The 69714-nt window shown below is 46.7% G+C and overlaps 2 protein-coding genes across 6 annotated transcripts in view; both read left to right on the top strand.

Moving 5' to 3' along the window:
- Positions 1-16377, top strand: part of LOC120496131 (hexokinase HKDC1-like) — a 20538-nt gene extending 4161 nt beyond the window's left edge. The window contains exons 3-19 of one of the 5 annotated variants that reach the window (XM_039696279.1): positions 1-95; positions 3017-3165; positions 3292-3411; positions 4217-4312; positions 5425-5524; positions 6139-6322; positions 7197-7352; positions 8079-8312; positions 9117-9421; positions 9669-9817; positions 9907-10026; positions 11467-11562; positions 11647-11746; positions 12329-12512; positions 13205-13360; positions 14445-14678; positions 15287-16377. The exon at positions 1-95 is cut by the window's left edge and continues 68 nt beyond it. In XM_039696279.1, coding sequence (XP_039552213.1) covers positions 1-95; positions 3017-3165; positions 3292-3411; positions 4217-4312; positions 5425-5524; positions 6139-6322; positions 7197-7352; positions 8079-8312; positions 9117-9421; positions 9669-9817; positions 9907-10026; positions 11467-11562; positions 11647-11746; positions 12329-12512; positions 13205-13360; positions 14445-14678; positions 15287-15431 — 2623 coding nt within the window. In that variant the 3' untranslated portion in view covers positions 15432-16377. Of the gene's footprint in view, positions 96-3016; positions 3166-3291; positions 3412-4216; positions 4313-5424; positions 5525-6138; positions 6323-7196; positions 7353-8078; positions 8313-9116; positions 9422-9668; positions 9818-9906; positions 10027-11466; positions 11563-11646; positions 11747-12328; positions 12513-13204; positions 13361-14291; positions 14385-14444; positions 14679-15286 lie in introns of those variants that run through there. The other 4 variants (XM_039696280.1, XM_039696282.1, XM_039696281.1 and 1 more) reach the window with 4 other exon arrangements.
- A 15912-nt stretch (positions 16378-32289) lies between these two features.
- On the top strand, positions 32290-68667 carry LOC120496093 (hexokinase-1). Its single transcript, XM_039696163.1, has 18 exons — positions 32290-32458; positions 38905-39067; positions 43752-43900; positions 48612-48731; positions 51345-51440; positions 53203-53302; positions 53394-53577; positions 53756-53911; positions 56106-56339; positions 57017-57321; positions 57854-58002; positions 58090-58209; positions 59037-59132; positions 59845-59944; positions 61834-62017; positions 63761-63916; positions 64594-64827; positions 65527-68667. Exons 1-18 carry the CDS (start codon positions 32396-32398, stop codon positions 65669-65671), a joined length of 2754 nt encoding a protein of 917 aa, XP_039552097.1. The 5' UTR covers positions 32290-32395; the 3' UTR covers positions 65672-68667.
- The last annotated feature ends 1047 nt before the right edge of the window (positions 68668-69714 follow it).

The following is a 69714-nucleotide window of genomic DNA, read 5'->3' as shown; positions in this document are numbered from 1 at the left end:
GGCCGAGATGGTGAAAGGGCTGGGCAGGGACACCAACCCCACAGCAGCAGTGAGGATGCTGCCCTCGTTCGTGCGCTCGCTGCCCGATGGCTCAGGTGGGTCCCTGCTCTGCACTGCAAGGTGAGCTGCTGCCAGCAGCCCAGGACAGCACAGCAGAGGCACGGGCAGCCAGGGGCTCTGGTTACTCATGGAGAAAGCACCTGTGTACACTGAGCCTCAGGCAGTGCTGGCAGAGTGGTTTTTCCTTTCCACCAGGTGAATTTTGGCCTAGAGCTGCTTGTTTGAGGAAAGGACCCAGAAAGTGCTCGGGAGCAGCTTCTCCCATCTGCTCCTAGTGCAGGCCCTGCTGTGGGAGCTGTGCTGGACATGGCAAGGGCAGCCTCTACAGCTCAGAGCCTGCAGTGCAGTCTGCTGTGGGACGGGTGGCCTGGCCTTGGAGCTGCAGGGAGGGCAGGATGCTGCAGGGGAGTGACAGCAGCACGGCATCCTCAGAGCTGGCATCCCCAAATTCTGCACTGCTTTTGCTAATTCCCCAAAATGTGATCCCTTCTGCCCTTCCTTGCCTTCTCCAGTGTGTGGGGTCTACCAGGAAACTGCTCTGCTTCTTCAGCTGAGACTTGAACAAAGTGCAGTAGTGGGATGATGTGACATGAGATAGAAACTAAAAGCTCATCTTGTTTGGAGAAGTGTGCACATCCAAAATAAAACTCCTCAGCTGGCTCCTGGCAGTGCACCCTGACAGAAAATGACATTTTTTCCCAGGTTTAACTAAATTAATTTGTGCAGGATTCTGTGTGTCACCTAGATCAGGACTTGGTCTAAACTAGCTGTACGGAAAACTGAAATGTTAGTTTTGTACCTTTCCATGTGACTTTATTCCCTCTGATGGTAATTTCCCTGCAATTAAATGAGGAATAACAGCTTTAATGGCATAAAGAAGGTTTTTGAAGGCAAGTTCCTTGAAATGAGGCATGTCTGAGAGAAATTATACACAAGCTGACTGGATGGAAGGGGGCACTCTTCCTTTGCTGCTAGCTTTGTCAGAGAGAAAGAAGTACTTTTTTAACCCTTGCAGTCTCGGTGTCAGTCACTGGTGCTGAGGTCTCACAGGTCTCTGATGCTGTTCTGGAACAGCAGGGAGCCCCTGAGGCCAGGACACCTGGAAATTGCATGTAGTGTCATCGGTGTTGCAAGAGCCAATGTCTCCCAAGGCCAAGGCTGGATGTTGCTCCCCTGGCCTGTGTGGCCTTTCCTGTGTGCCAAGCACATGCTGCAGCATCAAGCTGGGCTATATCTTATTGACACACTGCCTACTCCAAGTATCACATTGATTCTTCTGGTTTTGCCCTCTAGAAAAATCCTTGTTGGTTATTTTGCTTCCAGACTGGTTAAAAGTTCCTGCAGGTTTAAACAGCTCAAACCTATATGGTTATTCCCTCATTATTTATTTATATTAACTTATTTTTTATTATTATTACTAACTTTGAGATTTTTTTGGTGTCCTCAGTGTTGCTGACTGAAATGACTCATATAGAGCATCTTTAGTTCTTCATAGTTTAGGGATTAACAGTCTGACTTATGTCACAGTTTACTGAATAACCCACTCTGCCTCCTCACCTTTGATAGCTGACCATGGTATTACAGGTAGAATTTCCTGCTTCCTTCCCTTTCAGGACCAGATTTAATCATGTTTGGACTGTGGAACAAAGATCGTGCAAGGCTAGGCACATACCACTGTGTTTTCCTTTTGGGAAGGGCATTTTCCTGTGTGAGGGATAAACACATTTTATTGTAGCAGTGAGGCCAAACTGTCCTTCCATCGAGGTTTGCTACAGGAGATGGGTGTGTCTGGGCAAGTCTGTGAAACAAAATGGTACTTTCACAGAAACACCAAAAGCCATTTGAAAAGGATTGTGTTCATTGGCTTTGGGTGGCAAATTAGCTTGGCCTCACTTGGAATTTGACTTCTGCACTAGAGCTGAGTCTTAACATATGTCTGTAAATCCTGCATCCTCTACTGGCAATGATCTCACATTCTGCTCGTGGCACATTTCAGGTGATGGTTTTGCAGCCCCTATGTGCTCTGGTTGGTTTGCAGGTGATTTGGGCCTTTCTTGCTGAAAAGCTCATCCTTCTGCAGCTTGAAAATATGCTGCTGTGGAAGGAGCAGGGTGAACAAACCCAAACTGGCAAAAAAAAATTGAATTAGCTATTGCATAGCAGGCTGAAAGGAGAAACCTGGTAGCCTTGCTGAGGGTTTCCAGCTCTCAGTGTTTCTGATGCTCCCAGGCCCATAGGATAAGGATCTGCCCTGGTGGGGCAGGAGAGGCTCTGGCTGTGGAGAGGGAGGGCCCTGGGCTGTGGCCATCAGCATGGCCCCTTCTTGAGCCTTTGCTTTTTTTTTTTTTTTTTTTTTTTTGTTAGGGTCAGGATTAAATGTGAGATGGTATTTCTTGTTCAGATTCAGATGTCTATTCTTATTTGTTACAGTTTTATAAACTGTGAGTTCTACAGCACTTCACTCTAATAAACTAAAAAATCAAGACTGTCTCTCTCTTTACAAGGCTTTTTAAGGATAAACTGTCTAATTAAGAAATTATGCTAAATTTAATTTTACTTTTAACTTAATAACTAACTATCTGTGACCCTCGATGTGGAATTTTTTATCTAATTACATAATACTACTTAAACTTGTGAAGAAGAAGGACTAGCTTCCGTTTTAAAACTTATATATTTTTTTAAAATATATTCTATCTTGTTTTGTATATCTTACTATATTCTAAAACTTTAAACTTTAAGTTTTCTAGTATGTGATATTACACACTCCTGTTCAAACTACACATCTGTGATTTCAGTGCTATTATTTAATTTTGGAAGTCTTCTCTACAGCCTCAGGTTAAATGTAGTGTTCTTTTGGGGGTCAGTGCTGGTCACAAATTCTCAGTCAGCAGGGTTCCAGCAGCACCTGAGCCACGCTTCCTGGCCATCCCCAGTGATGGTTCCCCTCCTGTTGCAGAGGAGGGCGACTTCCTTGCTGTGGAGCTGGGTGGCTCCCAGTTCCGTGCCCACCGGGTGAAGGTGTGTGATGGTGGGAAGCAGAGCAGCCAGCTGGAGAGCAAGTTCTACCCCACGCCCAAGGAGGTCACCCAGGGGAACGCAGCCGAGGTAGGGCACTGCTGCTGCTGCACTGCTGCTGCTGCTGCGCTGCTGCTGCGCTGCTGCTGCAGCACTGCTGCTGCTGCATCACCTGCCTGCAGGACGCTGTCCAGCTCTCCTCTCTTTTCTGTGCAGCTCTTTGATTACATTGCTGACTGCCTGTCAGACTTCATGGAGACCAAAAACCTGAAGCAGAAGAAGTTACCTCTTGGCTTTACATTTTCTTTTCCATGCAAACAGACCAAACTGGATGAGGTAAGATGCATAAGAACACTGTTGTCAAGCTGAGCTCCTTGCAGAATCTGGAGAAGCTGTTGAATGCAGGTGCTACCTGTGGCTTTTAAGTGGGGTCATGTTTACACAGCTCTCAGAAGAAGCCATGGATGACTTTTAGTATTTAACTAGACTTGACTATACTTCAATGATTCATTTCTCATCTCAAGACAGCATCATCTTTAAGCAAAAGCTATTCTACTGCTCATCAGTACACAATTCCACAGCAAACATGTGCCCCTGTATTAACACTATTAGAAAGAGATGTGCACTTCTGTGTCTTGAAACATTTTTCTTTTTTTACTCACTCTCAGGTTTGGGGTTTTTTTTTACAGTTGATTCTGAATAGGAAGTACCTGTAGCTGAGCTGCTTGAGACACCTCTTGGGGAAACGAAGGGCTGGTTGCAATTACTTTGTGTTCTCTCATTCTAGCCTCCCTTATTTCTAGGAGTCTGTGCTTTGGGCTCCAGTCCTGCAAATGCTTTTTGCTTAATGCTATTAGACTGTGATCAACATGGGAAAGCCACATGTGCTTTAAATGAAGGACAGGGAGACACATTTACAGAATTGGGACTTTATGACTGTGCCTTTTTGGTTGTGTTGGTACTGACAGGCACCCCAAGGTAAGATGTGACTTACAGGTTGGTACTGACAGGCACCCCGAGGTAAGATGTTCTACTCTGACTTATTTTGGCTGAGTTTTAATAATGGGCTTCTTCACACCCATCAGCCTTGACTGGCTTTGTGATTTGTGTGCTTTTGGGTCACTGCACTATTGCTTTTCAGGGGGTTCTCCTTGCGTGGACAAAACACTTCAGGGTCCGAGGAGTGCAGGACACAGACGTGGTCAGCTCTCTGCACAGGGCCCTCCAGAAACACCAGGCAAGTCTGGGACCTGCAGGAGCTGAGCCAGAGAATGTCCTCCTGGGAAATCATCTCTTGGTGTGTGGGTGCTTTTGAGAGCTGTCAGCACAAAAATTCTCAAATTCTCAGTAACCAGGGTTCCAGCAGCACCTGCATCCTGCAGGGATGGGCAGTTGCAAGTGCTCAGCCTGCCTGCACATCTGGTGGATCTGAATCTCCCTCACAGCTGCAATTCAGACTGCCCTGGTAACACAAGGGTGACCAGCTGTATCAGCTGCAGGCTGGTAGCCCAGGCTGTGTCAGCTCACCAGGATGGCCCCACCGTCTCAGCCCAGGGGAACCTCTTGTGAAACTGCTGGGTGAGATATAAAACACCCAATAATTTCACACTCTGTGTTTCACAGCCTGGCCTGTGGGATGAGGGTTGGTAGGGGGAAGCTCCCATCTCAAACTGGCACACCTAACTCCACCAGGGCTTGCCTGTCCCCCTCAGTCTGTAGGATGGAGCCACTGATGACAATTTTTAAGGCCAGTAATAAGACATTATTAAATCTGCCCTTGAACTAGCATACAGCCTTTGAATAACACTATGTTGTAATATTTTGGAAAGCCTTGCTTGGTGCTCTTGATAACACCAGCTAAGAAATACAAAGCACCTTTCCATATCTTGATGACTTCATAGCAAAGAGGAAACTGCACAGCCTCAATGGAATAACTTTCTACTGGAGTGTGGTATTGCTGCACAGCTGTAGCTGCATTTCTGTGTTTTCTGTCCCACTTGGTGGGACAGAATCATCTTCAGATGTTGTCCTTTCACACAGCCCCTAAGCACAGTATCACAACATTCACACCACTAATGTGTCACTTTTCTGGCAAATGAGGTGGGATTGGGGAAAAACAAATCCTTCAAGCAAAGAGGCTGGCAAAACACTTGAGAATTCAGAGATCTTTGTAACCTTTAGAGCTGTGTGAAGAGCGTTGTAAAGGGAAGTAATGTCTTTCAACCAAGGAGCTGTCCTGAATGAGGCCTTCTAGGTGCAACCCAGGGAGTGTCTGCATGCTGGTGCTTTATCACAGAGGAGGCTTTCTGAGCTTTTCTCCCTGTTAATCACCCATTTTTATGCTCTTAGGACATAGATGTTGATGTTTTGGCACTGGTCAATGACACGGTGGGAACCATGATGACTTGTGGATATGATGACCGGCGCTGTGAAGTTGGACTCATAATTGGTATTTTTTTTTCTGTTCACCATGAAGGGTTTTTTCCCTCTCATTTGTTGAATTACTACAAGTCTGAAGTAGGAGGGAGTTTCACAATATAGGAAAGAGCAGAAAGAAAATGGAAAAACAATGGTTGGATTTTCAAGCCTGGCTGCCTTCTGTAAAGCAGCTGTTTTTATGCTGATCACATTGCCATCGAATACCACAGTCCCCATTTTGTCTGGGCTCAGTTGTGACCAGCATACTAAACTTTTCTGCTGACTGTATAGAAAATTACTGTGTCTGTCCAGAGGAAGCTGAATTCCCCTCACGTCTGGTAGTTAGTACCAGCTATGCTTTCCACAGTTTCTCCATTTCATGCACTATGATGCCTTTTATTAGGCACACAGAAGTACATTTGAAAGAGAAAAAAAATGTTTTGAAACAAGCCAAACCTTAGAATAATTTCAGGTCTTTTTCATTCACTGTGAAATGATGATTTCATGCGTGCAGGTGGCCCATCCTGTGCCACAGGGTTATGGGTTTGTATTTTCTTCTAAAGGTAATACACTGACTTACTGCCAAACATGTGGGTTTAAAAAAAAGCACACATGGAACAAACATGGCTTATCCAATGCCCACAGGGACTGGCACCAACGCCTGCTACATGGAGGAGATGAGGCACATCAGCCTGGTGGAGGGGGATGAGGGCAGGATGTGCATCAACACGGAGTGGGGGGCCTTTGGAGACGACGGTGCTCTGGAGGACATCAGGACCGAGTTCGATCGGGAGCTGGACCTGGGATCTCTCAACCCTGGAAAACAATTGTGAGTGATTCCCTGAGTGACCTGCAGTCTGGATTCTCAGAGTACTTTTCCAGTGTTTGCCCCCTTGGAACAGGAATTGTCTTAAGTGGACCTGAGATGACTTGATGCTGGTTCTGTGTAATCCAGCTCTTTCTCTTCTGGAGAGAAGTGGGGGTACCAGTTGTTGGTTTCTCTGGGTCTGGAGTGAAGGCACTTGGGACAGTAGTTAATCTCCAGACTCAGGTGTTTATTATTTCTTATCAGTAAAATAATCTCCCTACTGTGAGTTCTAATGTACCTTTCATTAGAAGGTACAAAATGGCCAACAATCTCTTGGTACAAGGTCTTTTAAGACTAAACTATCCAGTTAAGAACTGACACCTGGATTATTTTCCCTTTTAGCCCAATAACTGATCCCAAAGAGCCCAATTACAAAATGCCACCCAAACCCATGAAGAAGAAGGAAGAAGAAGCATGAAGAAGAAACCCAGGACAGCACCCTGTGCCCTCCATCTTGCTTCCAGCCACAACTTACTAAAAATCCCAAAACCTAAATTTCTCACCAAGTGATACACCTACACTACTCTCTAGAATCTATTTCACACTTTTGTGGATTCTGGTCTATCTTGAAGTCTAGGAAACTTTCTCCATGAATGAGGGTCAAAGTCAGTGCTCCCCTGGGGGTCAGGGCACCCCAGAGCAGACAGAGAAATATTCCCAGTGCCCTGGGTTTCACAGGCGAGTCCCTTTCACAGCTCCCTGCTGCAGGCCAAGGGATTGCTGCTACAGCTGCCCATGTGTTGTTAAAACGAGGTGGTTGCCTTGCTGTGATACTGTGGAGGGCTAAAGAGAGGAGCTGGTGAACACCTGGAATCCTTCCTGTGCTCCATTCCAGGTTTGAGAAGATGATCAGCAGCCTGTATTTGGGGGAACTTGTGAGACTCATTCTCCTGAAAATGACAAAGGAAGGTCTGCTCTTCAACGGGAAAGTGTCAACTGCTCTGCTTACCAAGGGCAAGATTGAAATGAAACACGTGTCTGCAATGGAAAAGTAAGAACTTGTAGTACTCTCTTTGAGAGTAGCCACTCTCAAAGTTAGTCTTTCACTAGCACAGCAGTGATAATGAAAATGTAGGTTAGATCTGTGAGTGCTGGGAACAATCCTGAACCGTTCAGGAGAAAAGTTGATTTTTCTGTAAGTAGGAGTTGGTGTAAAATAGTTTTAGTAAAGTACCACAGTAGCAAGTGTGCTGGTAAACATCCCAGATGTAGGTTGTTTAAACAACTTCTCTGGACACCTGAGTGTGTGGGGTGACTGCTGCAGTTTTCATCTCTCTGATGTGGGAATACTGGGGCTGTGGAGATGTAGTACAGATTATAAATCAGCTAATGGATGACTGCATGAAAAACTGGGATTCTGGTGTTTTCAAGAGGGATCCTGGTCCTCACTGTCACTCCAGGAATTATTTTCTTTGTTGTATTGAGTAAAGCTGTGTATCTGTTCTTGTGATCTCCTTCTTTGGACTGTTTTATCCTGTTCTCTTCTTGACCAGCTGATTGATCTCACAAAATGCTGAACCCCAGAAAGTTCAGTATTTTAATTCTCTCCCCTGGGTACTTCTGAGAATGCTGTGGGAAACACATTACTGGTTTATGGGAGCCAATTATGATGCTGTCTGCTGGGCTGTGTCGTGGTCTCCTCTCATTTCTTTTTGAGCCAAGGTATTGATTTGTAAGTTTTTGCATTTGGTGATGTATTCTTTTGTTTTGGGGATAGATACAAGGATGGCCTGAGCAACACCAAGGAGATCCTTACAGAGCTGGACCTGTTTCCCTCTGAGGAGGACTGTGTTGCTGTTCAGCACGTCTGCACCATCGTTTCCTTCCGCTCGGCCAACCTGTGTGCTGCTGCCCTGGCAGCCATCCTGACCCGGCTCAGGGAGAACAAAAAGCTGCTGAGGATGCGCACCACTGTTGGCATTGATGGGGGACTCTACAAAACCCACCCCAAGTGAGCAACTAAACAGCATTTGGTAATGGCTAAGAGCCTCCATCTGCACGTGTGCATGGATTTTCAGAGAACTGCCGGTTTTGCTTCAGCTTTGGGGAGAGGTTGAACTGGCTTAGGTATTGCAAAGCTGTCCCAGGAGCTTTAGAATTTGGAGTGGGGTGGGAGCTGGGGGTGTTCAGCCTGGAAAAAAGACTCAGGGGTGGTTTTATCACTCTCTACAGCTCCCTGAAAGGTGGTTGTAGTCAGATGGGGTTGGTCTCTTTCTCCAGGCAGCACTGACAGAACCAGAGGACACAGTCTCAGGCTGCACCCAGGGAAATATAGGTTGGATATCAGGAAAAAGTATTTTACAGGAAGAGTGATAAAGTACTGGAATGGCCTGCCTGGGGATGTGGTGGAGTCACCATCCCTGGCTGTGTTTAAAACAGACTGGATGTGGCACTGGGTGCCAGGGTTTAGGTGAGGTGTTGGGGCTGGGTTGGACTCAATCTTTAAGGTCTCTTCCAACCTGGTCATTCTGTGATTCTGTGAAAAACATGGTGGAATCATGGTGTCAGAGGAAATGCAGTTGATTTCTCAAGTGACTCCTGGGCCCCCAGGCCACTTGCAGTTCACTGTGGGTTTTTTCTTTCCTTTTTTTCTCCCTCCTCTACTTCCCTGTTTTCCAATCTGTGCTTTCCCAAACCGGAAACCTCCTCCAACTATTCTCCAAACTGTTTGGAGGCCTGATTGCAGACGGAGACGAACCAAACCATGCCCCAGAGGCCTGTGAGAGCCTAAGAAAGGGCCTCTGTGTCCCGCCAGGTACGCCAAACGCCTGCACGAGGTGGTGAGGAGGCTGGTGCCCACGTGCGACGTGCGGTTCCTGCTGTCGCAGGGCGGCAGTGGCCGCGGCGCCGCCATGGCCACAGCGGTGGCACGCCGGCTGGCAGCCCAGCGCCGGCGCCTCGATGCCGCCCTCGCGCCCTTCCTGCTGCCCCCCGGCACCCTCCAGGAGCTCAGGGACACCATGAGGGCTGAGCTGGAGTGCGGGCTGAAGAGGGAGACGCAAGGCCAGGCCACGGTGAAGATGCTGCCCACGTACGTGTGCGGGACGCCGGATGGAACGGGTGAGGTCGGCTCCTGAGCGCCTGGAGGCGGCTCAGGAAAGGTGCTTCTCTGTTTTTTGGGGGGGGGCTAATTAATCTGGCACATGCCAGGGGAATTTATGTTGTCAAACTGGTGCTTCCTGCTGTGTTATCTGTTATCTTCAGCCCCACGCTAGCAGAGTTGATGGGATAAATGCCACAGGGAACGGAGTGCTATCATTGGCATGTCATTCTGGTACCAAAATGAAATACCTTTCTTCTCCTTCAGAGAAAGGAAAGTTCCTTGCCCTTGACCTTGGTGGCACAAATTTCAAGGTTCTGCTGGTCAAAATCAAAAGTGGGAAAAGAAGATCAGTGCAAATGTATAACAAAATCTTTGCCATTCCTTTGGAGATCATGCAAGGGACAGGAGAAGAGGTAATCTCAAATGAATGTTTAACTGGTCCAGCCAAGGCCCATTATATGGGATTACTTGTGATATTTCTATGCTGCTTCTTTCCTTCCAGCTCTTTGACCACATTGTCCAGTGCATAGCAGACTTTCTGGAGTATATGGGGATCAAAGGTGCTCGGCTTCCTCTGGGCTTCACCTTCTCCTTCCCCTGCAGGCAAGCCAGCATTGACAAGGTAAGAGCTGCAGCACAGAATGGTCAGCTCTGCCTCTGCTTGGTACATGACATCATTTTGGGCAAGGCTGACTTCTTGGTCTGGAGTATGTATTACTTTACTTTGCAAATCAGTTATGTTTCATGAGAAAGTTATCATCCTGTGTTATCCACCTGCCTATGGGAGGCAGAACTTCCACTTCTTGTCTCTGGTAAGTGGTGGACATGCACTTGTTTTTGTTCTATAAAGATTAAGCCCTCATAACAGCAAAATGAAGTGCATGTTTTCAATAACCCAGGAACCTCCTTATGCTGCCTTAACTCTTCAGTGGCAAGAGATAACAAATGGCTCCTCCTGCTTGCTCAGCTACAATCCCAGGTTGTTTTCCAAGCTGTGCTGCTCAGCACTGACTGTGTAACTTCTGCACCATGTTAGCTTTTTTTTGTTGAGTGTCAGTGGACAGACCTGAACTTACTTGCTCAGCTTGGAAGAGTTGGCTTTTTGTCAGATAAAAGATATTATCTCTTTTCAGATCTTAAGTAAGAAAATATTATTTTTATGGATCTCCAAGAGGGGCAGGGAATGTTGTGCTGCTTAGTTCTAGTCAAATATGTAAGATATTGGGGAAATGAGAGACTGCTATTTTATTGAATGTTTTTATGTCCTAGTGGGGTTCACAATAGTTTCTAAACCTGGAAGTTAATCTGCTCTGTCTCAGTTTTCAGCTCACTGTTGAGAATATAGCAATAGGACTTGGCCGTTTGTGGAAACATGAATTCATATGCCTTCTAAACCCACAGCTTAGCATTTAGGTCTTGACAAATGATTAGGAAGCAAATTCCACAGTATTGATGGCAAACTGAGACACATTTGTGTCCCATAATATGTTGCTCTGTGTGCTTGGTCTTCTACTGTTGCTAGAACTTGAGGGTGTTTCTTAATATCAGCTTTTTCTCCCAGTTATCTTCTTTTTTTTTTTTTTTTAAATAATTTGGACAGACAGTCCAGAGCCACTTAGGAATGTAAAGCTAATTACTTCATGTAACCTGGAAATCAACTTCTGTCAGGCCAGGTTGTTGTCTGAAAAGAAACAGATTATTGTTGCCTGGAGTTGTGGGATCATACCAAATGTCCTGCAGGAAACAACCCGAAAATAAACAGTAGATGTTCATTAATGTTTGATGATTTATGACAAAATAATTTTCCAAATGAGATTTAGAAGGCACTGAGTGCAGTGTCTTGACAAAAAGCTGAGTAAACTTGGAGCCACTACCACCAGCAGCTGAGTAATAAAGATGCACGAGCACAGCCTGCACTAGACACCCACAGTAACCTGTCCAGGGAAATATGTTATTTGGGGAAAAAAAAAACACTGGGGTGGGAGGCAAGAAAAAGCTGATGCTTGCAATGTACAGTCTGCTCTTTGTCTTCACTCATGACTTTCCTTCTCCTCTGTTTCAGGGAACACTTGTGGGATGGACAAAAGGATTCAAGGCAACAGACTGTGAGGGGGAAGATGTTGTTGATATGCTAAGAGAGGCCATCAGGAGGAGAAATGTGAGCTGGTTTTTCTGCTCATTTTGGTGTATTTAATGCACCCTCAGTCTGGCATTCCACTGCTGATCGTGACTTGTGTTTTAGGAGTTTGACTTGGACATTGTAGCAGTGGTGAATGACACTGTTGGGACCATGATGACTTGTGGCTATGAGGATCCAAACTGTGAGATTGGCCTCATTGCAGGTACAGTGATGGTCAAGTGGCCACTGTGAGAAGGAAGCACCTGTGCAGGGCTGGCCTTTGGCATCTGTAAACCAGCACCTTTTATTGGAATTTGATATATTGTATAATTTGATATATTGTATAATTTGATATATGGTGTTATATTAGTGGCTTGGGGTTCTTGGCAGATTTGTGTGGTGTTCAGCAGGAAACTTATCAACATCTGTAGCAGATAAGTTCCTGAACCTGTTGGACTCGTGATCAAATCTCTGATGGTGCCTAACAAGTGTTTGCAGGGTAAAGAATACAAGCAGAGCATGAATTCTTGTTTTGACAAGTTACTGTGTAGCCAGGTCATAGACCTTGGAACAAGCATGTTTTTAAAAATCTGAATGAATTCTTGCTGGGCTTTTTAGATGATTCCCCCAACAGGTTCCTACAGGTTTTGATCCAGAAATATGTCTAAGCATAGAATCATAGAATGGATTTGAAATTTGAGATGTGGCAAAGAGAACTTTAAGATGAGCACTGCAAACATCTTCCATAAGTTTCTGGTGCTGCTTCACTTTTCCAGCTGAAGTCTTGTCATTTCTTTCCTTCTAGGAACAGGCACCAATGTTTGCTACATGGAGGACATGAAAAACATAGAAATAGTGGAAGGGAATGAAGGAAAAATGTGCATTAATACAGAATGGGGAGCATTTGGTGACAATGGCTGCATTGACCACATCAGGACAAAATATGACAGAGAAGTAGATGAAGGCTCACTAAACCCAGGGAAACAGAGGTAAACGTGGTGGTCCTGATGCCAAGAGTCAGTCTTTGAGAGACACTGGCTGCTTTTTAAAATGTGCTTAATGAATGAATAATCAGAAAGGAAATTTTAATATTGCATTTCTTTTGTTGCTTGGTAAGTAACCTAGATATAAAAAAAAAAAAAAAAAAAAAAAAAAAAAAGAGAGAGAGAAAAAGACAGAGAGAGAAAAAGACGGACATTGTTACCACAGCACTGTTTTCATCTTGAAGCATTACCAAAGAGTGCAGCTTTTAAGATTTCCCTGCAAAGTCTAGGTCACGCTTTGTTCCTCCTATTAGGGTGATTTTTCAAAGGCAAAATACAACTTAAACTCGTTGGGTAAAGACGGTATTGATTAGATGTGACTCACTGGTGAGTGCATTTGGGGACAGGGAGGAGTTTCCCTTCAGTGTGGACTCTGGCTTTAACACTATATTCTGTTTAATATGGCAAGGATGTTTTTCTACTCCTGTTACCATTTGGCATAGGTAAATATATTTTAATTAATGATTGTACTTGAAGTCACTGCAACAGATTTTTGATGACTGAAAAATGGAGTTTCATGGCTATTGCTCTGCAAGCTTGGTCTGCTCTTTTTGAGTTCACAGGGCATGTACATACACTCATGCTAAACAGAGCAATCTCTTTAAATGAACATTTTTATTCCTCTTTTGACCCAACAGGTATGAAAAAATGACCAGTGGAATGTACCTGGGTGAAATAGTAAGGCAAATTTTGATTGACTTAACCAAACAAGGGCTGCTGTTCAGAGGACACGTTTCGGAATCACTCAGGAAAAGAGGCATATTTGAAACAAAATTCCTGTCTCAGATTGAGAGGTAAAGTCGTTCAGTTTATGTGGTTTAAATCCTTAAAGTCTTCTGGGACACCTAGAAAACAGTCTTTTGCAAGTGTGTGGAGTCCTTTCCTTCAAGAAGTGAATTAAGTCAGTTACAGTTTACAGTTTTCTTCTTTGTGCATCCTCCACCTCCAGAATAAAAGTTAAAAATAAGAAACTCGGGAAGTTACAGAATTATTGTTGTAATTATATGAATTATCACTTCCAGTCCACACAACTGGGTTATCTCAGATGCCTTAACCATCAAGCTAAGTGTTTCTAGTGGGACTTAAAATAGCACTTATTTAAGAAAACAAGAAGTCCATGATTCACAAATATGTGCATACCTATATATCTCTTCATGATTGCAATGGTCTCTAGGCTATTTGAAACCCTTTCTGCTGTGGACAGCCTTGAAAGGAGGGTCTCAGGAAATCAACAGTCACGTGGCTGATCTGGCTCTGCTCCCTCATGGCTTTGGGGCTTAGAAGAACTGCTGGTTGTGCCTTCTGGAGATGCAGCCTAACATGGCAAAGGGCATGGCAGAAGCAGCTTTTCAATCTGAATTCAGAGAGAAACCAGCCTTAAAAGAACTGGAGAGTATTGAATTAAAGGTGTCTTAGAACGTTAGAGAGGAGAGAATTATGCATTTGACTCTAGCTTATTAGAAGGCTAATTAATTACTTTATTATACTATATTACTTACTGAATAAACTGAATCTGCCAGGCACTCACTATGCACACAGCTGCACTCATCTCATGACTCTCCTGTCCAGACAGTCGGGACACACACACAGTCTCTTGGCCCTGATAGGCCAAGGAAACAAAACATGTTCACTCTGGGCGAACGGTTTCCATATTGCATACTACTTTGGCACAACACAGGCACAGAAAATGATAAAAAAATTGTTTTTCCTTTCTCTGATGTTCAGAGAATGTGAAATGTTCTTGAGAAGGCTTGTGCCTTGCTTTTCTCTGTGAAGAGAAGTGTAGCACCAGGAGGGTTGGAGCTGGAGTGGTCCTGTTTCCTTTGGACCATGGCTGTGAGCCGTGGGCTGCCCTGACCGCCATGTGCTCCCGCGCAGTGACCGCCTCGCGCTCCTGCAGCTGCGGCGCATCCTGCAGCAGCTGGGCCTGGACAGCACCTGCGAGGACAGCATCGTCGTCAAGGAGGTGTGTGCTGCTGTCTCCAGGAGGGCTGCCCGGCTCTGCGGGGCAGGGCTGGCTGCTGTCGTGGAGAAGAAGAGGGAGAACCGGGGAGTGGAGCGCTTGCAGATCACTGTTGGAGTCGATGGGACTCTGTACAAGCTCCATCCGCAGTGAGTACCTTGGCACTGCCTCCCTTTGCTGCTTGCCTGTTTTCACTGTGAAAACTTGCCTGTACCAGCTTTCTGCTGAGGTGATTAAAAACCTGAGCGGGGTAAGGATCTATCACATTTCACTGCATTTTGTCATTTCCTTTTCCTAGCCATAGGATCAAAAATTGTAAGGTCAGCTCCGGTTACCACTGGGAGGCTCTTTTCCTCTGGGATGTTGAGTGAACCTAATACTTATTTTCCAGTGTTTTGGTAGATTTCTACAATATCTGAGTCTCCCAGATGGAAAGCTGTCTTGAGTTTTTGGAGGTGGGTCAGTATTCTGTGAGCAAGGCCTAGAAACAGATGCATTAGCTTTTGAGTTGGGAGAAGAGAACCTCCTTCATGAGCTCTGAAGCTGTGGGCAGTGTGTGGCATCATGCTGAAAAAAAAGTCAAATGGAGAAATAAAAATTAAAATCTGATTGTGCACAAAAGTTTGTATCTTTCATGAAGAGGAGAAAAAGCAAAAGAAAGCAAGGGCTGGGGTTCCTTGCTTACAGGTGAATACAAAGATCTCAGATCAGAAAGCAGCTGCTAAAATGTTCTGTTCTTCTCTCCCTTCCCTTTCAGTTTTTCTAGGATCCTGCAGGAAACAGTGAAGGAGCTGGCCCCTCAGTGTGATGTGACTTTCATGCTTTCTGAAGATGGAAGTGGGAAGGGAGCTGCCCTCATTACTGCAGTTGCAAAAAGATTGCACAATGTTGGGCAGAAGTAGAAATGAGGGGTCAAGTAATTTCAGCCCTGCCAGGCGTGTGCAGCAGGGCTTTGCTGAGTGGTGATTACAGATAGCTTTGCCAACACCAGCACACAGGTAGCTTTTTTGGGGGAGCAGCTGGTTTTGACCAACCAGGATTGTGGATTTTTGGTAACTTGGGTTGGGTGTTTCTTCTCCCCTCTGGCATTATGTCTTGGCATGCCACAGCCTACTCAGTTCTGTACTTCCTGCAATGCACATGGGAGAGTGAAAACAAAAATCAAACAAAATCAAATCAAACAAAATCAACCCAAATGTGTCTTTTTACAACATCTTTGTTAAGCTACTGCACCACAACTGAGTTTACCACCAGTTTAGAATTCATGTGCTTAGATTTTTCTTGCCTTAGCTCAAAGAATATTGAGATTCTGATGTTGCATCTTATCTAATGGACATGTTTGTTCAATGCTTCACAGGTTTTACAATAAATTTGCAGGTGAAATAAATTAATGGACTGTGATCAGTGATGCTCTCCCCGCTGCTGCGCTGGTTGCAAATGTAATGCAATACTTCCCTGAGGACAGGAGGCATGTTTAATAGATGAATGTAAAGGAAAAAAATATGTGATTCCACAGAATATCAGTTTGTGTCAAAATATATCAGTGCATCTGAGTCACATAAAGCTACACCAGTGCTGCATGGATTCTGGCTGTGACTGATTCTTTGGATACTGAAGGAAAGAGGCAATGTAGAAGGAGCTACAGAGTCTGCAATGTCTGTGTCAGGGCTACACAGAGGGTATCAAACAGGCCACCAAAATAGCTGTGTAGAGGGGAAAAAATCACCTATATTTCTGAAAGTCTCCTCTTTGTTTTCCCTCTGTTATCTTCTTCCATGTTCCTGAGAAATTTTTTGTGCAAAGGAAGTTTATCCTTGGTTTTAATTTTCTGTTGCATGCTGCTCTGCCTGCTTGTAAATAAATCTGTGTTGTTGTGAGCCTTTGCTTTTATGTCCAGTGCATCTTCTGGGTTGTGGAAAGAACATGCAGGCAAGCGGGAGCTTTCTTAAAACCTAAATCTTTAAACCTAAACCTTCCTTTAAATCTAAATCTCTATGTGTGCCCGGCAGCACTTCAGTGACTGTGAAGGGGGTTTGGTGGTAGAGCTCATGGCCTTGTGTGACCAAATGTCCCTGACCTGGTTTACCCAGAACAAACCAAAACAATAATATGGTACAGAGAAGCAGCAAATCTCTGTCCTGCCTGTTCTCAAGTGTTCCTGTATCCCCTTTAATCCTCTTTTTGTGGGTATTTGCTTCCTTGTGGGCTGACAGCAGAAAGTGGGGCCAAGAAATGTGCTTTGAGCCTAGTTAGGTCAAAAGTAGCTGTGGTGCAGGAGGATAAGCAGGTGGGTTTATGTAATGATCCCTAACAAGGCTGCTGCTGGGTTTAAATTTAGCAATCCCAAATTCAAAATTGGAAGCTACAGACTTCTACTGTTTTGTAGCTTAAAAAAAACCAAAAAAACACAAAAAACCCCCAAAATCTGTCAACAGCTCTGTGTCTGTGTGTGAGTTACTGGATGGGTAGAAGACACTTGCAAATAATTTTCACTTCTAAAGGAATTCCTCATGGTGCTGAGCTCACTGTACCAAGCAGTTGGAAAGAGACAGGTTGTGAACTTCTATTACATTTAATGTTTTTCTCCTTTTGTCAAGAAACTTAGTATTTTACTTTTTGTTTATATTCCAGAATCCACAGAGCTGCAGAAACCAAAGCTTCCTATCTATTAAGGGCAGTTATCTGGAATGGAAGTTTGTTGCTGGTGACAAACAGGTTAAATTTGGAGGGGCTGGGTGTAGAAGAAAAAAAAATCAGATGTTGAGTCTATGTGAGGCCTAGAATAGCTCTTCTAGGCTGTTTTAGGCCCCAAAGGGAGAAACAGGTGCTTTGGCACCTGAAATCTTGTCCTGTCTGTGTGGTTTTGGGCCTTTTTGGGGAGTGGATTCTGCTAATCTGCAAAAGGGCACTTGAGAATAAAGTATGTCCCTGTACATCTGAAACCAGGTGATGCAGGCTTGCCCCAGGATGGCCAGGTGAGTATGATGCAGAAAACATTTTGTACTTTTTATTCTAAAGCCTGTCCTGCTCAATTGAAATGCAAATCAGTAACAAAACAAGGTAAACCTCTCACATTTAGAAAAAAAAATCCTATCTCACTTTGATTGTTCTTTTTAGTCTTTTTGGGAAATTAAATACACCAAGTCAGTTTACACCTCAGCTGCAGTTGTTCCTTTTCCTGCAGTAGATTAGGTCCACACAATAATATTTTTTTTCATGTGCAGGTTTTTTTTTTTCCCCAGTGAGTCTGTGGGTGTTGTGGAATCTGACCACATGGACCCAAACCTGCTCACAAAGAGCTCAGCAGCTCTTGCTGAGCTCCCTGAGGCCCAGCCTTGGTGCTCCTGCCTTTGCTGCAGGCAGCTCCCACACACATCTGGCCCCATGCACATCTGGGCTGGGAGGGTGGCAAGGAGCAAAGCCTGGCTGGGCAGCCCTGCAGAAGGGCAGGATTGGCCACTCTGGGATTTAGCAGGGATACAACCTTCACTTGTGTCTTGGTTTGAACAGCCAGGTGTCTGCTAAGGAAGGCAGGAGCCTCCCTTGAAATGGAAAATGCAAACCCCCTCCTCTGAATTATTATAATTTTGAAATTAAGGGGCTCTCAGGCAAAGATATGGGAATAAGAATAACAGTTCTTTACTAGGAAAATTAAAAATACAAATGCAATAGTACAAAACACCACTGCCAGAGAGAGAACATGCCCTGTCACCCTGTGGGTCAGGGTGGTGGCACAGTCCCATCCCATGGGGGCTCAGCCCTCCTGCAGTGCCAGCTGTGCTTCTGCTGGAGCAGGGATCCTGCACAAGGGGGGAGTTTTCCTCTGGAGCTCCAGGGCTGCTGGAGATGGGCCTGCTCTCCCTCTGGGAATGCAGGGCAGGAGAAAGCTGCTCCTCTGGGAATGCAGTGGGCAAAGGCTGCTGTGCTGTTCCAGGCTCAGATTGTATCCAGGTAGGAATGCTTGGCTCCTCCCCTGGGCAGAGCCTCTCTCAGTGGGATGATGGAATTTAATCAGCCCTGCAGGGACACTCACTAGCTTTGAACAGAAGATAATTAATAATTAATGGCCCATTAACAGAAGAGATGTCCTGGAGGGAGGATTGGCTGTGGGAGAGATAAAGAAAACTGCCCAGTGAACAGAGGATAACTGCCTCAGCTCTGACAGGTGGGGATAGAACACACACCCCAGCCACATCTCCCAACCCACAACAACTCGTGGTGTTAGATATCCCATAACCACACGATGCTTTGGCTTTCTCCACCCCAGAACATTCTCCATCTGGGTGAGGATGCAGCAGTGTGTTCCTGCTTATGGCAGCACATGGAGGCTCAGCAACTGGAGCAAACTTGCAATCTCCCTTGTACAGATATGAAACTGCTGCAGCTTCCCTGCCATCTGTACCATCATGTGGCTTTAAAGCCCTGGCTCACAGTAAAAGTAGAGGCCTTCTATTAAATGTAACACAGCACATCCCGTGCTGAACAGGATGTGCTGCAGTTCACATGACATGGTTAGTCAATATAAAATAAAATGGGATTGTTGCGTTTCACATCTTAGATTTTTGTTTTTCTGCTTTTACTTTTCTGCTGCTTCCTGGATAGCTTTGTGATGCTTCATTGCCACCTGCCTTCCCTCCAGTTAACACATTTAGTGCTTGAATTTATCAATGTTGTTTTGATGCTTCTTGAAGAAATGAACATCTTTTTCACATCTAGGTGCCACATGTAATTTGGAAAGTTGAAAGATTTTTAAATCACAGGTATGATGACAGAAGTATTACTGAGAGAAGGAAATAAGGTTTGTGCCTTTCAGAAATTCCCAGTAGATGATTGCAGTTACCTTTTCATCCATGGGGAAAAATAATCCTAAATATGTTTTTTTTCCAGATAGACACATTTTGGTGGCTGTAGTTTTGGACAGTGACTTGACTCATATCTCATAATAGAAAATGCAGTAACAGCTCAGTGGTGACATATTCCCTTTGTCACTGACAAGGTTCAAAAGTAAATATAGGATCACGTGGAAATCCTTCAGAAATCCTGATTAGCATGATCTCCCTTCTTGAGAAGTCAATATTATATAGGATTAGCAGATTAGTGTAAAGGAGTTTGAGGCTGACATGTAGGTGATACCAAAATGAAAGTATTGCTCCTTCCATCTTCCTTGATTTGTTTCTTTGTGCTTGGTGAAATTAATTGGCTTGGGTTTGAGGTCACCACAGGAATTAGGTGGAGGGAGGGCAGCAGACTCAGTGAACATTGTCCTGTTCTAGGTAAACTTACAGTTTCTCTAGAAAGGACCACCACTGCCTCGAGCTGTCATTGCAGGCTTATCCAGAGCATCTCTCAGACTTGTAAAGTCAGTAGCTCATCAAGGGATAAATACACATATAGATATAAAACAAGAATATAAGGGACCTGTTCCTGCACACAGGTGGCCTGTTGAGATGAGAGGAGGAAGAGAAATAAGGCAGATATCTTGTCAGCACTGAATCCACTCTGTAAAGCAGACGTGGCAAGCAAGACATAAAACTGCCAACATTTTAATTAATGTTTTCCTTTCTCTCACTGATACTATCACCTTGCAGGTGCACACTGAAGGTGCTGTAAACGTGATGGGTCATGTCTATCTGAAAGGGGAATGCCAAAATTATTTTGATCTTGTTGTGTGCTTTTTTCACACCCTCCAGATGCCAGCCCCATCCCTGCTCAGAATTACACTTCATCTGCATCTGTGTCTGGGGGCACAGCCCAGGCACCTCTAGAGTCAGGAAAAGCTGAGCTCTGTGAAGAGAGAACAGATTTGGGCTCCTCCAGAAAGCCCTTCCCACTGGCACAAGGATTGGCTACAGGAAAATAGACAAAGGGCTCCAGGTAGGAGGATTCCTGTGCAGGAGCTGAAGAACCAAATCTTGGCAAGCAGGAGCTTGCTGGGAGGAGTGGAAGAAGATCCTTTCAGTCTTGATCTTTCCTGACTTAAAAATCCCAAACCTAAAACAACCCAACCTTCCCAAAACAACCCAAATTCTTACTTTTATCTAGAAAAGTATAAGTCAAAACCAGACAAAACCCAAATCAAAGCATTATTTAAAAAACCCAAACAGCAAAAACCAAAAGAGATGGGGGGAGACTGAGTCTATTTCACTGTCACTCTATTTTATTTTCTTCTTTTGCTGGAAAGGAGAAAGGCTGTTTGGAGAAGAGGGAGAGATGTGTGAAAAGTATGACACATCAACAGTTAAAGCTTCCCCATAAATTTGTTACTGCATGTCAGAAAAAGTTTAAAGTAAGTCTTAATGGTGGAGCAAAGGGATGACAGGTGTGTAAGGTGTGAAACGTTGAGCTGTTAATTACAAGGACAATTCAAGGGCATTAATGAGTCAAGTGGTTCATGTGTTTATTGTTAATGGGGGGAGGCCGTGGTGTTGTTCCATTTTATTTGGACTTGGAGGTGAGATGTAGCTCCCAGCCTCAGGCATTTCAGAGCACGGTTCTGTTCTCAAACCCATGGGTGTCATTGCTTCAGTTTGCTTTTATGAGGCCAGTTTCTGTTCTTCCCAATTTGCTGCTTGGATGTTCAGCCTTCTGTGCACCTGGGAAGCCCCGTTCCCATAGGGCTGGCTTGGACAGGGATGCTGGGCCATCTGTTCAGAGTGGAACTGGGACTGCTGCCTGCCAGGCCCTTGGAGAGGACTGTCCTCATCGTGTCAGGCTTGTCCCCTCCTGGGAGCTAAAAAAAGGCTGCTCTGTGCTGCCACAAGAGTTGGAGAGCAGAGAGGTGTGGAGGGGATGAGACCCATGGGGCTGAGCTTAGCCCAGGCATTCCCCCCTATTGCATTTGCGGGGTGCTCCAACATTGGAAGGAATGATGAATCTGATTTTATGTTCTTAGAAGGCTAATTTATTATTTTATAATACTATATTATATTAAAGAATACTAAACTAAACTATACTAAAGGATACAGAAAGAACACTTACAGAAGACTTAAAAGATAATAATGAAACTCGTGACTCTCTTCAAAATCCCGACACAGCTTGGCACTGATTGGCCAATGAGTCAAAACAATTCACATGAAACCAATGAAACAATCGCCTGATAAACAGGTAAACAATCTTTAAATATATTCCAAAAGAGCGAAACACAAGAGAAAGAAATGAAATAAAATTTTCTCTTTTTTTTCTGAGGCTTCTCAGCTTCTCAAGAGAAAAATCCTGAACAAAGGGATTTTTCAGAAAATGTGAACGTAACACCCCCCCCAGTGCTCACCTGTGGGGTGAGCTGAGGTCCTGGGGCAGCACCACCTCTGGCTGGTTTATTATCCACAAATAAAGGATTGGGATGGAAGTGGTTAATGGAGCAGACCTGCTGGGGATGGACAGCTTGGGCCTAGAGGGGAGCTCTGAGCAGGAGGAGAAAACGGATGGTGGAAAGGCATGGAGGGTCTGAGCAGGCAAACAAGGAAGGTGCTTCCCAGCTGGCACGTCCGGAACACTTCAAAGCGGAAAGTTACGGACGCTGATTTGGGAGCAGCAGCTGATTCTGGAAACAAATGGGATAAATACTGGCATGAGGGGAAAAAAACAAAAAAAAAGCTGAAATGCCTGAAGGGCACATCTGCTGTGTCCAGCGATTCTGCAGGAAATGCACTGAGACCAGAGAGAGTCGAGGAAACTGGACACGAACAGAGTTCCCAGTGAAGCCAAATGAGAGCCGAGGGCCTGGGAAGTGCCTGTGATAACGTGCTGAGAATTTGGCCTCCTTCCCCTGGCTCCCCAGTGAAGCAGCTGTGTTTAACTGGGCCCAAGGCTGGCTGTGCTGAAGGAATTGTAAAGGTGTTTTGTGTCCCGAACTCAGGAATTCTGCTCCAGAGCCGTTTCGGTTGCTTTCAAGTGTGTGTTTTCAGAGCAAGGTCTAAAAAGGGTTTTCAGAGCTGTAGGTCTAAACCTCAGTCTGTTAGTCTGAAATTTGAATAATTGCATGGTCATTAAATTTTGCACAAAAAGGAATTGACTCTAAAAGCAGCTGATATGTTATCACGATTAGAGCAATAGCAATGCCTTCTTTCATCACAATGAAGTTACATTGTTAGAGAGCATAATTGACATTTTTTATTGAAAGATTAAGAAGAATTTGTTTACAGCTTGCAAACAAAGGGGTTTTAATTCAACAAACTGCAGCAGGAATAAGCAGTAAGTGGCATTTTCATCTGCTGGCCGGCTAGAGCTTTAGCTGCAGAATGCTGTGGATAGAGAAGTATGAAGGAATTTGCAGCTCAATATCTGCCCAGTAAAGCGTGCACCACACTGGCAAATGCCAGAAAGCTGACGGGGAGAAACCTTGAGTGCAAAGAAACAAAGGGCTGTAGTTAATATTAGCACCTTTTGGGAAGACACCACGGCTTTTGGAGAGCAGCTTCATGCCACCTGTTGTGCAAAGGTCAAGGTATGGCATTTCTGAGGATGCTTTTGCCATGGAACCCTCAGGATAGCACCTGGCTACTCCACTGGCTGCTAAAGTAGGTATCTGGGTTATTTTTGTTTCTCTGGGTTTATTGTTTCATGGTCTAATAGGCTCAGGAGCTGAGTGGTGCTGGCATTTCAAAGTGGCATGTTGTGATTGGGAGGGGGTGCTGTGGAAGTGTTTGGAAAGCAGATCCAAATGAAGCACCAACACCATTGACTGCAGAGAGGCTCTTTTGCTTTTCAAATATATTTAGGATCCTGTTTGTGCTGGTGGTTGTGTCTTACTTTCCAGACTGCTCTCCAGATAAAGCCAAGGGTATGTGAAAAATATGGGGGTTTTTTAAAGCAAATTCCTCTTGTGCAGTTGGAAGTCATTTGGATTTTTTGTCCCAGCTCTGGTCAAAGTTTAAGAGCCCAAGGCAAACCTGCTGATCTGAATATGCAGTGCTGCAGAGTGAGGAAAAAGTCCCCTGGGGGCACTTGGGGTGCTCATCCCACTAGCCAGGGGAGCATCTGTTGAGCCACGTGCAATGACACTGCTGGAAGGGAAGGGAAGGGAAGGGAAGGGAAGGGAAGGGGAAGGGAAGGGAAGGGAAGGGAAGGGAAGGGAAGGGAAGGGAAGGGAAGGGAAGGGAAGGGCTGACCAGGCTGCTCCTGTCAGCATGAGAGCTCCTCACCTGTGCCACACCTGAAACCCACACTGGCAACCTGAATGTGCAGCACCTGATACAGAGGGCAGGCGACTGAACAGCTGAGGGTGTTTTGTGGGTCTGAATGTTGACTGGTAGCCACAGGCTGTTGTTGCTGTCCTCTGTCCAAAACAAGGTTACAGATAAAACTTGTGATTAAAACATTTGTTTGTATCGATGTCAAATGTCAGAGCAGAAATATCCTGCTGGCAGACAGGGATGCCCATGGGTCTGTCAGTGCTGGGTCAGGTCCCAGGCAGGACTGGTGGACTCTGCATCTGTCAAAGGAGCCAGCAGGGATGAGCTGCAGGGGCCTAAGATACAGGGGCTCTTGTGAGGAAGCTTCTGCTTTCCTAGAAATTATATCTTCTTCAAGAAAGTAAGGGTGAGACAAGCAGGGTGGAGTTATCTCTTGCTGCAGGGAACACTGGGACTGCAGCTGAAACCTGGGGGCAGAGCTGCTGACCAGGAAGTCAGTAGAGTGGGGTTCCCCATTTAAAGCACTGAGATGGCATGAAAAGCTTATTTTTTATATTAGAAAAATATCCATCACCCATCTTTTGTACCTCTGTAGTGAAGCCAGTCTTAGGTTTCCTACCAGGAATGGGTCAGGGGGATGGAGAAACCTATTCAATTAAAACAAGAACTTGCTTTCTGACACATAGATGAGTTTTTGTTCATTGAAAACTGTTGATTCCACCTCTACATTTCTTTTTGTGTCTGAAAATCTGAGAATGAAGATAGGGGTCAAGAATCCCTTCTGGATTTGTATTTGACCTGGTGTGGCTACCTGGCACAAAATAAGAGAAAGAAGCTCATGGGTGGGTGTAAGGATGGGAGATGGGTCACCAATCTTCACCATGGAAAACAGTGATTCCACTTGGGGAATACTGGCTAAGATGGATTTGGATGGTGAGAAACAAAGACAAAACTAATGCAACACCTTCCTCAGTGTAGAAGTGTTATTGGTGTGAACCAGGATGCCCCAGGATGGATACCTGTGCCACCACAGTCTTCCTGTGGAACTCCAGCAGCAGAAGAGTCCAGCTTGGGGCAGCTCCCACTTTTCCTCACAGAGAGCCTTCAGTTCCACTGCCACCCCAAAAAACCTGAGAGAGCCAGAGTGGCTTGAGGGAAGCAATGTTTGGGTGGGAAGAGAGGACAATCCCACACACCATGGAGATGGCCAAGGACCTGGCTGGGGCTGACCCCACTGGGTTTCTGATTCCACTCTAAAATGCTTCATGACAGCAGCCTGTAAAGGTGAAGAAGCCAAAATTTTGCTCAGTGGTGCTGTTTGCATCTGCCTCCAGCCAAGACAGCTCTGGACTTTAACCAAAAAAAAAAAAAAAAAAAAAAAAAAGTATCACAAGATTATCACAAAGCAGCTCAAAGTCTGTGGCTGCCCCTGGATGATGCTTAGCTGCAAGCCTGTCTTCCTGTGTTGTTTTTTAATGTGAATATTTTGGTTTTTCCAAGGCTTTGTGGGTTCTTTTAATTAGCATATCAAACTGTTAACAGGACTCAGGATTTTTGGTGCACATTTGCTTGCTAAGCCCTCCTCCCCTGTGTGTGGCAGGAACCTCAGGGCACCACTGTACCTTGGGGCTATGTGAGGGCTGACATGTTCCCTGCTCCCACCATTCTTCTGGGTCACACCTGTGGCCCACAGCCCATATGTCCCCAGTTTCCTCTCTCTCTTGGGGTGATTTTAGCTGATTTTAGAGTGTGCATCTGCTGTATCCCAGCTGCTGGAGGGGTGCTGGAGAGCAGAGCAGTCTGTGGCTTTCAGACCTCCTGAGGCTGTGCAGGGAGCTGTGAAAACCTACAATTCTGCCTCTTTTTTTGCTGGCAGTGCCCTGTGATGGCCATGTGACATAACAAGTGGTGCTCCTGCTATGTCCACACAGAAGGAGCCCAGTGCTGTGGATGTCCCTGGCTCCTGCTGCTCCCCACTGTGCCAAGTGAGTACCTGCTCTAATCCCCTGCTGGGATCAAGGGTGGAGGGCCTTGAGCTGCTGGGGAGAGCCCCACGTGGTGAGAATACTGACTGGCCTTGGAGGGTCTGACTGTTGAAGATTTACTGTACCTTACACTGGGGCTTGCTGGAAAAGGAGCACAAACCTGAGGCCTTGGCAATTATGGCTGGGGTTGGGGACTTGTGATACAAACTTGTGATTTTTGATAGCATCAAATGCTGGATGAAGGAGAAATGTGTATCCTTCATGGAAACTGGCCTCTTAGGCTGGGTTGAGAGGTGTCACCTTGCCTGGTGGTGGTGGAAAGCCAAAAAGAGGAGCAGGTTGTGTTCCCTGTGCTGAAAGGGATTCTTGTGGGTCCACTCTTGCTTGTGGATTCACTGCTCACATAGCAAAGGGGCACTGCTGTTAAAGGGCATTTTACAGCAGTGCCCTTTAACAACAGTTTAAGGTTTGGACCCTGCCATTCAGACCTGCCTGGGGCAGTGACAAACCCCAGCTCTCTGCTGAGGTTCCCTGCTTCTTGCAGGGCTAAAGGACTGCCTTTGTGTTTGAAAGTCCTCCCACACAGTGGGTGTGTTAGAGCTAAACTTTGACAAATGACCTCAATGATCTGTGAGGAGCTGAAAGCAGGAAAACTGTCTCCATTTGGTACAGTAAATTAGGTTATGTTTTCCTTTGTTTAAATCATTGCCTTATCATTTGAGTTGCTGGTTATGCAGCCATCCTTTAACTGGTATTGAACTGCTTCTTCTGAAAATAACATTTGAATCAAACAACTGAAAACACTTTAAACTTGCCTCTTTTGAAATTTTAAACCAGTTTGCACTCTATATTTTGCCATTTTTTCAGCATCATTTCTTTTAGCATTGTTCACTAGCACTGGACATTCAGTAGATACAAGAAATCTGCACTTGTGCTCATTTCAGTTTGCTGGAGTCCAGAGATGTTTTATGAAATGAAACAAATGTTTCACCTCCTGGTCAGGAAAGGCAGTTCACTGACATTTGATTGGTCCCCCTAACACCAACGCTTCTTGCATTGCCTTGCAAACTGAGTTTGCTGATATATTTCTGTTTTTATATAAATATGTGTGTGTATGGTCTGATTTATAGGTATATGAGCTGCAATAACGACTTACTACCAATGCACTATAAAAAATGCTTCCTTGATGCAGCAGTTCTCACCTCAATGGAAAAAATGTTTAACTGGTGCAGGGCCCCAGCCGAGTCAGAAAACTGGAATTGTTATTGCTTTCCTTTGCAGAGATGTAAAATCAGTTGTATTTCTGACACTGGAGAGAAAGAAGGTGCAGTGGTGAGTATCTATGACAGAAAGGGAAAAAAATAAAGAGATCGGTTTGATTGGACTGCACTTGTGCTTCAATTTTGGTGTGTAAGGGAAGAGCAAAGTGAGTGGAACTTGCATGCCAAGTGCCAAGGGATGTCAGCAGGCTGGACCTGAGCTGGAAAGCCTCAGTGGGTTGGAAAGCAGCACAGAGCAGCTCTGCTGTGCAACGCAGGAGCCAGAGGTTAAGTTTTGTAGCGGTGAGTCTCCAGGGAGCTGTTTCCTCTTTTCCCCACATATGTGCAGATGTGGGAAGTCCTTTGCAGGACTGCTCAGGCAACCCATAACTTTTGGAAGCAGCAGTTAACTAAATTTGGAGTAATTTGGTTTGTCCCCAGCTTAATGAACCTTGCAATCACTAAGAGGCTGAGAAAGAATCATCATCCAGACCTTCCAAATAATGGGGCCTAATTGTAAGCCATGAGTTTGGGGCATGTGTTTATCTGCTTTCTGGTTCTCTTTGTTTTGTGGGGGTCATGTTCTTTGCACCCCTCTGATGCTGAAGAACAGCAACTGGTTTAAAGAAATAAAAGCCAACACAGCTGACTGACGCTCAGGTATGGGGAGTTGAGGCACAGAGCCTCTCCATCTGCCCCAGGAGTGTCTGTTCCTGTGTGAATCAGTAGATAACATCCCTCCTTTGCTGGGTATGCTTCCTTCTCCACTGTCCTCTCATCATGGCCAGAGTTGAGAGTCCAGACGTGGCAGTTTGTGATCCTTAAATGCTTAGTTCACACCTTACAGGAATACTGCCTTGTCTTTGGGGGATTTAAGCCTTGAACCCCACAGGCCAGTGCAGTGTCTTCAGCCCTCAAATCTCGGTGTGGTGAGCAGTGCCAAAACCTTTCCAAGGGCAGGGGAGTATTACTGATACCTTACAGACTACTGTTGGGCTAAAAAGGATTTATTGCTCAGATAAACATCAGCCTCAGAGGCTGTGAGACTTTAGAGGAGCAGGCAGTTGGCCATAGCTCAGAGTAGTGACAAGTTTCTTTGCTACAAGACAATATATAACATTCCAATTCAATGGAATGTTGCTACAAAGTTTATTTTGTTTTTCTAACCTATCACCTTTACTTAATTCTGCTGCACTAAATATACTTTTATCCAATGGGCTACTATTACACATACAGACATGCTTCTATTATAACTTCTAAACTCTTAGCTTACTCTATACAATTACATTACTACACTGTAAAACCCTTCACTATCTTACTCAATACAATTTTTCACTTATTTAAGGCATATTCTTACTTACAACTACAGAAACATAAGTTAATAATTTTTCTGCTTAATGTTTGTTTACTTTTATTTTTACATCAATCCAAGCTTCTTCCAAATCTGCAAATCAAACCCTTCAGTATCTGTGGAAGTTTCTACCTTTCCATTTCCTACAGGGGACTTCATTATAAAGTAGCTCGCCCTTCAACTGGAGCATCTCCAGAAGAATGGGGCAAACCCCTTGTTAGTCTTCCTTCCTTAAACATCTTTTGGAAACACACTCCTGGAACATAAAAACCACTTTTTAAAAGTGTACAGTGGTCTGCCTGCATGTGGAGTGGCCTTCCCCATGCATGGAATGAGCTCCCCTCAAGGCATTCCTAGCTAATCCGGGTTTTCCATAGGGAAAATGTGAGAGAAAGCTGGCTGTGTGGTAGTGCCTGCTTGCTGTGCCCCTGGCAAGGTGCAATTGCATATAATGTGGTTAAACTTGTTCCACCAAATTGCTCATCAAACTGATTTATCTCCTGCTTTTAGGTTTTCCTAGTAGCTTCTGCATTAAGTTCAGCGCAAAGGAATGGTGATTTCTTCTGTGCAGGTACTTGGTTTCCTACCCTGGAATGGGAGATTGCCCTCCTCAGTCAGAACTGCTGTCAGGAACTGGAACTGGAACTTAATGTTTATTAGAAATGCTGTTTTCTTTCCCTTTACTTTGAGGATTATGAAAGGAAAATGCCATGTGGGAGAAGGGGGGATCGAGCATTTTTCAGATACCTAAAAAAACCCCCAGCAAACACAACCAGAACTTTTTTTTTTCCTTACAAAAGTAGGAAGCATCTATCAGCTGTGTACATCAAAACTGTGTGACAAGATTTAAACAAAAAAATCCCCTCATTGTATAGTTCAATCAGAATTCAGACTTGTATAGAGCAGTGAACGTTTAATGAAGAAATTGGCAAAATGGGGGAAAAAAAATCTTACCCACATCCAGGAGAGCTGATTCACAGAATTACTTCAGTCAGCTGAAACACTTGGGCAGCGTTAAATGGGGCAAATGAGATTAGAGCTCAATCAAAATAGCTGTAAGTCATCAGGTGTCACGTTCAGCCTCCAGTAATTTGTCTTAAAGGACAGTGGCTTTCAAAATAGCCTGCTGGGTGCCTGGCAGAGTGCGTGAGATGCTGGTAATTAATTGGCTGCTGAATTGATCCCTTCCAGTAAAGCAGAAGGGAAAGCCCAGGGCTGGGTGCTGTGGCAGTAGGAGACTCTCAGAAGTGAAGAGCTACTTGCCTCTCCCTGGCATCCTGTGCACAGCTCCTCCCAGGCCCCCCAAAAACAGCCCCTGGGCCTCACTGCTGGCCTGGCAGGGCAAGGAGGGCTTGCTAAGGTTGGGGTGTCCATAGGGATACCTGGCTGCCCTTCCAGCTCCTGCCAGGGGGGAAGCTCATTCATCCCAGCGCTGGTGACAGCATCAAAGCTGGTCATGTGCTCCTGCCCTTGCACGGAGCAGTTTAAAAATACCACACGTTTAAATATTGCAGCTCTCTTGCCTTGGATGGACTGTTACATTTTCTCCAGTGGCTTTTACTCTGTCAAGTGCATTCCTCCTGAATGCCATGCTCAACAACTGAAGACAAACTAAATTATTTGCAATACTTGTTTAACCATTTCTTAATTGCTTTTGACTTTGTCACATGAACCCCCTCCTGCACCAGTGTAGACCTAATTCTTTAATTTATTTGTGTGATTGTGATGTGTGCAGGTTTTATTTTCATTGCACAGAATCAAGAGGGCTTGTCTAGTAATGTTTTGAACTTTTTGCTTCTTGTAGCTTAAAGGAAACCCAAGACTGTTGTTTCTGAGTTTGGAAATATGTTACAATACCAATGATCAGGGAGCCAAAGGCCACTTTAGTGACATTCTGAATTCATTTTATGACATGCTGAATTCACTTCCAAGTCACAATTTGGGCAGAAAAAGAAAACAAACATCCTCCTCTTGCATATTCTTGCAACAGGTGTCATGTTAAAGAGAAGACCACCGTGAGTATTTTAGCTGTCTGATTTAAATTCCTTGAGAGCCAGAGGGGACACTTTGAATTCCTTTTATTTGGTTGAAGATTAGTTGAAAACAACTCAAGTTTGTGTCCAGGTGTTTTCAATGAGCAAGCATTCCTGCAGCAAGGTAACTGAGGGGAGTATTGTGCATGTGGGGTGGTGTTTGGGGTGTCTGAGCAGGAGGAGATAGATAGTAGCACTTGTAAACCACAAGTAGAGGCAGCTCACTGACATAAAACCTGTGGGAACTGAGCAGTATCAGGCAGCATTCAGCCCAAAAAGAGTGAAGTCTGTCTCACCTAGTGAAGCAAAAGCTGTGAATGTGTAGGGTTACTTCCAGAGTATTTATAGAAAGCCAGCACCGGAGAGTGAAGAGAGTGATTTCAGATGAAAGACAGGGCTTAGCAGATGACAGATGGATTGAAAACAGGAGCAAGCCTGGCTGGGAATTAAAGATAGTTTCTGACCAGCAGCAGAGGAGGAGCGTGACTGAGCAGGGAATGACATCTGCGGGAGAGCTTGTCAGTGCGTGTAAGGGACTGGGTGACGCTGCTGGACACTGGGATGATTCAGCTGAGCCCCACTGAGTCCCTGTGCCACCCCTGGGCTCCAGCTGTGAGCTCCAGCTGTGCCCTGCGCCCACAGAGAGGCAGCCTGGCTGAGCTGGGGAGCATGGTTTGCTCCTTAGCCTGGCAAACAGATGAGCAGGAGTAACACGTGCAGAGCAGAGAAATGCGAGATGAAAATCTCTCTGCACTTGGAGCCAGAGAAGGAAACCCTGCCCACCCTGCCTGCAGTGACTAGGGCAGTCTGAAGGAGGATGTGTCTGCCAAAGCAGCTCTTGATTTTGGCCAGTGAAGCCATTTAATTAAAGCAGCACTAAAAAGGAAGCAGGAAATTCAAGAGGCAGATTTTTAATCACTTGTAGTGTGGTAGACAATCTGTATGCAGATCACACCTCCTCCTTTGCACGGGTGTGTGTTCCTGTCTCTGTGCACGGACAGGGTGCAGGCAAGAGCCCCATGGGCTGCTGACGTGTGTCATTTGACATCTGCTTTTGGCCTTGAGCTTTTTCTTTTGGAGGGCCCCTGTGTCACTTTGCTCATGTGTGTGTGGCCCTCAGAGCCCTCATGGTGGTGGCTGTCTCCCTGGGGTGCAGGGGAATGTGCTCCAACATGGTGAAATAGTGGGGAGGAGGAGCCCTCTCCATCAGCGTATTTTCATGGAATCATAGGATACCCTGAGCTGGAGGGGACCCGCAGGGATCAGTCTGACTGCTGGGCCTGCACAGGATCGCTGCAAGGATCTCACCCTGTGCCTGCGAGCACCTAGGCCTAGCGCCACCTGAACCACTGCACGGAGTGTCACTTCTTTAGACCTTTCCCGGGAAGGCGACTCCACCACCTCCCTGGGCAGCGCATTCCAGTGCCTAATCATCCTTTTTGTAAAGAAATTCCTCCTAGTGCCCAACCTAAACCTCTCCTGGCACAGCTTTAAGCTATGTCCTGTGGCCTGGTCCCCACGTGGCCGCAGCCTCCTGTCAGAGAGTGAGGGAGAAGGTACCCCTGAGCCTCCTCTTCTCCAGGCTCCACACCGCAGCTTCCCCAGCCACTCCTCATCAGATTTTTGCTTCAGACCCTTCCCCAGCTCCACTGCCTTTCTCTGGACACGCTCCAGCGCCTTCCCGAATCCAGGGGCCCAGAACCGGACACAGCACTCGAGGTGCAGCCCCACCAGTGCCGAGCACGGGGGAGAATCACTGCCCTGCTCCTGGTTCTGGTTCCTCACACTATCCCTGGCACAGGCCAGGATGCCACTGGCCCTGGCCACCAAGAAGGGCTTTTTGTTTCCTTTTTATTCCCTCAGGGAAGCCCTCAGCAGCCGGTCTCCATGGCGGCTGGAGTAAAGCGGGGCGCTGCCCTCCACCTCCTCCTCCTCGTCCTGGTCCGGCTCCAGGCCAGGCGCAGCGCGGGGCCGCCCCGGGCCGGGGCCGGGCGGAGGAGGAGGAGGAGGAGGAGGAAGGGGCGGCGCTCGGCTCGGCTGGGCTCGGCGCGGCCATCCCCGGGCCCCGCATCGCTGCGTGCGCGGAGCCGCCGCTGCAGCCGGCAGGATGATCGCCGCCCAGCTCCTGGCCTACTACTTCACGGAGCTGAAGGAGGACCAGGTCAAAAAGGTCAGAGGAACAGCCCCCCGCCGAGGGCCGCCCCCCGCCCACGCCTCTTAATTTTTAATAATTGTTTTAAAAAACCCCCCCCGGCACGATGGTTTCGTTGCTTTGTCCCCAGAGCCACCCAGCTGCGGGAGGAAGGAGGGATAACCCCGGGTTTAAACCCTCCGGAGCATCGCCGGTGGAGATGGGAGTGGGGTGTGGGTGATGGATGCACAGCGGCCGGTCCGGCACGACCTGGCGGCTTTGGCAGTGAGGGTGATGGCTTTTCCTGCTTTTCATCGGCACCAGCATCCCCGGAAAGGGGATTTCCCCTTCTTTCCGAGGATGCCTGGGAGCATCCCCACTCCAGCAGGCGAGGAGCAGGCAGTTTTTGAATTATGTGCCGCTGCAGGATCAGAATTTACAGGAAATGGTTGTCGGTTGTGCTTAAAAAGAAGCGTTTCTATAGGCTTCTTTTCCTCCAGCATTAGGTGGTTGCTGCTGTGTGGTTGGCACAGCCCTGGGATCGAGCACTGCCACAAGGAGAAGGGTGCGGAGCCCAGGATAAATAAGAACATGGCAGTTAGGTCCTGGCTGGGCATATTGCAGAGCTGTGGGGAGCCTGGGGCTAGGATGTGGGGACACGCATTGGGAAAATAATGGCAAATGTCGGTGAGTCGGGCTGACGTCAGGAGAGCGAGGCTTCCCAGGCGGTGCCGTGTGACCCACCTGGGCGTGCGGCTGGAGGCATCCCTAACACATTTCGGGAAAGCCTCAATGACAGCATTAGTAGGACTGATTTGTAGTGTTCTTGGGGCTTGAGCATCTCCCCGGCAGGAGGACAGCATCTCATCCCTTTGGGCTTCTGGCTGTGCCCGGGCAGACCTCAGCTCCAGTGTGTGCCCCACTCGAGACGGGCTCAGCCGTGCCCACTCCTGACACAGCTTCCCATGGTTTCCACGTCTCCTTCCGTGCTTTGGGTCTTTCATTTTTCTGCCCAGCAGAGGCTGTGCTCAGCCTGCAGCGTCCTGCACCTCCTGGCCCCACATCCGTGCCTCTCCTGGTGCCCAGGCCCACTGTGCTCCTTTTCCTGCGGGATTTGTGAGTGCTGCTGCTGGTGCCAGGCGTGCGTGCCGGGCTGGGGCCTTCTCTGCCTGGCTGTGTGTGTTATATTTAGAAGGCCAAGATAAGCACGAGTGTGTGTGGTGGCCAAGGGGTGGCAGAAAGGCTGTGGGGAAGGCACAGAGAAACTCTGCGCTGTTCTGGGGGTTATTTATTGCAGGATAGTTTGGCACCATGGGGCTCCTATTGTCTGACAGTATGGGAAACCGTTTGGCCAGGGAGTTGTAAAGCATTCTTATGGATCGAGCTGGTTTTGTCTGGAAAAGTGAAGAAAAAAAATAAAGCCCATTTGAAAAGTCAGAAAAGCAGGCTACCGTTTTTAGACCGTGTAAGACATCTTTTCCTGTTTGTGTCCTTTTGGAACGGATATTGAGCCTCCTCGGCTGTGGCTGTCCTTTAGGGAGGCTGGCTGTGGCAGCCAGAGGCTCTGCTGCCCCGCAGGAACCTGGGGGCCTCCATTCCCTGCTTCCCCCGTGGGGCAAAATGCTCTTGCTCCATCTCGGCGTGCTGCTCACGAGGTCTGTGCTCCATCAGTGTGCTGCTCCTGGGGATACGTGCCTGCACGGCTTCATTTCAGGTCCCTCCCTCCTCCCGGCTTCCGGGAGAGCAGCACTTTCTGCGGGTACGTGCCTGTGGCTCAGGGCTGCCGACCAAGGCGTGGTCCCTGCTCTCCGTGCTGCCCCGTGGGGCTCCTGGATGCCGTGGCTGCTCCTCTTCCTCGCTGGCCCGGCACAGCCATCGGCTCAGCGTGTGGTGGCACAGCTGGCAGGTCACCTTCAGGATGCTGCTGTGGGTCACAGCAAGGCTGTGAATGGGTTAAAAGTGCCGACGAGCCAAAGCTGAACGTTCTTCTTCTCTTGTGGCCTTTTCCTTATTTTATTTTATTTTATTTTATTTTATTTTATTTTATTTTATTTTATTTTATTTTATTTCATTTTATTATAGTTTATTTTATTTTATTTTATTTTTTATATTTTATATTATATTATATTTTTATATTTTATATTTTATTTTATTTTATTTTATTTTATTTTATTTTATTTTATTTTATTTTATTTTATTTATTTTATTTTTTTAAATTCCCATCCCTGCAATGCTCTGCAGCTGCCTTTGTACTGTGGAAAGCCTGTGGAGGGGCATGGATGGGGCTGGTGGTTTCAGGCCCTGAAAGGGATAAGCTGCATCTAAGAGCTAGTGCTTCTGTGCTGGTTCTGCTGGGTTTGTGTGTACCCCCTTAAGTTTCAGTGTGGTTTTTCAAAAAATTGATAATTTTGGGAATGTTTTTAAAGGTGAGTCCTGGCAGGATGGAAGTTTAGAGTTGAAGGAGGGGTTTGTTCATGGCGAAAAGCCCCTGCAAGGGAGCATTTTCCAGTGAAACCACTCGTAATGGCACTTCCATGCCACCTCAGCAGCAAGCTGGCAGTGCGTGATGCCCTGTGCTGTGTGAATACACATGTGGTCCAAGCAGCTTAAATTATCCAGATGTTTTTGCAGACATCTGTTGCCTGAGTGTTTGTGACATTCTGGGGGGAGCGGCAGGAGCTCAGCATCCTCGCTCAGACAGGGGACTTGGCCCAGACTCAGCTGTGGCCCCGGTTTCTCCTAAGGGCTGGCTCCCATCCTGAGGGGTGAGGGAGCCACGGAGTGTGCCTGGCAGCTGTGCCACTGCCCGTGTGCGGGAGAGCTTTGTAAAACTGCCTTTTGTTCCCAACAGGTTTGTACCTGCCGGAGCTGGCCCCGGCAAAGGGAGCCTCTAGGTGTTGCCTGGTTTCTGTCTGTCAGGGGAACAATATGTTTTTGTTGTCTTACCTGAGTGAAGAAAAAGGTCTTGCCATCCAGGAGTGACCTGTAGATGTTTAACCTTGAAAAAAAACCTGATGGAATGGAGTATAAAATGTAACAACTAGTATCCAGAAGAGCCTGGTATTGGTGACTCGCCCCTACAAAGGCTTTTTAGGAACCGATCTGATAAATCATAAGTAAGCACAAACAATTTCAAAACGTCTAAACTACTTGTTTTAACCTGCTTTGGCTCCTGATGAATCTTCCTCATGCTGAAAGGAGTATGATTAGCTCTGCAGAAAAATATTTTCATGGTGAAGGGTTTTGGCATGAAGTCTGTGTCAGTAAAATAGGTGCTAATGATTTCTGAAATTGTGGGAGTGCTCTCTTCTTGGATACCACTGGCTGCTGTCAGTGTCCAGGAATGAGGCATGTGTTTAAGGAATGGCCCTTAGGCTTAAGCCTTTAGTGCTGCTTGTTTCATTTATGATTATTCACAACTGCTGGATTTTCAGAAACTTCTTTTCCCCCAAGTACAAACTGCCTCTTTCCTATGTGACCAGGAAAAATTACATGAATGCAGTTCAGATGATGAAACCCTATTTTTAAAAAATTGCTCACAGATTCTGTCTCTGGTTTGTTTTGGTCTCTTTTGAGAAAAAGAGAAAAAAAAAAGTGAGCTCTTGGAGGACTCCCACAGTGGCAGTCTGGGAAGATGCCCTTCCTTGGGGGTGACTCTGAGATGGCAGCTAAATAAAGGAGTGTTTTCTGCTCCCTGTCTGTCTGAAATTGTTCCTGCCCTCTGCCCCCACTGGGAAGACCTGGCACCTGTCTCCAGTGGGAGCTCAGTGGGTCTGCTCCCATCTGTCCTGGGCTCCCGTCTGTCCTTCCACAGCTTCCCCGTGCCCACGGCTGAGATTTGCTTTGTGATCGGCTTTTATTGCCGGCAGAGCAGGGAGTTATTAAACCTCCATCCTGTAATCCAGCCTCCAGCCCCCCCGTCTCAAGTTATTTATGGCCATTTGCTAGGAGTTTTCCCTTGGAGTGCTGCGCTTATTCCCTTGCTGCCACACTGCTGGAATGACTAACCCTCTTCCCGCCAGGGAGAAAAAAAACCCTGCCTTTTTCCCCCCTATTTTCTTTTTTTAGTTTTTCGTGGTTTTGGATGTAACACGTAGGAGTGACTTTTTTCGGTGTCCCCGCCCCGGGAATCTCGGCGGTGGGGATGGATGGCTCGGGTGCCATGCAGAGCGATGCTCCCTGCGTGCAGGAGCGTCCAGCCCAATTATGTAAGGGCGCTGGCAGCGCTCATTGGTCTTTGGCGGCAGCAGCAAGAGCCCTCCCTCCCGTTTTCCCTCGCTGCTGAGGGCAGCACAGGGGCAGAGGTGGGGAGAATGGGCTCGTCAGTCCTGACTGTGCAAACGCCACAACCTGCAACGCTCACAGCAGCGCTTTCGGTGAGCGGGAATCCTTCCGCCCTGCTTCTGGGAGGAGGATGCAGCAGTGGGGCTTTGTAGAGGGGTGTGTTAGTTGCACGCTGAGGTCTGACTGTGAGTGGTGTTTACTGTGGCTTTCACTGGGAGAGCCGGGGAATCGGCCCTCTGAGCGGCAGCGTGGGCTGCTGAGAGCTCAGCCTGGAAAAGAGGTTGGTTCCCCCCCTCCTTTTGAAGGGAGTATCCTCATGCTCTGACATCATGGCTTTACACACTCTGCTAAAAAAACCACGGCAGGGTTTGCCGTGAAGGAGAGACCTTCTTGCTTAGCCAGACTCCAGCCTCTGCATCCATCCCCACGGCATTTGGGGCTGCAGAGAGGGCACATCCCATCCAGGATTTTATTTTTGGAGCGAAATGATGCCAGTGCCTGGCTGTGGTAGGGGCTGGCGGCCCATCAGGGCGGCGCAGGATGCAGCAGGGATGTGGGGATGCTGCCCTGGGGTCTTGCATTTGGCCTCTGTTGCAGAGAACCTGAGCTCAGCTCTTCTACCCTTCAGCTGTACGCCTGCACCGTCACGTCACCGGTTCGTGGGGAAAATGCATGGTCTCATTTCATCGTGGTGTTATCAATCATGGTATTGTTCCTCTGCAAGCAACGACACTGAAAAGTTCACAGCTTGTGCAGCCTCTGGCTGTGTCCCCTGTGGTCCAGGCTTGCCTGGCCCCCAGCCCTGTGGATGGGGATCAGGCTGGATACTGTGCCCAGCAGCACTCTCCGTGCCTTCTGCCTGTCTGTGTAAATAAGTGCTGGGTCACGGCAGGAGGGTGTCTGGCTCAGGGAGATACTGCCTTTGGGGAGACCTTGAGTAGGGCGGGCAGGAGTGCTTTCTGTATGAGCAATTAGATTGGTGCTGGTTTTATGGTCAGTTTAGGGTTTAATGAGATTTTGATTGCATTTCCTTTGTGAAGGGCATTATTCATCGCTTCCCATCTCAAAGTCCCTGGTATATGGAGCGCTTGTGTGCATATGGTTTACATAAAGTGGTTTTTTGTGGCCTTGGTCTTGTAAGACACAAGTGCCAGCTTGGAGATGAGCTGCTCTCAGGGCTTCCAGAGCAGCCAAGGAGACATGGGGAGCCTTGGCACAGAGCTGGCCTGGGGTTTAAAATGAGGTGGCTTTTCCAGTTTTGCTGAGGACAGAAAACATGGGCAGGGCTTTATTTTTTGTCTTGCTAAGCTGCAAGCAAAAGTGATCCCAAAGGTGTGGCTTCGATCTGAGCCATTTGTGGAACCAAATTTCCAAGGCAGGTAAAGAAACAAGGCAAGAATAGACTGGCAACTGAGGTAAAAAGGGTGGGAGGTGTGTTTGGCAAGAACCCCTCAAGGCCATGTTGTATTTTTCAGGCATCAAAGCATCTCTCAGTCTTCCTGACAGTGAAGGTGGTTGTAATATTATGGAAAGCAATTTTGTGGGAAAACTAGAACTGCCTCCTTTTTACAAGTAGGTAAAGCAAGCTCCTGTCATTGGAAGCCACAAGGAAGAAGTCAACAACTTTTCATTTGATGTTTTGTCTTGAGAAGGAAGGTGCCATCTGCTCACAGTCAAGTTCTGTCTTTCCAGACCCTCTGGTCATTATAGTTTTGGAGTGGGATAGCAAAAGTGGTCTGCTACACTAAAATAATTTCTCAGCCTGTGATGTAGCCCCAAAACTACTGTGGCAAGTCCTTCCCAGTGTAAGGCTTTAAACACAAAGCACCCCTGACACCCACATCTCCCCATTTGGGACAAGGTGCCAAAAGAGGGTTTTTTAGCTCCAGCTCTTTAGCTCATGGACAGTCAGGAGAGCTGAGAAGTGGGGGAAGGGCTGGAGGTGGTGGTCTGGGGCTGTGGGCAGATGGTTTTGTTTGGAAGTGAGGAGGCCAAGTGATGTGGGGCCGTGGGAAGACAGTAGGATGGAGCTCACCTCAGGAGGCTTGTACCTCCTCCATGACTTTGAGTCAGAAGATGAGGCATGAAGCGTGTGGCTGTGTGGTCAGCCTGGCCAGAGCCCTGGGGCCGTGCTGGGGCTGCACACTATCCTTGCAGTTAAGAGAGGGCAGCCCTTCATGCTGGTGCTGTGTGTCCCCCAGATTGACAAGTACCTCTACGCCATGCGGCTCTCCGATGAAACGCTGCTGGACGTCATGGCTCGCTTCAGGAGGGAGATGAAGAACGGCCTCTCCAGGGATTTCAACCCAACAGCTGCGGTGAAGATGCTTCCCACCTTTGTGAGGTCCATTCCTGACGGTTCAGGTAAGCAGCTGAGGGTTTGTTTTCCATAGTAAGCATGGGTGTGCTTTGTGGAAACCTGTTGGACATGCACAGTGTCCTACCAAGAACAAGAGGGATTTGCTTCCTGGCAAGCCCAGACAGTATTTAGAAGACAGCCTCCCCTCTGTGTGCAGGTCTGTTCCCGCAGATGCTGGGAGGTTTTGTGATTCCTTTGTCATTTTGATGCCAATGGAAGGGCCCTTCCTAGCAGTCAGTTCACTGTCACTCAGTACATTTACTCTGAGACCAGTCTGCCAACAATCAATACTTCACATGGAATGATTTTTGATTCATGCAGTTCAAACTCATGTGACCTAGAGTCCTAAACACAGCGGCTTTTAGTGATGTGCTGTTTCCTTTAACATCTCCTCTTACTTTTTCCTCAGTGGAACTGTGAACCATTACAGGCTGAATTTGAATTTCCTGGCATTCATTTTGCATTTTGTAGCTTCCTCTTCCAGACTGCCTTGCTGGAAAACTCACAGAACTCAAGGAGAATGTAGCACGTGGCTCCAAGCTGCTGCTCTTCTGTGCTAAGCTTTTTCCATCTGGATGCAGGGCTTGTTTTTTCCATGCCCACTGTACCAGATAAAAGTGGCACAAACTGCTATCAGACACCAAAAAGGTGTTATGTTGGTAATTGAGACCAAGATTGCCTCTATTACTTGTTACTTAAAAATTAGTATGTGTTTGTAAAAAATACCATATGTAGAGTATCTAAATGTATTTATAAAAATTATATAATAGTGTTTATTATTTAGTAGTAACACTGGGTTTCCCTCTCATGTAGCATGAGCTGCTTAACTAGTGTGCCTACCACAAATTAACAAGTTTGGTGCCTACCTTGCAGAAATTGCAAGAACTGTATAACAGAGTTATTACCTATTTTGAGGAATTTTTTTTGAGTTAAAATTGAGAATTTATTGGTGAAAGAACATGAGGCCAGGTGCTTTGTGTAAATTGGTACTGCTCTCTGGCAGGTGGAATTCTCTGATAGCTTTGCTTTGCTTTGCTGTTGCTTTCTGCCAGCTCAAGCTCTTAGTTGAGATGTGATTTGCTGCCTGAGGAAAACCAAAGGAAGAATGTATTTGAATTCTCTGTTTCCCTTATTTTAGCATTGCTGGCTGTTATGTTGAAATGTTGTGTTGAAATTTGCAGCCTATTGAGAAAGGCAGAAGCTGCCACACACAGCTGGGTCACAGGCAGAGGTTGCACTAAGGGTTTGCACATGAGGTGACTTCAGGACTTTTGTGTGGGATCCCAGCATTTCTACTGGCTCTGAAAATCCCTGTTTTTTCATTGATATTTGTTTTGAATTCATTTGAGTAGTGACTTGTCCCCAGTTCCCTGCCTGCCTTATCAGGCACTGCACATTATCAAGCCTGAGCTGCTTGCAGTGAGTAAAATAATTTTGAAAATTGTTTCATCGTGCAATCTGGGAAGACTTAGAGATGGCCCAGGAGAAGGGGATCTGCACATGGCCAGGAGAAGTGTGAGAGGTTGCTGAGCACTGCTGGGACTGAGGAGGAGCCAGAGCAGTGAGCAGCCCTGGTTGTGTGTAGGCGTGTCTGTGTGTCAAGGCATTCATTTCAGATTGTGCATTACACACCTGCCTAAAATAGAACCTCGTGTATTGTGTCCAGGGCACTCAGTTCCTGCTCCTGAGCCTGCCTGGCTCCTGCCAGCCTCTCCAGGCCGGGCACACTGCTGGCAGTGCTTTGCTGCAGGGATTAGGGCAAGGCAGTGCATTGCCCAGGACAAGTTCTATAGAACTCAGTGGTGATCTGTGTGTGTGGGTGGCTAGAGCCCCTTTGGACAGGTGTTAGAAAAGCAGGCAGAGCCATTCCATTCTCCCCTTGAAAGGGCATGTTCTGAGCCCAGGTATGAGCAATGTTTGCTGTGAGGGGGTGTTGTGGCATTTCTTCCCCTGACTCACCCGTGTGTGCCTGTCACATCTGGCACAGCCATGGCACGGATGCAGCCAGGACAGGTGCAGAGCCCCTCCCTTCCCTCTTCCTCCCAAAGGTTCTGGGGGCCCTCACGGATGTGGCTGTGCTGATGTGCCCAAAGATGGCAATTTCTGCCTTCAGCTGTCCCTCCGTAAAAGCCAGAGGCTGAAAGCCTGCCCTTTTCTCTGGCCTGTCTCTAATTACTGCCTTGTAAGCTCTTTCCTCTGAGTCCAATTATTATTATGGGAGCTGACTATTCAGAAAAATACTGTTGTTTACTTTCAGATCTGTGCTTGTGTTCTTTTTCAACAAGGAGTTTGTGAGCAGTAATTCTAGAGACTCTGGAGGTGTTGATGTTAACAGTTTTTTCCCCCTTTCATTCAGAGTTGTTTAATTTTCAAAAGCCATGAGGTTTTTCTGTCCCCAGTGCCCAGAATGGTACCTTAAGCTAATTCAAAATGCTTTCAAAGTCCAACTAAATTCACAGCAGGTTTGATTGCACCTTGGTGTTACAAAGCACAGATTAAATGCTGCTACTTAGGTTTAATTCCATAAGTACACTAAAAGAAAACTCTAGTTGCACGCAGAAAGCTTTACACTCTGGTTCTGAGATCTTTTAAAGGGTGAAGGATGATTCTTAATATTTTTTTACCTTGCAATGAGCTTGATGGTGCTGGAAATCAAGCACCCCAACCTGTTAATTTATTTACAAGGAAGGTATTTCTGAAGTGTAGTGTTTGTTTGAGGTATGCACTTAGGCTTGAAAAAGGGCCATCTGGTCCAGTGTTGATTTTCCCATTAGCTCTTGGAGGAAATGGCTTACACTCAACAGATTATACCCATAAGATAAAGCTTATTTGGGTATTTGGCTTAATGAGAGACTTGTGGTCAGTGTTTGACTTCCAAACTTGCTGCAATGAAGTAGGTTATGAATTTTTTATGCTGAGCCAAATAAAGGGAACTGCATCTCCAGTTTGTGTAGGCTCATGTTTTAAATGGCATTTGTGTTGGTGCAAAGCAGTGTTTAAAGCCACACTGCTCAGAAACAGGTGGGGAAGCCCTGTGAGATCTGTGTTTTGGCAAACTCACCTTGCCCATGTCTTGAGCAGCAAGAAGGACAAGTTGCATTGCAGTGCAGTAAAATTAGGAGGTGTATTAGAAGTTGTGGGCTCCCACTGTAATTTTGCTATGTTTTTCTGTATGGAGTTTATTGCTCCTTGTGTTTTCTCACATGACAGTGTTTTGTTTCTGTGTTACATTGCAACCTTGGAAAACCAAAGGGACATTTGCATTGTGTTTTTGCCTCTCTTGGTCTGTTTCTGTTAAAAATCCTGTCCTGAGGGACACCTTGTGTAGTTCATCACCTTTGCTGCCTGAGATGAGGCTCCCAGAGGTGCATGGGGTGATGAGGAGGAACAGCTCACTAGGTCAGATTTTAGGAGTTTTGATATAGGATTGGACAGAGTAATCTCAGAGGCAAGTATGGCTCTGGAAATCCTTGTGGATAAATTGCATACCTGGAATCTTTGTGTCAGCCTGGGCTCAGAAGGCTCTGGGAGCTGAGTGTGTTCAAGGTAACATGTCACAACAATCTTCCCAGCTGCTAGAGCTTTTTCCACTTTGAATTTAGGTAGAAGTGGAAAAATGGCAATGTTAGGAATGGCCTTCTGAAAATCACGGCTGATGAGGAAGCAGGATGAGGAAACACCACTGCCTTTGCTCTGCTGCCCTCCAAGCAGCCTCGGTGAGCCCGGGATGCCCTGCACAAACACAAATCCTTGCCAAGAGCCCCGGTGATTGTCTGCAGCCTGGGCACACACTCCTGTGTGAGAAAGTTGTGCACACTGCTTCCCTAAATATCTTTTTGCAGACTTTGACAATCACTGTCTTTGCTCCCTCTTTGGTAGGGCATGAGATAGCACCAGCAGGTCAGACAAATATGTTTGCCTTGCTCTCCAGGGGTGCCAAAGGTGTGATTCCTCAGATAGCCAGGCCATGTGTGCGGAGTCTGTGGGGATTGGAGGGTACTGGATTGGCTTCAGCTCTCTCCAGCACAGGGGGAGATGGAGGTACCCCAACTCTTTCCTCCTGGGCAGACATTAGGAGTTCTGTGCAAGGCATCACAACTTCTGAGTAACTCCTGCAGGAGTACAGGGCTGGTTTTTTAGGCTGTTGTTTCTCTGACTTCTCTTATCTGTCTGCAGTGAATCTCAGCCTTTCTGGACATGAGATGGGGAGTGGTTCCTACTTCCATTACATCTGTGTGTAATTTGTTGATTTTAGAGCAGCCACCATTCATTGTTATTTGCCAAAATGACACAGGTTTATTTACAGCAAAAGGCTGCTTGTCAGTGGTCTGGCATCCCTTCATTTTACTGTCTCTGTTTTCAACATCTCTTTTGGCTTTCTCCTGAGATCTTTGCTCTGCCATCTTCATCATGAGATCTGGATACAGACTGTCCACTGTTTTGAATTCTTTGTGGGTAAACCTTCATCGCAGTTGCCTGTGTATCCATGGTGGTTGGCATTGCCATTGCACCAGCTTCCTGTTAAATTGTAGGGAATCAGATCAATGGAATCAGGTTCATGGGGATGCCCTGCAGCTGGCACTGTAGGGACTGGACATTTGCTTCCGTGCTGCACTTTACCAAGCTTGATGTTTCCCAGATTTGTGTTGCATACGCTTTTTAATCACTTGTGTCTTGTTTTCCACATAGAGAAAGGAGATTTCATTGCACTGGATCTTGGTGGTTCTTACTTCCGAATTCTTCGGGTGAAGGTATCGCATGAGAAAAAGCAGACGGTGCAGATGGAGAGTGAAATTTACAACACCCCAGAGGACATCATGCATGGGAGTGGAACACGGGTAAGCACCTCTTCCTTGGCACATCCCTCTGAAGATTAGCTGCTTAGATTTTAGAAAACTCCCACAAGACTGAGCTTAGCATCGTGGCAGTTGAACCTACAGCATGCAGACTGTACCTCAGTGTCAATGCTGAAAATTAAAATAAAGAGTGTAGCAGAGCATGCATGGGTGCTGCAAACCTGCTGTCATCATGTGGGAGACTTCTGGATAAGAGAGGGAAAAGATGGCTTAGAAAGAAAAATTCTGGTTTTTATAGTGAACTTACTTTCTGTTAGTACAAATGGAGAGCAGGAAAACAACTTAGTCTTTGTAAGCAATGAACATGACCAGCCCTGCAATTGTAGTGTTAGATGAGGGGTAGAAATCACCATGACAGCCACATCTCTGTGCTGGCAGTCTGAGCAACTCAGCATTCATGGAAAGTACAAGTACATTGAAAAAATTACGGGAAGCTGATAGAATGTTTTGTCACAGCTTCACTTAAGTTTTGCTGAGTAATTTAAAGGGTTTTTTGGTTTTTTTTTTTTTTTTTTTAGTCTTCCCTGTTCCAAGTGTAGAAAATATTTGTATGCGTACACTTGGATTTCAAATTGATTTGGTTGAAAGTTTTTTAAGTTTTTTGGGTTTTTTTTTTTTTTTTTTTTTATGATCAGGAAGTGGATTACACTGGCAGATTTGTCTCTGTGTCAGCCTTAGGCAAAACAAGTAATTTTCGTTGTTGGAAACAACAAAGTTTCTACACTTTTTATTAGAATAAGGTGCTGTTCAGGAGTGTGAGACCCACAGGAAACTTGAAGTTTGTTTCACAAGAATAAGCAAAGTAGGAGAAAAAGAAGAAATATGGGAGCAGCATTTCTACCTTTAATATGTTCTCTGTAGTCACCTTAATACCTTTATTGTCTGTATGTAATAAGTGGTTTTCATTCCCATGCAGCAGTGAGTGTAAGATGGCACTCATGTCTTGCCAGTACAACTGATAAAAGCATTGCTGTGATATCTGAACTACAGCAGTAAAATAACCTTCTTGTAAAGACTTGTCTTAACCTTATGGCTTTGTTTTTGGGCCAAAAGGTCATGCAGTGGCTTTCCCACAGGGTGGTTTTGGAGAGAGGCTGTGCTGAGCTGAGCTGCCTGTGGCTGGCAGGGACAGGGAAGTTGGGTGGGCTGCTCAGAGGCAGCAGGAGTTGCTTGTCCATGGATGGGTGTCAGGAGCTGGAGGCTGACAGGCAGCAGGGCTGTCTGCACACCCCAGTGTCTGTCCTGGGGAGGCAAGGCAGGCTGCCTTTAGGGGATTCTAGATGGAGACATGATAAGGGTGGTAAGGAGAAGCTGGGAAGGGAGACATCAGCTCTGCTTTCTTTCCATGTGTTTGTCATATCTGTGTTTTAATTTTTCAATATCCAAAAGCCATTTGGCTGTGTGGAGCTCAGGCTGATAGGCTTTGTCATGGCTTTTAGGCTGAATGAAAGGCGAGCAAGGCTTCTGCTGACCCCATGGGCACAGTATTGAAGTACCAGGAAAATCAGAGCAGAACTTGGAAGCGTTATCAGAATAGCACCCGGGTTTGAAGTTGTTCCATGATGATACCCAGTGCTTGCTGTGTGCCTTCAGAGGGAAGCAGGGGGATGCCCAGGAGGCAGACAGGCTGCTGATGATTTGGTGCTTATGACTGATGTCTATGCTTGAGGTTTTCTGAAATGTCCGAGCCAGATTTGTGGAATACTTGGACTGAGCTGCCTGTGTGGGGTAGGCTACTAATGATTTCCAGCAAGCTGTGTCATTAACTTTGCTGAGTTACACTCCTAAAGCTTAGTGCGTAATCAGCTTATTGAAAGATTGTGATTTATGGCTTCACATCTCACTAACATGGTTTGTTTTGATATTTTCTACTTCACAGCATTCAAACTTCCATTTTTGTCCATCTGTCAGGCATGGGCTTACCATGTTTTACCAGTCAGACAGTTCCCTATCAAAGTCAAGGGCAAAACTCTGATTGACTTCAGTAGTATAATAGCAGGTAGAAAATTTGTAAGAATCCTGTCTCCTGTGCTAACTCAGTGAAAGGGAATGTGCCTGAGACTTTTGGTGTTGCTTTTTGTGTTCTGCCATGACTGGAGATAACTTATGGATTTGTGACTGTTCTCTGGATCTCAAACTGTGGTTTCCTTGCTCCTTAAATCATCCCCATTGAGGGGCTTGGGCTTGAGCTTGGATCTCCAGTTGCTTGTCCAAGTCTGCTGGCCAAATGCATCATTGTGGAGACCTCTTGGAGCCCAGTTTGAGCAGGCAGCTTCTTGGTCAGGGGAATTAAGCCTGATCTGTTGCTCAGGGTCTCAGTTTGTATTGCCTCAGGTCTGTAAATCAGATGGTCCTTTCCTCTTGGCTGTGGCATTCTCTCTGTCCCTCTTTTTGACATATGATAAAATATTTAGCTCACACTGTTCCCTACTGCAAATCAGTGGGTAAAAGAAGACTTTGATTTTTCCTCAGTGCATCTTCCATACTTTAATGAAATTTTACTGAATCTTTGTCATGTTGCCTCTACTATCCAGTCAGAGTCATTTGGCACTGGTAAGGTTTGGATGTTAATATGGGCACAGGCACACACAGACGCTGCCTTGAGTCTCCTTAGGAAAAATTTACGAGCGTCAGTGGTAGCAATACTAATAAATGTCTGTCTTTTTTCTGCTTTTGAGCCATGCCATCCCTCTGTGGTTTATGAACAACAGTAGCACTGCCAGACCGTGCATCACTGACTAGACACAGCTCCTGTAGTGTCCACATTATGGCTAATAGTTAACTGGATTTGCCTGCCCTCCCAGTGTGCTGCTAACTCACACAGGTGGGCTTCAGCCCATCCTGCCAGGCCTGTGTGGGCAAACACAGCAGGTGCACAGACTTTTTGGAGTCTGTTGGGAATGCCCAGGAATTTTTTGCTTTTAGACTTACAAAGCAGATCCCGTCTTTTCTCTATGCATTGGTAGTTCTTTGCATGAGAGGGATTTTTGTAACAACATACACAGTCAACATTTCTGCTTCCTGCTCTCTGAACTCCCGAGGGGTTTCAGGTTGGCCCCTGGTTTTTGTTTGTAATCCTGGAAGCAGCTGAAAGTTCAGTAGGATTGAGTATTCAGCAAGATACTTTCAGATGGGAAGCATAATCAAAACACACACTCCTGCTGTTTCTGTGTTCCTCCTGGAGAAGTTGCTATATTCTATTACGTAACTGCAGCTATTTTCATAATTCCTCTGTCCCTCATCTGGACAGCTGAAAATTGTCTTCCAGAAGTGCAGCAGAGTGCATTGCATTCCCATGTTGTTTCTCTGCGTGGGCTCAGAAAAATGTCTTTGATTTGCCCAGGGCAGTGAATGGCAACATTCTCCCTGGGAAACCACTGTACTTTTCCTTAATCAAATCTGACCTCATTTAAGGCATGAGTTTAAGGTGTTCAGTTTAATTGTAACATTACGCACACTGCTTCTTGACCTGCTTTGAAGGACAAAATTTTCCTATTCATCCTTTGTAATTGCTGCAGTCTGTCTGTAGTACATTCCTGTCTCTCCAAGACTCTCAATTGTTCTTAATAAAGCTGTGTGGGCTAATTGGAACCAACAGATGTCTTTGTGTACTCCCTCCCAGTTATCCCCAGTCTTCTTGGCAGATTACCTCCTCTCATCCCACCAATGCTGTAGATAGGATTTGTTCAATTTTCTTTGGGTTTTTGTTTTTCAAGGAGTTCAAATGTGAGGCACAGTTATATCCTGGGGCAGGCAGGCAGTGACTTGTTAATAGCTTGCCATCCATCTGTGGTATGGGTCAGTTGAAGGCATGTCTGGCTTTCTGGTGCTGATAAATACAAACCTGGGTTTTTGTTGTTTCAGTTGCTCAGGCTTGATTTCAGCTTTGAGCGTTGCAGTCTACCTGAGGGGCTTTCTAAGTGGCTCAGTGTGCTTTGTGCCTCCCTGGTTCCTGGCCTGGCTGACAGGGACACAGTGCCATGGTCACAGGTGCCATTGAGGTATCTGGGTGGGAGTTGGTACCCACAAGCCTGGTGCAGGCTGCCTACATAGTTCAACCTCTCAAAAAAGTGCAGACAACATCCCCATTTTGGGTTGTTTCTCAGAACATGGAAAATATTTAGATGAATCCCTTGGATTTCCTTTTTGTTTGTTTTTTGTGTGTCTTAGGACTAGATTTGGGATGATGTTCTTTTGGGTAGCTCCTGCAAAGTGCTGGGTTCTCTGGTCTCAGCAATGCTTGAGACAAGCAGATGTTGTCTTCTCTTCATCACTGTAAAAGTGCTCAATCTCCTGTGGAACTGAATCCCAAATGTTCTTTGGACTGGCTCCTTCCTGTTTTAGAAAGGTTAAAAAGGCATTTTTGTTCTCATCAAATGTTAAGTGGAAGGGTTACAGCAGGCTCGAGAGCCACGAGCCTCTTGTTTCAGGAAGTGTTTTTATATGGGTGTAAAAGATGCCTACAGGATTAGGTGTGTAAAAGGACAATGCATTTCATAATGTATTATTTATTAAGGTATTAGTATACCCTGCTTGAGAGTATTTTCATAGCTATGCCATTTATACATCTTTTAAAATCTGGAGAGCTATTTTCCCCTTTCCTCTCACTCAGAGCAGTTTTCATATGGAGTTTGAAACATTTTCTCCCTGAAGCTGTATGTCTAATCATGGTGTTTTAATGTTTTTCTTACAGCTTTTTGATCATGTTGCTGAATGCCTGGGAGACTTTATGGAGAAACAACAAATCAAAGACAAGAAACTGCCGGTTGGGTTTACATTTTCCTTCCCCTGTCGACAATCCAAGCTAGATGAGGTAAGAAGATTTCACTGTTTTCTTAATACACAGAAGAGCTGCCATGTTATTGAAGCAGTATCCCAGACAAGTCTCATTTTTGGGATAAATGAGTATTATATCTCACTGTTAGACTGTGTTTGTGTTTATGTTTCTGCCTGAAAGAGTTGGGTAACAGAGAGGAGGAGACAGCCGGTGTTTTGTGCTGAGCTCCTCAGTGTTATGGCTTACCCTCTAAACATGGCAGTGGTTTTCCCTGCCTCCTGTGCAGCCTTTTCCCCCTCTCCCCGGGGTGTGGCTGGTGTGACCCTGCCCAGCAGGGTGTGCTGGGGTTTGCTGTCCCTCACGAGTGCACAGGGATCTGGATCCGGGTGTCTGTGCCCAGCGTGATCCTGATCCCGGGGACCAGGGCCACTCAGACAGGTCACCTGGAGCCAGCCTGCAGTGCAGGGGATGGGGATAACCACCCTGTTCCCTGACTGCTGGCATTCCCAGGACAAGGATGCTCCGGTGTTGTCCTCCTTTTGCTCCTTGTACCACAAATGACTCAGCAGCCTCCCAGTACAGCATTGCCATGGCAACGGTGTAGCAAACGAGTGCAGGAAAGTTAAATCTACACAAAACACTCAGAGGCTGCCCTGTTAAAGCATGACCTGCTTTTCCAGCTTGCAGGTCTCTAGGTTAGCCTGGTGCAACAGCCCCTCAGATGCTGGTGCTGAGGAGGGCCAGGTGAGGCATGATTTCTTTACATTTCATACTTCTTGGGCAGTGCTGAGAGCTGAACCCAAGGGTGCTGACTAACTCAGGGTCTGAAAGCAGTTCAGAGCAGAGAGCTGCCTTTACCTGCATCAGATCAGAAGAGATGAGTTGATCTTGGGGCAGCTCTCCCATCTGGCCATGGAGCATGGCGAGGCTTGGGCTCCTGACCACAGCAGAGCCGTGCTGGGGATGTGGTTGTGAAGTTGGGTTGCCCTTGGGAAGGTTTGCTCAGCTGCATGATGAAAGGTGCTTGTTTGTGGGCTGGTTGGCTCCAGCCAGCTGGGATGGAGTCGTGCTTGTGTGGGGCAGGCAGCACATGGGTGCCACGGGGACACCTGAGCAGTGGCAGAGTGGAGTGGGATAGTAATGAGACAAGGGGGGGTGCCTCTTAAAGAGAAAAGCCAACAACAAAAAAAATTATTGGCAGTTTTGCTGATGTGTTTTGAGTGTTTGAAAAATATGTTTTCTCTGGATTCTGTGGGCCAGGTTTGTTCTTGGATTGCTACTTCTGTGAGGCTGCGCTTGCCTGGGTGTTGTTTTCTTGTGCTTGGTGAGCAGGAGGAGGCAAGGTGGTCCCTCTTTGCTCCAAGGGTGATAAGATGGGCACCCATGTTTGGGCCCCACTCAACCCTGCTGCATTCCAAGGGCTCCTTTCTGCTGCCAAGGCTTTGCTGGTGAAGGAGAAATTCCTTCCAGCACAGTGGCCAGTCACGCTGAGAGGAGCTGCTCTTTGCCAGTGTGGTTTGACCAGTTTCTTATAAAAGTTTTGTGAAACAAGGTGCCCTTTTTGCCCATGAAAGCTGTGCCAGCAGAGCAGGCTTTGCCCACAGTTTCCCTGCACAGCGGCATGGGGCTTTGCTGGGTTTCTAAATGGTGCTCCATTGGCAAAACTTACACAAACTGAGTTTGTGGTCGAGGGGTAGGAGAGTATCTCTTGATCTGGAAAGAGCTGCCCTGACCCTCTGTTCCCTGTAGCTATCTCAGTTTGGAGGAAAAATTTGATTTCTAAGCTGAGATATGGGCAAACATACATCTGGGCAATGGCTGCTTGTGCCTACAGCTTCAGCTTTTCTGGTTTTTGGTTTCTTGGACTCCTGTTGTGACAGATGTGAATATTGTGGTGGGTATGGAAAGTTGAGCTGGTTTGAGTTGTCTTTCTGTCAGTTGATTACTGTCAATACTCTTTTCTTTCTTTTATTATTATTTACCTGTACACTGAATGCTCTGATTCAGCCAGGCATTATGCAAATAGCAGAAAATCAGTGTAGTCATTACCTTGGGGGATTTGCAGGCTCTTCATGATGGTTTGCAGACAAGGAATTCAATACCAGGATTTCCTTTTTGATCTGTGCTGTAAAGTAGGGACATGCATTGTTACATCTCCAGTATTTTCATTTGCCTCAACCCATAAACACGATGCCACAGTTAAACAAGACCAGACAGATGGGACTCCAGGCAGTAAATGTGCAGCAGCCTGATCCCCACTGCAGCTGAATCCTGGACATGCCAACATCATATCCCTGTCTGTAGTCAGTCCTGTACAGTCAGCTTTTTCTGAAAGCAGTCTATTTCCATGGCCCAAAAGGATTAAATGGTTTTCCAAGAAAAACTGTCGAGGAGTAGCAGGGAGAAGAGTAGGCTGAAAATACAAAATGCAAACACACCATTTTCTAGCAAGGGAGGGGAAAAGAATTTTCCATCTTTCAGCTCACTGTAATTAGGCTCTAAGACCACCAATTGTCTCAGGTTGGGTTGTTAGAGGTCATGTGAGAAAAGGGACCTGAAGATTCATTTGAGGTATGAAATCTTGTTTTTAAGGAAAAAAAAAAAATCAGTGTGTGTCTTATGTTGAATGTTGCTGTCTTGTTTTATCAGGGTTTTCTGATAACCTGGACGAAGCGCTTCAAAGCGAGCGGAGTGGAGGGAGCAGATGTCGTGAGGCTGCTCAACAAGGCCATCAAGAAACGTGGGGTAAATTGCACTCCTTTTCTCTTTTAGCTGTATCTCAGCTTTGTCAGAGACCACTCTTCATGTCACTCACTTGAGCAGGTGGTCTGAGTGGTGGTGGAGCTCTGCTTCCTTGCATGAAAATGTGTGGGTTTGCTGGAAAAATGAGGCGGCGTCAGAGTTGCCATGTGGAAGCTGTGATTTTCCTCACAGCACAGAGCTGAGTTGCTGTGTCGTGGCTTTTTGCTGGCAACCTTCAGTGATTTTATCACTCTTCAAAAACTGAAGAAGTGCTGTGTGGCAGTGCTGTGGCTTTTCAGTGATGCCAACACGTCCCATTCCTGAGAAACTTGTTTCTTGTGGACTGGACTCAGCTGAGTTGTGCACCTGCTGTGCGTGGGAGTAGCAGAGGAGCTGAGCAGAGGAGAAGGGGATTTCAGGCTCAGCGAGCTCTTGCTCTCTGCAGTTTCTCAGTGTTGACTTTATAGAGAGTGAAGGTGACCAGGTTGCTGATTTAAACAAATAAAAAGGCACTGAGCGTGAGAGGGAATGAATTCAGGTTTGCATAATGCTTGCAGCCAGGTCATATGTTGATTACTCAGCATCCAAAAATTCACTGGAAACTGTGAAGTATTTGCTTTCTTTGGGCAGTTGTGGACTCAAGCAAACTTGAATTTTGCCCTCACCAAACAACATTACTGGAGTCACTTACTATCATTAGACATATCTCACACACTGAAGGACCTGAAAAGGAATGGCTGCCTGTAATTTATTTAATTATATTGTTTTTGTATTAAAATCTTCACTTGAAGTAAAACACATTGATGGTTTAAGTAAACCTATAAGAAATATTTTCTAGATTGATGCCTCAAGCAACTGCTTCAAACCATTCCATGATGTTTCAGTGCAAAGTTCCTTCTCCCTCGTGTATGGGCCTTTTCTTTCCTGCTTGTGTGCTCATGTGAGAGCAGGCCTGTGCTCTCTAGAGTGATCCTGGTGCTGTTTATTGCTTGCATTAGTCTGCTCTCACTGCCTTCTTGGGTACATGGGATGGGGAACTGGCAGACAGAACAGGGAATATTTTAAAAGATGAGCTGTGGTATTCAGACAGATTATTTGTCTCCTGTTCCTTGTGATTTTTTTTTTGCTGAAAGCAAACTGGTGAGGAACAGGAGCAGTGTTTTCCAGAGGAACCCTGTGGCCCAAGCTGTTGGAATTTGAAATGTAGGGAATTCTCAGAGCGTTGGGTCTGTCAGCCAAAGTTTAGAATTAAACACAGGGTTTGATCTGAGACCTTGGAAAAGGCTTCCAAACTAAGGTGCTAGAAGCAAGAATGTGGATTTATAGTTTGAAGCAAAAACACAATAAGTGGAGGAAAGTTTAGAGTTTTAGAGTTTAAGATATAAAAATAAAAGTAGTTACAAGAGTAAACAAGAAGTTTAGAATGCAGTACTGTAGGTTTGTATGTTATAACATGATTGACTAAGAAAGCTGACACTGTAGCATGAGTCCATAAGATGAAATATTTAAGGGTTGGGTCAAAATCATAAATATCCTTGTTGGCAGTGTTTTATTAATAAATAAATCCCTAAAAGTCTTGTAACTAGGGGTGTTGTGACCTTCTGAGGCATGTTGTAAAGCTGTGAGCTGAACTCACCCTTCCCTACCTATGTAGAAGATAAAAAAATAAACCACATCATCAAAACCAACTTAGAGGTCCCATCTCTAACTCACTCAAAACTCCTTCCAAGATGCCCCTCCCAAGTAACGCCCTGTTGCTCCCCAGGACTACGATGCAGATATCATGGCTGTGGTGAACGACACCGTGGGGACCATGATGACCTGTGGCTTTGACGACCAGCGCTGCGAAGTCGGCCTGATCATCGGTAACGCTCCCTGCGGCGGGCGCGGGGCTGCTCTGCCTCTGCCTCTGCCTGCCCGGCCTGCTCAGCCCCTCCTGCTCTCCTTTCCCCCCAGGCACGGGCACCAACGCCTGCTACATGGAGGAGATGAGGCACATCAGCCTGGTGGAGGGGGATGAGGGCAGGATGTGCATCAACACGGAGTGGGGGGCCTTTGGAGACGACGGTGCTCTGGAGGACATCAGGACCGAGTTCGATCGGGAGATTGACCGCGGGTCCCTCAATCCTGGGAAGCAGCTGTGAGTCATTTGTGGACATTTGTTTTCTGTCCTGTGCCCCATTTCCTTCCTGTGTTAGCAATTCTGCAGTTCAATAAAGCTTTGCCTCTGGCTGGGCCAGGCCTTACGGTGGCACGGCTGGGCTCTGCTTCCCACTGTTGCCCATGGATTTGTGGGTGACTGCTGTCCTCTCCTGCAGGTTTGAGAAGATGGTCAGTGGGCTGTACATGGGGGAGCTGGTAAGGCTCATCCTGGTGAAGATGGCCAAGGAGGGGCTGCTCTTTGAGGGGAGAATCACCCCTGAGCTTCTCACCAAAGGGAAGTTTGAGACAAAGCATGTTTCTGCCATTGAAAAGTGAGTAATTTATCCCTTTTCACTCCTTGCGCTTCAGAGTGACTCTGAATGTTAACTTTCCTGCTCTTTTTGCTTTGTGGGGAAGCCTGCTGCATTGGGGGTGTCTGCCATTCTCTACTGCCTGCATAGAGCTGGCATGTGGACCCCCAGCAGACAGTCTTTGCCCTCCTCCCCAAGATTTCTCCCTTCTGTGTTGGGAGGAACTTTAAAGTCTGCCAGTCCACGCAGTTTCAGGATACAAGCTGTAGTACCTCTCTGGCTGCTCACAGAGTTGCTACCCTGCAGCTAAACATGGGAGTGAGTTGGCTTAGTGCCTCCTAGCAAATGCTTGTGTTGCTCCTTGCTGTATCCCTGGGATTGCTGGGCAGAAGGAAAACAAGTGCGACAAGGCAGAGCATTCAGTCTCGTAGGCAGGGCCGGGTGCTGCACAGTGACCTCTGAGCTATGTGCCAGTTGGGTTCTTAGAGTGTCATCACCCCTTTGGTCAGTGCTCACAGGCTCTTCCCCCCTGTGTTTTTAAAATTCACATCACTGGGATGGTTTGGGCCATAGTCATTGGGCTGGATTTTCTTTTTGAAATGGCAAGTACGACTCCAAAGGAACAGCCAGTAACTTCTATAATGCCTGTTCCTCCTGCCACAGTTTGCTCCTGTCCCTGCAGACCATGTTATGTGAACAGCTTTTCATTAAATGTGTGTGTTCATTTGTTTTAACCACAGAGGTCTGTGTTGAGGACCAAGGTAATGTTGAATAGCAGTGAGAAAAATTCAATTATTGAATAATTCCATTATTAAGAGGAAAAATTTGCCCTGAAATCCCACCTTACTTCTGGAAGAGGCACTTTGGTTATGAGCAGGGGGCACATACCTGTGCAGCTTCAAATTTCTAGCTGGTGCTAGCAAGATGCAAGAGCACTTAAAAAGATATATGGGGTGCAGTTAGGGATGACAAGATATATACACGTTGTATTTTTGTCTGGGAAATGGCTGAGCTGGACAAGAAGTTTTGCCAGAAGATTTGCTCTCAGGCTCGATGCTAACGAGGGAAAAAAAATGCAAGAGGCAGAGATTCAGTAGGGTTGTAAAAGCCTGAGAAGAGACCTGTTAGGATGAAATTGCTTAGGCAACCTTTGCTCAGGGTTTTGTTTTTCTCACTGGGCTTAATTTATCAAGACGTGTGAGGGAATGAGTGTGGGATGAGGTGTATGTTCAGGCCTGTGCTGAATTGTGGGGCTGGTGCTTCATGCTTGAGACAAGCCATTTGCAGTTTAAAGCATCACTGTAATGAAAAAAACATTTTAAGTTCCTCCAGGTCCTCCCCATGGTGTGGCTGCTGTGGTACCTGGAATTGCATTGTTTGTAGGTGGCATGTTTGCACCAGGAAACATGCTTTAGTGGAAACATGCTTCAATGAAAAGCTTTTCCATCTGTGAATGAATGCATGTTCAGAGTGTGAAAAACACCGATCACTTGTTTTTAAGATTTTAAAAGTTTAATAGTAGTAAAATGGTTATGAAAATAGTAATGTAATTAGAGTAATAAAAATCTGAACAATTGAGGTTAGGACAATACAAGACAATAAGAAACAAAGAGTTACCGATGGTCCGGGTACCTCTTTCTGGGCAAAATAAGCCCGAAATTAACAGAGGATTAACCCTTAAAACAACAGCCTGTTGCATATTCATACACATCATACATGATGCATAAATTCAATTCAAACAAAGGATTCTGTCTGGTCGTTATCAATTCCTTCCTCTTAATTTGAGCGAGGCAGCAGGAAGTTAGTTTCTTTTGATAATGGGGCAATAAATTCTGTTTCCCTGAAAGATTTAGATATCCCGTGGCTGCTATCTTGGAGGGAGTCCTCTCTTTAAAAAAGTATCCTACATAGCATAGTTTCTATTTTAACATTATGTTATAACCTAAAACTATATTTAACACACTACTTAAGAAAATTAATACAGCATAACTTTCTAACATAACCCATGTAACATTCATTTTAATATTTGCGAAAAGCCAATCATAAAATACAGATTTTTCACAAGAGTGTTTTATCTCAAGCCTCATGGAGGCTCTCTAAGAAATGTTCTTTCTAACCTTCTCAAACCCCAGGCAGGCAGGGACACCCATGTTTGGATGTGCCTCAGTCCTGCAGTCCGGCACGCGCCCGCTGAGGATTTCCCTTTGCTTTGCAGGAGCAAGGAAGGTTTGAACAAAGCCAAGGAGATCCTGACCCGTCTGGGGGTGGAGCCGTCCCACGAGGACTGCATCGCCGTGCAGCACGTGTGCACCATCGTGTCCTTCCGCTCGGCCAACCTGGTGGCCTCCACGCTGGGCGCCATCCTCAACCAGCTGCGCGACAACAAGGGCGTGGGCCGCCTCCGCACCACCGTGGGCGTCGATGGCTCCCTCTACAAGATGCACCCCCAGTGAGTGCCCCTGCTCCTGCTGCTGCCACCTCAGCTGCCACGGGCTCTGGTTTGCAAGGTGTCGTCCCAGGACGTCACCCAGGCAGGCTGGGAGGTGGTGAACCCAAGCCCCTGAACGCCCCGTGGGCAGGGGTTTAGGTCTGAGCTGGGGAGCTTGGGGGAAAGGGGAGGTGTCTTTTAAGTGAAGAAAAGAGCCAAAACCCTGAGTAACTGGATACTGCAATGTCAGGGAAAACTACCGTGGTCTGAGATTTTGGTGGGAAGGGCAGTGCAGATTCTGGGGGAGATGCAGTGCAAATTCTGGGGGGATGCAGTGCCAATTTTACCAATTTTGGTGGGAAGGGCATGCAGATTCTGGGGGTTATGCAGTGCAGATTGTGGGGTGGATGCAGTGCCAATTTTGGGACTGGGCAGTGCAGATTCTGGGGGGGATGTAGTGCAGAGTCTGGGGGGATGCAGTGCTGATTTTGGGACTGGGCAGTGCAGATTCTGTGGGGGATGCAGTGCAGATTCTGGGGGTTATGCAGTGTGGATTCTGGGGGGGATGAAGCACAGATTCTGGGGGGGGATGCAGTGCAGTTTCTGGGGAGGATGCAGCACAGATTCTGGGGGGTTGCAGTGCCAATTTTGGGGCTGGGCAGTGCCGAGGCCGGGCTCGCAGCCTCCCCTCCCCGCAGGTACGCCCGGCGCTTGCACAAGACCACGCGGCGCCTGGTGCCCGACTCGGAGGTGCGGTTCCTGCTGTCGGAGAGCGGCAGCGGCAAGGGGGCGGCCATGGTGACGGCCGTGGCATACCGGCTGTCCGAGCAGCACCGCCTCATCGACGAGACCCTGGCCGAGTTCAAGCTCACCCACGAGCAGCTGCTGCAGGTGAAGAAGAGGATGAGGGCGGAGATGGAAGCGGGGCTGAAGAAGAAGACTCACGACACCGCCAAAGTGAAGATGCTGCCCACCTTTGTCCGCAGCACGCCGGATGGGACAGGTAGAGCGTGCCCTCGCTGCGGTGGCGATGCTGGCTTGGCTACAGGGTGCCCAAAATGGGCTCCCGGTGTGGGGTTTGGCGAGGCTGAGCAGATCTGGTGCAGCCAGAGAGGAACCTGAGCTGTGCAAAGGAAGAGACCCCAGCGCTGGCCCTGCTGGCCTGTTGGTTGCTGGCAGCCTGATCCTGTGTCCTTGCCTCAGGGTGCAAGCAAAGTCACAGCTTGAGGGGGGAAAACCACAGGTGGGATCATAAACCCAAACACATAGGAAGCTTGCTCACGTTACTTGGGTACTTTGCATTTCAGGGTGGCTGGCCAAATCTCAGCAGTCTCTCAGGGAACAGTTGTGTGGGTTCTTTTTCCCTTGTTGATTTAAAGGAAAACAAAGTAATCAGAGCAGCATCTGAATTCCTCCTTTGATGAAGATCTTCCCAACTGAGTTTTTAGGAGATTTTCTATCAGAATACTTTGAGAGAAGCATTTATTCAGATTTCACTTATGGTTCTTCAAATATACACACATGTTCTTTTACAGAGAATGGAGACTTTCTGGCACTTGACCTCGGAGGGACAAACTTTAGAGTTTTGCTGGTGAAAATCCGCAGCGGTAAAAGGAGAACAGTTGAGATGCACAACAAGATCTATGCCATTCCCATAGAGGTGATGCAGGGAACAGGAGAAGAGGTATTGGCTGCATTGCTGCTTGTAAAATAACTCTTTAAGAGCACATAACTTGTACAACTTCAAGTATTATGACTTTTCTCTTCAAAGCTGTTTGATCACATCGTTACCTGCATTTCTGACTTCCTGGATTATATGGGGATAAAAGGAGCACGTCTTCCTCTTGGCTTCACCTTTTCCTTCCCTTGCAAGCAGACCAGTCTGGATGCTGTAAGTTCCTTAGTATCTTTTCAATCTGTTTCTGTGCTTATGCCAGACCTGGTTTCTCTGCCTTCAGCCTCATGTCATCCACGTGACGCTTACAGGAAGGTCACACGAGGGGAAGGTTCGTGTGCTGACCCTGACCAGTACAGCAGCTCCTATAAATAGTTCCTTTAAGGGCAGTAATGCAAATGCTGCCTGTGGCTGTGACAGATAAGAGCATTTAAATTTTCCATGGTGGTCATATCCCTTTTATAAGGCATTATGTTTTTTTCCAACTGTGTAAACCTGCTGGTCTGTGACACCTCCCTGGTTCTGCAAGCAGTAAGCAAAAGTCCATCCCTGCTGCCCATCCCTATTCCCAGGTGAGCTTGTCTCACTGGATGGAGTGGTTGCACCAGAGTCTGTGGGCTGTGTCACCAGTGTGGCCTGCAGCACATCCCTGGCAAATGGACTTGTGTTCTTTGCACTTACATGTTTAACTTCTTCACTGCCACATGCTTACACCAACCTCTGCAGCTGTTAATAGCTTCCTGTGTACTTAGCTGGGGTTTCTTTTAAGAAAGGCATATTCTCTATAACACTTCTTTGGGGTTTTTGAGTTTGTTGTCCCAGTCACTACTTTTTTTTTCCAGAGCAGTGTTGGTTGCATTGCTCTGGAAATTTAGAATCCAATCACAATTAGTTGTTTTAGATGCAAATTCAACATACTGAGGAGATATTCCTTTTCACAGAAACTCTTCTGTAAAGCATCACACTAAAGTATTTGAGATGTTAAGTGTACAGAACAGCATCTGAGTCCTAGCAACTTGATAACCTCTTTTCTTGCTTTATAGGGTATCCTTCTCAATTGGACAAAAGGCTTCAAAGCTACAGACTGTGAGGGAGAAGATGTGGTATATTTACTTAGAGAAGGAATTAAAAGAAGAGAGGTAATTTTTCTTTTTTTCCTCATTCTACTCCTCTCCAGACTTGACAGACTTTGTGGGTCAGGCTGGCTCCCTCTCACAGGATCTGTGTGCCTTGTAGACAGAGGCTGTGCCTCCTGTCTTGCACAGAAGATTGTTTTTCCCCAGAGGCTTCTGACTTTCCACATTTGCCAGAACTTTCAAGGCTTCTTTCAAACTCTGTGACAATTTCCACATACATGGAGAAAGCTGTTTTCTAAATGGTGACTGTGGGAATGCACCTCAGTGCACCCTAAAGGACAGTTTTCTCCTTCTCTTCTTCATCTTGAAAAAGCCTCAACCAGTTTCACCAAAACTTTCTAGGAAGGGAAGAAAAATAGCCTGAGAAGGGTGTTAATTTTGCACAGATTTTATTAGCCAAGGAAAAGGAAGTCTTAAAACCTTTGTTACTGGAATTGCTACACAATTGCTGTGATACTGAATGTTTATACCATGTGCCTATGTAAAAGATATGTGCTTAAACATACTTAAGCCAGGGTTAAACTTCATTCTGAAGACAGTCTGTCATAGGTAGAGCACATACCTTAGCTGCCTGCTGGTAGATTAGGTTCCTGTTTTGGCATGTGTGAAATCAGGCTGGTAATTTCAGTTGTTTGTTTCCAGTGTGTTTCTACATCATCCCCTTTGGTGGGAGGGACTCTGCTATTTTTTCACTGCTGTTTTCTCTCTCCCAAAGGAATTTGACTTGGATGTGGTGGCTGTGGTGAATGACACAGTGGGCACAATGATGACTTGTGCTTATGAAGATCCAAACTGTGAAATTGGGCTCATTGTGGGTACGTGTTAGAGCTGCTTTTTATTAAACAGCACATCCACCCATCTGTCTGTGTTCTCATGGAGGCATCCCTGTGGTTAACTGAAAATAAAGCTAGGATATCTAGGAGTAAAAGAGAGCAAAATTCAACAGCCAGCTTAGTTCTGTCCACAGTCAGTTGAGATAAGCAGAGGCTGTGATGCACAATAAACCCTGTTTTATCTGGTAAAGGCATGGTGCTGGTGGGGAGGAGAGCAGATGTGGCCTCAGGGACCCTCAGCAACTCCTGTTAGTTTAGCCTGTCAGAGTGTCCCTGCTGGGGTGTTCAGCTTTCCTCAAGCAAGTGGTCTCTCAGAATAAAGCTGCAAAGTGCAGCCACAATTCCCAGATGGCATGTGCTGGAGGGCTGTGGCAGACTGAGCACAGACACACAGCTCCCTTCCCAGCAGTGACACAGCTGAAGTCACTCCACAGGCGACTGCTGCTGCCTTTGCAAATGCCACCTTAGTCACGGGGCAGTGTGAATTCCCAGAGCTCTCCAGAGCAATGAGTTTTCCATGGGAGGAGAGGGGACAAGGCACCTGCAAGCTTTAGGAATGCTCTCAGTTGTGAGGTGGCTTGGAGGAAAGAAAGAAGCCACCAGTTTCTCCTCCAGACAGCTGGAAGGCGTCCAGGATGAGTCAGCAGAGTGCAGTGTGGGTAGGGAGTCATGCCTGCAGCTCCAGCGTGGCTGCTTTCAGGAACCAGAGTTCCCTGCAGGAAGGACAGCGTGTCCTTGGGGTGCTGAGACACCCTCTGGGGACTGTCCACTGCAGCCCTGCCAGATCTGCTGTGCAGCCAGCGTGTCTGTGTGCAGAGCAGGGCATCAGGGAGGGCCTGGGCACCTCTGGGATAATGGGAATGAGAGCCCCAGGGCTCTGACAGCTCCCTCTGTCCTGCCTGGCTGACAGCACCTAAGGGAGGCTGAGCACTGCTGGCAATCTGCAGCTGGGTTTGGTCTGGTTTGCTCCTGCAAACCTGGCTCTCAGCCTGCAAACCCAGACATTCCCTCTGTCAAACCCTGTGCTGGGGCTCAGCTCTCCTGCAGCAGGGGAGTACTGTGGGAGGATCTATTTTAGCTCAGACTGTATTGATGTAATTCCCTAAAAACATGGCAAAGGAAAACAGACATGCTGTAGCAACTGGTATATAATATGGGATGCAGGATTAAATGACAGTTTAAGTAACTTCAAGAGAACTTTTGCCCTGGTGGCAGCTAAAGCTGCCTCTCTTTGCTAATAAAGCTTTCCTTCCTAAAGAACTCTGTGTACATGGAACACTTTGCCACACTCCTTAGGATCCTCTTTGAAAAAATATCAGATATGACCTCATCTCAACATGGAAGTAACCCTCCTGCTGGAGAAAATAAGCAACTAAAATCAGAAACCCCCTCAAGCAGTCAGCTGGTAAAACCCTTGCTGCCTCAGAATTTGCTGAGGTTTTCAGTTCAACATATTTTCCCCTGAATTCTGTGGGTCTGTGGGCTTTGTGGAAGGTGGTTCCCAACTGCAAAATCCAGCTATCTGCTTCCTGAAGTTTTGGGCTCAGAAGCATGTGAGATTTTTGTGCTGAAAGGGCTGCCCTGCTCTTCCTCCCTGCAGCGTGGGACCCTCAGCCCAGCTGGCCTGGGTGAGCTTCCTCTCTGAGCCACCCTGAGCAATGCACCACAGGAGTCATGTTCTCCTTCAGTTTAGGAATGTTGAAGAGTCGAGGTTTGGGGTTTTTTTTGATGTTTCAAATGATGATTCAACTACTTCTTTCAGAAAAAAACCCACGTTCAAGATCCCCCAGAATGTTTGTCAGGGCTGTGGTGCTGGCTTTAGCCTTGTTTTGTTCCATCCAAAGAGTAACCTCAGGGTTTGTTTCTTTCAGGAACGGGCAGCAATGCCTGTTACATGGAGGAGATGAAGAACATAGAGATGGTGGATGGTGAGCAGGGGAGGATGTGTGTGAACACGGAGTGGGGAGCCTTCGGGGACAACGGGTGCCTGGATGACATCAGGACAATATATGACAAAGCAGTCGATGACTTCTCCCTGAATGCTGGCAAGCAGAGGTACTGCAGCACAAACAGGGGGCTGTGCATGTGAGCCAGGCTGCCCTAAGTGCTTTTAAGACAGAATTGGGTTTGTCTCAGTTGAGAAGGGAGAGGTTGAGAGTGGAAAATGACTGCAGTCCTGCAGATCAGTCTGTGGGATCTCCCCTTTCTGTGCTTTTCCTGGACACTGCTTTTTTGTGCCTTATTTGCTGCCATGGGACTCTACAGCAGGGCTTTTGGTGAGGACTTGAAAAGTCTTGAAATTATGAAAAGACTCTTTTTCTCGTCCTGTGCTGTACAGAGGAGGATAAGATGGCTAGTCATTCTTTTACTCTGGGTCTCAGGTTAATCTCTTTTAGCTGAACTCTCCAGAGGGCTGGGCCTGTGGAAGTCCTGAACTTACACCGGCTGGCGTGGTTAAAGCTTGGAGCTGTTCACTGTGAAGCAGTCAGGAGCTCTCGAGCAGTTGCAGCCAGCTCTTATTTCAGACCATTTTCTGGATGGGATAGGTAATGTTAGAGGGCCTGCCTTTCTTGCTTCTGGAATTTGGTCCCCTTTTTGGGGCTCACCTTTTGTTTGGGCAAGTGCTTCCCTGTCCCCTTCAAGAGAAAGTTGACAAGGAGGTGTACCCAGTACCCAGCACTGATAAAACTGGCCTGGGACTGTTGCTTGCTAGGACTACAATCTTTCATCATTTCTTTGCAGCAGTGCTTTGATGCCAGGAGCTTTTAAAAAGATTTTGTGACTAGAGTAAATCTGCCCACAAAAAACCTGAGGAATACAGACAAGCTGGCAAGTCCCACAGGAAGCTCTTTAGAAGCTGAGGCTCAAACAGACCCAGAGGGGCAGACGTGGAGCGAGCCTGATGCAGCAGCAGAGTTGGCATGGAGTAAGCAGCCAAAGGCAGTAGTGGAGACTGCCAGGGGAATAATTTATTCCAGAGATAGTCAGGCACTCAGGAGGGAGGACACTGGCTGGGTACAAGCTTGAGAGAGCTCATGGTATTAAATGGACTGCGTGGCCTGCTTCCAGCAGGATGGCGTGATGGGCTCTGCTCAGTCCAGGGCACAAACCCTGCTGTGAAGCTTCAGGAGGTGAAATAAAGGATGCACCACTGAATGCCCTTCTCAGGAAAAGGAACTGCTCAGTTCTTGTTGGTAAGGACACAACTTACAGGCCCCAAAATGCTCCATTCAAACCAGAATGATGCTGGACGGGAGTGAGAGCAAAACATGGCTGAGACCTCCAAAGAGAAAGCTCAGTGGCTCCATGCAGCAAAATTGCAGGGAAACCACAAGGTACAGTCACTGCAAATGCAGCGTTTTTAAGGGAGTCCTGTGCTTCAAAACCAGCCCTGTGCAAGATAAAGGATGGGAAAAACCATGTCCAGCCTGTTCACAGGACCACTGACCTGCAAGTAGGCAGTCTGGTGGTCCAGGGTTGGTCTGTGCTCTTCAGTTAATTCAAGCACCTGGTTTCCAGTAGGAAACCAGTTATCCTAAAACCCCAGGGAGGAACCAAGCTGTCTTGAACCTCTCTCAGCCCCCAACTCTGCACACAGGACCAAAGTTTCCCACTTGCAGTCTTGCCTCAGGCTAAAGAGGGGAAATATCTTCCACCTGCAGCCCTCTGTCTAGCACAGGATAAGGAGTGATGCTTGGCCCTGGTACCTGCAGCTCTCTGTGCATAGGACAGCTGGCTGATAATGATGCTGCCTTGGCAAAGGTGGGCAGGCTCCCTCTGAACTGTCTTTCCTTGCAGGTATGAGAAAATGATCAGTGGGATGTACCTGGGGGAAATAGTCCGCAATATTTTGATCGACTTCACCAAACGGGGTTTCCTGTTCCGAGGCCAGATTTCAGAGACACTGAAGACCAGACATATCTTTGAAACCAAGTTCCTTTCTCAGATTGAGAGGTGAGCACTGCAGGGGAGGCTGCTTAGAGTGACATAGTGTAGTAGTGTTCATCTGGTGACGCTGCTGGATGGGAGGGACAGCTGGAGAGCATTGCTTGCTTCTCTGGAGAGAATTTGAGTTTCAGCCTGTGTGTGTGCAGGAGGATTCTTTACAATATCATCTGAATTTCTAGCAATGCTCACTTCTAAACCCTGGGAAGGGCTGTCAAGGATTCCCTCACTCTATCATTTTATTTCCTTGTTTGGAAATCAAGCCATTTTCCTGGGCCCCTTGTGTGTGTTTAGCTGCAGTTGTGGAATTGAATGAGCACTAGCTGAGTGAGCACTGCTTACTGCGTGTTTTTGTGCTTTTATTGCTCGGACTCTGTATTTTAAACAATCTCTGAGGCTTCACGGGAGGGGAAAAACCCCAAGGTCATGGTTAAAAATATTTTCCTGGAATGCCCCATGGTAAGAAAAGAGAAAGGGAGGCAGTGCAGAGCTGGACTTGGAGCCTCTGTTGCTGCTTGCACTCCTCTCCTGCACTGCAGCACAGTGCAGGGATGATGGAATTTGCATTCCCTGGGGTCACTGGTGCTGTCAGGAGAGGCTGCTGCCTGGGGTGGGTGCACCATCAGTGCAATGAGGCTTATGGCTTGACTGAGGGCAACCTGTGACATGGTGTTCTCCTCCCACAGTGACAGGTTAGCCTTGCTGCAGGTGAGAACCATCCTCCAGCAGCTGGGGCTCAACAGCACCTGCGACGACAGCATCATTGTCAAGACAGTCTGTGGGGCGGTGTCGAGGCGAGCAGCCCAGCTCTGTGGTGCTGGGATGGCTGCCATTGTAGACAAAATCAGGGAGAACAGAGGGTTAGAGCGCCTGGAGATAACGGTTGGTGTGGATGGAACTCTCTACAAACTCCACCCGCAGTGAGTGTTTGCCTTCTCAGCTTTTGTTTGTGCCTTGCCTGTATGTCCTTCCTCCTGATGCTCCCAACTGGACTCTCTCACTTGCTGGGATAAGAACTAGGGGAAAAAATGTCTTAATCAGGGGGCTCAGGGCTTTCTGAAGGCCAATGAGAAGATTGGGAATGACTTGTCACCACGTCAAGAATCTTTCACAAACTGAAGGGGACACAGCTTGCCGAGTGAGTTGGAAGCTGTATAGCAAGGGAAGGATTTCTTGGCTGTGGACAGGCAATGACAGAGCAGTGCTGAAATGCCCTGGTGCCTCTTTGGAGGATGTTTCTGTTCAGTGTCCAGTGGAGAGGAGTTGCTGCAGAACAATGCAGGTGCGGGCAGGAGTCTAAAAGAGCTGGGGCAGGAGGAGAAGAGAACCAGTGCCCACCTCTAGTGTGCATGGAGGGAGATGGGTGGGAAGGAGGGGACTTACTTGGTCTGTTCTTTTCCCTCTGCTGTGGATTAGTGATCCCAGTTAACCTCACACAGACAGGCAGGGCTGGGAGGCAAGTGCTTTTTTCCTGTAACTCCTACTGCTCCCAGGCTTCAAATCCACCCTGGTTTCCAACATCTTATCCTGATGAGAGGGGACACAGTGCAAATGCCCGTGGCAGTGCTCCACAGTTGCTGCAGGACCTTCTCACCCACTGCCCTTGTTTGCTTTCACAGCTTCTCGAGGATCATGCACCAAACAGTCAAAGATCTGGCACCCAACTGCGACGTGACCTTCCTGCTGTCGGAGGACGGCAGCGGGAAAGGGGCAGCGCTCATCACAGCGGTGGGATGCAGGCTTCGTGAGGCTGAGCAGAACTGAACTCCACAATCCTGGCCTCAATTCTGTCTTGTGTTTCTCATAAAGCAGCGACTGCATAGTCAGAACTGGTAAAAAACTCAGAACTCACTGCTTTATTGGGGGAGAAAAAAAAAAAGTACAACTAATGACATAAAAAAAAAAATAGGATACAAGATAGAATGTGTGCTCTTAATAATATCTCCTGTTTCTGGACCCCAATCTGCATGTTTCTTACTCACCTTGTTGGTACCTTCCCCATCTGTAGGTCATGGGAAAAAAACCCCAGTCTATAATTTCTGCAGTTGTCAAAAATCAGTTGTTGTCTGAGACGAAACTGCCCCCAAGTGATGTGCGTTGAGAGCTCCCGTTGCATCGTACCAAACGTGTTCTTTGCAGCATCCCTGTTAAGCACACTGCCAGCACGCTGACCACCAGACCTGGGTGTTGATGCTTTTAAGTGAAGGGGAAGCAACAGTTCCCTCCTGCATTATCTACCTGCTGTTGTTTCGTCTCAAGCGGTTGTGAAACATTTTGGTGTGTCAGCACTGTGCACGCACGTAACTCTGTAGTGGGACGTGACACCGCGACTTACTCGCTTCCTTGATGCCTCCTGTCATGGTGAAAGTAAACACCCTTGTCCCACAGATCTGGTTCCACTGGTATTCCCCATTGCTTCTGTGAGTAGTGTTGTGTTACTGGGCGAAGTCCGTCACGTTTCGGCGAGAAGTCCCTAAAGAGTGGTTGGTGCCTGGGGTAATCCAAATCTCCAGACCTGCCAAATTGGTAGATCTATGCTCCCTACATGGCTGTGCTGTGTTCTTCTGTCGAAGGGTTCTTACAGAAATAGTTCCTGTCTCTTCTCGTTAGTCTAGGTCAGGGCACTGCAGCTGCCCTTCCACCAAACCTGCAGCTCAGCCGCGTGCCCCGGATGCGCCTACTTCCGTCTCTCGCCTTAAATGGGTATTTGCTTCCACACAGAGCTTTAATCTTTAATGCTGTCCAGCAGTCACTCAGAACACAGACACCCAGCCAGAGTTAGTGCGCAGAAAGGAAGAGGAAGGTTGTGTTTTGATCTTGCCTTTGAGGACTCATGTGCGTAAACAACCCAAAAAGCCAAAATTGGGTGCAGCTTATTCCAAGGACGAAGGCAACAGCAGATCATTTACACATGGTGTACCCTGTCCTCTGTCCAGTCAATGCCATTATTATATTTGCATACCAGTTGCATCGCTTAAATTGAGAAGCAGTTAGGAAGGCATGTGTCCAGTAATAACTGTAAGTCACACCACTTTCTGCAAAGAGGGAGACCACACAGTAGTCCTTAATTCCCACTCTTCTACCAAAAATGAATTTCAGATGTCCGCATGGTTTTCCCTGCTGCCTTTTCCTGCAGAAAGTAGATGGAATTTTGCAGGCTGCTCTTCTCTGCTCTCATTCCACTCCCTAAGATTTGGATTGCCCTACCTATCGATAACATTTCAATATGCATTATGGTGCACTGTGAGTGAATGTTGTAAAGTAACCTGTAAGTCACAAACAGTCATTGCAGCTTTAAGTGTGTGTCTACCTGAAAAATTGCATGCCTAACTGGTTTTGCAAAGGTAGAGGGTCTTTTTACTTTGCACACTAGTAGCTCTGGTACTAGTGTTACGTGATACTTGTGAAAATATTAAACTTTTTTGATGTGCGTTAACTGGTGTTTAGTGGTTCTTTCTGGAAGAGGTGCTGTTGGCTGGTGGCTTAGTGCTTTGGGAAGAGCTATTGTGTAGGGAGAGCTGCAACCTAATCCCAGTGGTGCCTGTGTTTTGTGTGTGTGTTTTTATTCCCGGGCATTCGGGGTCAGATTCACACAGGTCCCCGTGCCTCGTGTTTCCTAACGTAGTTCAGCAGAGGCACAGCGCTGACAGTGCCCAAATCTTGGGGGCCATGTGGCTTGTCCAAGTGCCCCTCGTGCCCTGTCTTGTGCAGGGGGATCTGTGGTGCAGGAGGACCTCGGGGTGCTGCACCGAGGGCGGTGTGGTTTCATTAGGCTGGTGATGGACATGTGTGTCTAAGCTCCCTGTGTGTGTAGGGTTAACGTCGGCTCAGCCCCGGTGTCAGGTGCTCCTGCAGCACTGGCTGGCACAGCCTGTGTTGGAGCTGTGGTAGATGGAAGCCCCTTTTTGTGTACACCAAAGCTGTGCTTCTCCAATAACGCGTTTTACGTTACAGCTTGAATAGTCTCTGACAGCCTTGATGTGCAGCTATGACCCCAAACAGGAGACAGAAGAAGGTGAGAAACTTTTTTGGGCACAGGGGACACGTTGCATTTGAATTGCTTGAAGGTTTGCAAATCTTGTGCCTGCCATCAGCAGTGCTGTAGGGGTGGTGTGAGCCGTGCCTGGGGACCTGGGTTTGGAGCTCTTTGGCACCTGAGGACCAGGCTCAGTGCAGGATAGAGGGTGAAGGAGAAGTGGAAGTTAAACTTGGTCTCAGGGTGACTGTGGATTTTGGAGATGCTGGCATAGGTCGTTTTGTTTATTGGATCCAGCTCATAACAAATAGGGAGTGAGTTTGTGTTTCTAACTTTTCCTACCATGGACCATAGTTGATGTACTCGGTAAGACACGGCAGTTCTTTTCCAAAGGGAGACATGGTGGGATTTCCATTTCCAGACTACTTCTTACCCCTAGGAAACTGTTCCAAGTGAATCACAAGCTATAACTGTCTGAAGAAATGTCTCCAATGTTACCCAAGCAATGACTGAGATGTCTTTCTTAAAGCTTTTAGGCTTGGTGAATAAAATCACAGTCCTCTTAACTGTTAAGCTGTAATTACTGCAATATGAACACAAAAATCTTATATTTCCTGGGGAAAAGACCATTTGCATACCACTGTTGTAATGTCATCTGCTCCTTACTCCTCTGGGGTTCTCTCAGAAGCCTTTTGAATGGGTTTTAAAACAAGCAGACCTTGTTTTGTTTTGTTTTCTTAAGAAAATAGCAGAAGGCAAAATAAAGTGTTTCTGAACTTTTGAACCCCGTTCTGTGCTTTTTGTTCATTCCTTTGCCATAAAAATTATTTTCTTGAAGTGTTTTTCTTTACTGACTGCAGGGACTGTTTTGCTACTTAGAGCACAAGTGAACATGCAGGAGAGGGATTTATTGCTGACCTGGATGTCTTTACTGCTGTGTGGTATTTAATCCTGTCTATATTTATTAATGGAGAATTGCATGTACTTACCATGGGGCATGGTGTTCCTGTTGCCTCATGTATCACAGGAATAACATAGCCTGCTGTGTAACAAGGGCTCGGGGCATCTCTGCTTCCTTAACTGTTGCTGTTTCTATGGGATAAAACCTCAGGATCTGCACCTTGAGTCCAGCAGGGCACAGAGAATTCCTTTTGCAACGTCAAGAAATCATCCTCTGCTTTCTGCTCCCAGCAAGAGAAAGAGATACCTTGAACTGTCAGAAAACATCAGTGCCAGCCAGGGACAGCACTGGCAGCACTCTGGGGCATCTGGAATAGACTCTGGCTGGATGTTCAGGTGTGATGGAAGAGGGAGGAAGAAGGTGGGATGCTCAAGATAGGCCTGTTTATTGTAAAAAGCTCTGCATCAGAAAGCTGCAGAGTTTAAAGGCCTTAGACTCACAGCAGCTGGGCAAGGGGAGTGCAGCTCATGTATATCAAACACTGAGCTCTGTGGGTAGGTGTCCTTCAGTTCCTCAGAGCAGGAGTCTCTGCCTGGTCCCAGTGATGTGTGCCTGGCAGAGCATCCCTCCCAAAGGGTTTTCCATCCCTGTGGCAGAGTGACTTGGTGGTGGCTGTCTGTAAATGCCCAGCAGGCTGGCCTGGGGAGAGGGCTGGCAGGTGACATCTGGACTAGAAATTGTCTGCTGGAATGATTTAAAATGGTGAACTTTTGCAGAGGGGCCTGGGCTCTCTTGTGCCAATAGTGGGACGAGTTTGTTGAGATAATTGTTCTCCACAGAGCCAGGGAGGTGGAGAAGTGAAGAACATATATCTCCTTCCTGTATTGGAACAGGCTTGGCAAAATCCTGTCCCTGAGTACTCTTTCAGTT

Source organism: Passer montanus, unplaced genomic scaffold, assembly GCF_014805655.1.
Source record: "Passer montanus isolate IOZ18808 unplaced genomic scaffold, ASM1480565v1 scaffold96, whole genome shotgun sequence".
Lineage (NCBI taxonomy): Eukaryota > Metazoa > Chordata > Aves > Passeriformes > Passeridae > Passer > Passer montanus.
The sequence above is the reverse complement of the archived record's forward strand: the minus strand, read 5'-3'. Positions and strand labels throughout refer to the sequence as shown.

Coding starts and splice junctions, on each gene's coding strand:
- LOC120496093 (XM_039696163.1), top strand. CDS start 32,396: ATGATCGCCGCCCAGCTCCTGGCCTACTACTTCACGGAGCTGAAGGAG. Junction 59,945..61,833: donor TGAAATTGGGCTCATTGTGG/GTACGTGTTAGA, acceptor TGTTTCTTTCAG/GAACGGGCAGCAATGCCTGT. Junction 64,828..65,526: donor CTCTACAAACTCCACCCGCA/GTGAGTGTTTGC, acceptor TTGCTTTCACAG/CTTCTCGAGGATCATGCACC.